The sequence below is a fragment of the Magnolia sinica genome, chromosome 2, assembly GCF_029962835.1.
Source record: "Magnolia sinica isolate HGM2019 chromosome 2, MsV1, whole genome shotgun sequence".
Lineage (NCBI taxonomy): Eukaryota > Viridiplantae > Streptophyta > Magnoliopsida > Magnoliales > Magnoliaceae > Magnolia > Magnolia sinica.
In genome coordinates, this window is record NC_080574.1 from 34885489 (window position 1) to 34957577 (window position 72089).

At 39.3% G+C, this 72089-nt stretch overlaps 1 protein-coding gene across 1 annotated transcript; it reads left to right on the plus strand.

Moving 5' to 3' along the window:
* Positions 1-13424: 13424 nt before the first annotated feature.
* LOC131236941 (protein CHROMATIN REMODELING 19) lies at positions 13425-59268 on the plus strand. The gene is made up of 12 exons (XM_058234485.1): positions 13425-14254; positions 14504-14621; positions 28212-28252; positions 28361-28611; positions 28702-28882; positions 31588-31773; positions 31937-32110; positions 32201-32359; positions 57138-57215; positions 57351-57487; positions 57855-58073; positions 58648-59268. Exons 1-12 carry the CDS (start codon positions 13763-13765, stop codon positions 58808-58810), a joined length of 2199 nt encoding a protein of 732 aa, XP_058090468.1. The 5' UTR covers positions 13425-13762; the 3' UTR covers positions 58811-59268.
* The last annotated feature ends 12821 nt before the right edge of the window (positions 59269-72089 follow it).

A 72089-nucleotide genomic window follows, 5' to 3' on the forward strand; every position in this document is an offset into this window, starting at 1 on the left:
AAGGTGGCAATAATGGGCTCATGTAAGGGGTGGGAATGGGCGTAATGGCCCGACCCAGCCTTATGGAGCCAACGCTTGGGCCCTTAAAATTGACCCAAGAGTGAGGCTTGACCTGAATTTTAGGCCTAATCGGCCAGCTAAGCCAAGGCCATTGATGAAGTCCGATCATTATTTGGGCCACTATTAAAATGGTTTAAAGCCACTTCTTAAAGACGCATAGTGTGGTGACATGATGTGGCAGGATTTGTGTAACATCTTGAATTTTCATAGCCCGAGTATATACTCGTGCCCGAGAATTCTAGGTGTTAATAATGTAAAAATTGGATGCTTTAAAATCGTACATTTTTCTAATATAAATAAATCACATCCGGTTACATTTACGAATGTAACCATTTATGATAATAAAATTAACTGTATTTATTATTCTATTAGAGTAAAAAAAAAACATACAAATGATTCTTTAATGCCATCTCAATGGGAACTTATTACATTATCAAAGTTTGCAGTAAAAAATAAATAAAACAATTCATGGTGTTATCATTCTTCTTTTCTTTTTGAAAGAATCTTACATAGAATGATTATCAGACATATCATCAACTTGTAATTTACCTACAATATCTGTATGGTTGAAGAGGGTCAGTGCCCTAATTATAGTGATGGTTATCCTTTAAGATTAACAATAATTCAAGAGATTTATAAGAATAATGTGAAGGCTCTGATATGTCTCGTACTCCACCACTACGAATGGTATCAGTATGCGCAACCAATTTACATGAATGCATGTCTAGCATATTGTGTACGGTCCATCATACATAATGGTCATCACAGTGTAGAATATAGTTCATAGAAAACCCGGCTCGTCCCGCATCCCATATTATTGAGATTCATTGGCGTATCCAACGTTAACATGGATTTATACGAATGTCTCAAGGCAACATAACAATGCGATTAGGAGATTTACGTGACACGATGTGCTCATGGAGTGACTATTTGCGACATCTAATCCCGAGAAGTGATGTAATACACATGGCGATTTACTTACATTGATTGTGCATCACTTACCAACCTACGAGATTACATGCCGACCAAAAGGACTGTTACTTTAAACATATTATGTCCACGATAATATATATATATATATATATATATAAACCACTATATATGAGGCCTATAACATATCACTTACATCAATAGAGAAATAAGTCGAACAATGAGAATCTTGGAATTCAAAGACACATGCCCAAGCCATAAAGGAAGGTAGCACAAGGCTGACCTAATAAAGAAGAAGAGTAGTAATAAACTAATTCAATAAAAGAGAAGAGTAGCAAATACGTTAACTCAATAAAAATAAGGGGAGAGGAGTAAAAGGCCATCTCAATATAGAGTGGAAACACCCGTCGCTCTCAAAATTGGCAAAGGACAAAGCTTGTATCCATCACCCTACATAAATTCATAAAAATCACACATAATTAAAATCATACCTTAACCATAATTGTCAAAAGAATAAATAATTGATAATGGTAAATCAATCAATTACATGAAAAATCACAGTAATATGAAAGTATGCAAAAATAAGATAAATCATATCACCTCAAGTTAGTATAAGATTTAAAGGAATCTCTCACCTTATCCTTAGATCTAAACCTTAGGTAGATATCTATGTAGGAAAGTTTCTACGTGAATCAAGACGTCGCTTGAATAAGAGGAAGATACCACACATGTGGAAGAGGAGATTGGGCGACTAGGCTTTTTCTTTCTCTTTCTCTTTCTCTTTCTTAGACATGGGGTTATGGGCGTGTGAGAGGAGAAGGAGAAGCACTACTCCTTTTATAAAGGAGTGGGTGTGTGAGAGGAGGTGTGTTTCACATTTCACTTGGATTAGGCTTCTCGAATTTGACCTTTTTTAGCGATCTTTTTTTAAATCTAATTCATCCAGTGTATCGGGGTTGTCGAATAAAGTCGGGGTATATGATTTTCTTGGTAATCTAAAATTTAGATTGGCCTACCTTGAAAATTCTCCTAACGGGTGCCAAAACGAATTTGATTTCAATTAACAATCCATACTTAATGATCAGGGCTCAATTTTGAGAGAAATGTGTTGTCAGGATAGGCAAACGATTAGACATAAGTTTGTAGTTGATCAATGGTGGAAAAGACCTAAATATGAAATTTCACCTTTTACACCAAAAAGAATGAACTAACTTCAACATTCAATAGTGTAGGATCATAGATCAGGGTCTAAATTTTATATAACCTCGTAGTCATATGAGTCCAAAGTGTGGTCCAAATTTGAGTTGCGATGAACGACAGAAAATAGTTAAATTGGAAGATCCAAATTCAAAAGGACTTGGTAAGCCTTAAAAGGATAACTTCGCGCCCAAGGAAAAGCCTACCAAAGTGGGGTCTTTATATTTTACACTTGGTCCATATTATGTGCAATCCAAGTCATTCATATGAAGAAAAATATTCTACTATGACTACCCATGAGGTTTATTCACTCGATGGACATCAAAATTAACGGTTAAGGAGCTGATTTGTCAATTGGGTCACTTTTACAATGATCTAAGGGCTGAAATTTGACATATATCGTTAATTTATGATACATAGACATAGTATAAAATTTCACATCAAATGGATCGTGAAAACCATGTGATTTAGAATTCAAGGGTATAAGTTAATGGCATTTTCGTAATTATTACTGATATGAGAGTTTTGAGAAATCTAATGGTTCTATATAGTTATAAGCGCGTTTCTAAGTAATTCTTACAAAGGAACTTATATTTAAATTATTATGAATAAAGAATTATTTACCAAATTAATTAAGGGAATGTACATATATCAACCAACATAATGGCTGGTCAGATGACATGTTAAAAATAGAAAAAACTTGATGGCTAGTACTCTAATCATGTATGTAAGTAGGGTATGGTCATTTTTGTAAACGGATAATCACAAGTGGGTTTTTAGGAGTGATCAAGAGGCAGAACATGTATACCGTTAGATTCAAGTGACTTGTTCACATGTGTAAGTTTCTCAGATTATAGTTTTGATGGTGGGTTAAGCATATTCATAAGTGGTGAACAAGATGAATGGATTAGAACTTATTTGATACGTATACGAATGAATGCAAATATCAAATAGTTAGTTTACTATGATCAGGTAGTTGAAACTCAAAGTGGACGGTCAGATATCTTTATCTATCGATGGATAGTTGGTTGAACGGTTGGTTATGATGGACAAGGGCGAATACTTTGGCATATGATTATCTTGTCTTAAAATCAACACTCGAATGGCTTGATATATGGATAAAGATCATTCTCAATGGTCATATTCATTTTGGAGAATAGATGTAAGGTTAGGATAGTTAAATTGACAAGTTAAATTTCATGGTAACACTCGAGAACTTCAATACTTGGGTATTAAAAAGTTTAGAATGTTACAATCTACCACCCTTAAATAAAATTTTGTCCTCAAAATTTCATTACTTATATCATTCATACTAATTTATTATGTTTAAGTTTTCATTATATTCTTCGTAAGGTATTTATATATGTTTAGGTGTGTATATAATTAGCTATATGAAATCGAGACGTTACAATCTACTCCCCTTAAATGAAAATCTCGGCCCCGAGATTTATATATATTCATATAATTATTTTATTTATTTATGTATTTAAGTTTATAGTATTTCACACATTAGTTTCCCCACTATCTAGAGTAATTTATTTTTTCGTTTCTTCATGTTTCGAAACAACATGGAAAAACAATCATAGTATGGCTAATCTTGATACATTGAACTCTTGTTTGGCTAGGGCGGTGAGTTCTTTGGTATCATTCATTTCGGGTGAATTTTGAACTTCTGCTTGATCAGGGCATTGAGTTCGTTGATAAGCACTCGGGATTTGGTATTTGGATCAAACCACCTATAACTTGCTTGAATATGTTTCTGTAATTCCATGGTGTTGATCGTTCTATATCCTTGATGAATATTATGTATATATTTTTATCCAATATAAAAGTACCTTTTTTTTTTTAAAAAAAAGAATAAGCCTAAATGGCACATTACTTGTTGAACCTAATCTTTAGTGTTATCATTTATATAAATAATTGTAAATTCCCAAAATTGTTTTATATTTACAGTTTATCACTTACAAAATTTTAATTTCTAAACCATATATCCGATTTATCTGAAATTTTAAACATAAGTCCCTGAGTTATTCCTAAGACTCAAAAAATATTTCGAAGTAAAATTCTACAATTTAGTGAGTCTTTCATCCTGTAAACTGCAAAAAGACTTGATGTCCAGTAGTTTTTTTCAACAAATATTGACATTATTGGATTTTTCTAGAATTTTTTGTAGATCCAATAAAACTGAAATTTTACATGGAGGTTTTTGGAGACCTATTTGAGATACCAAAAAAGTTTCAAAATTTTCTGATCAGTATACCTACCGAGACCAATCGAAATTTCCTAACATATTAGTTTTCATCGAAACGACAAATTTTTTTTAGAAAAATTGGAAAATATCTAATTCCGATTTGGGAAATTATATAATTCTGGTTTGGGAAACTTGTTTTTCTTGCTTGAAAATCCGTTGAAGGATGAATTTTAGTCCACAATAAATTTATTTAGGAGTTTGAAGTTTATTCCAAAGGTACCTAGATTCATAGTCTCTAAATTTTACGTCTAACTTAATATTTCCAATGGGGAATTTGAATATGAGTTTCTAATTCATCAACTTCCTGGTTCCTTTGGGAATTCAATTAAGTATATGTATTTAATACATGATTCTATCCTAGTCGCGTAAAGCTTATGATGGCTCATTCCTTTATGCCTAGTTAATCTTATTCTCATACTCTGATACTAACTGTAATATCCTGAATTTTCACGGCCCGAGTATATACTCATGCCCAAGAATTCCGGGTGTTAAGAATATAAAAATTGAATGCTTCAAAATCGCACCTCGTTATATATATATATATATATATATATATATCTATATATATATATATATATATATATATATATATATATATATATATCCAATTACATTTACGAAGGTAACCATTCACGAGAATAAAATCGACTGTATTTATTATTCCATTAAATAAAAAGCGTATAAATAATTCTTTAATGTCCTCTCCATGAAAGCTCATTACATTATCAAAGTTTACAGCAGAAAATAAATAAAACAATTTGAGATGTTACAGTTTGATTGGGCCATGCGATACTATCAGAAATGGGCCCGATCGAGCATGTGCCCAATCAAATCCTACTGTGTTAGGTCACCATGGACATTAGTAGTAGCATGTCCACTTCTTAATAGCTCATCAATATATATGGGTAGTTTAAGGACAATGATAGAATCTTTCAATGGTCCACATTTTTTATAAGTAGGCTTTATTGTAAATGGGAGATATGTTCCCAAAAAAAAAAAAAAAAAAACAGAAGACTTGATAATTACTTGAGCTCTTTTCCAATGGGCCTTTTAAACTCAATTTGGGTCAGGTTAGGGCTTAAGGGATTTAGGCGGGCTGGGCTAGGGCCATATCCAGCCTAGCCAATTGCCTCCCCTACCTTTGAGTATGAAAAAAATGTCCTTGACCCTTGAGTGCTCCAGATCAGCCGAAAGCAAGCCATGCTTGAACAGGGCAGTTTGGCTAATTGACAGCCCAACAGACAAGCAACTATGGTCTCAAACACATCATGTGCCTCATTTCCACCTGTGAGGAAAGTTAATGTGAAGCATGTTTTAAGACATGGACCGCCGAAACAACTTGTGCAATCACATTGAGCACATTACAAAGAACAATTCATTATTATTATCAATATTTATTCTCATCTTAGAGGTTTTTTCTTTTCTTTTTTATCTTTTGGATTAAGATTAGTCATGGATTTAAGGATTAATGTGGAAAAAGAGGATGATCTTTTCTCCATCCTCCTCGCTGTGTAGTGTCCGCGGATGGTCCTAGAGTAAGAATTAAAAATACCCAATTGCCTGCATTTGAAGTCCCAGCCTAACACACCCATCACAAGCTGGCTAAGACAATCGTGTGACCCGCAATCTTCTTTGTAACTGAGACATGGAACCATTGCTGCTTAATCCTCACCATTCCTGGCTGTTGGTTCGGGCCATTACTTGAAATAAAATGACATGTTGGGCTTTCATGTGATCTATTTCCAATGTTCTAGGCCTGGCCCACATTCCCTTTTAGAAAACCAGGCAAGGCTCGAGCCTGTATTTGGGCTAGGCTTATCTTTATTACAAGTCACATATCGTAGGACACTATTATTTGGATTAATGGACAAAAAATGGATAACTGGGATAGGCTCGAACCAACTGGTTGGGAGTGCCTGATTCACCCAAGCTCGATCCACTGAGCCGTGGCCCAATGGGCCAGGCTGGGTTATTGTTACCGACCTGAGCAATCTATCTATGATGGACCCCTGAAATTGTACTTGGAAGTATTTTTCTATAAGACGTATGGTAGTCCGTGTGATTTTTTCATGCTAGGCCAGATAATCTATGACGGACCTATTGAACTGTCCAAGGTGTCCCTGTGCATGTCCTAATGCAATAGGGAGTACTGCTTCAAAGTGCTCAGATAATCATCATCATCTTGTTATTATCATTGGGAAACATCTATTGTATTTATTCGAGAACTACAACGGCACGTGTTTGAGATGTGTGCCACCCCTCTGGGTCGACGATGCTGATCAGGTGGGGTTGCACCACCTCCAGCCATAGGTGCTTGATCACCACTGTTTCATGTGGTGTGGCCCACTTGACCTTTGGATCTACTTCATTTTTGGTTTCATGTCCTGGAGCTTGAAAAACAGATGGACGGTGTGGAGATAAAACACATGCATCACATTAGCCCCGCAATGCTCAACAAGACACCACTTAATGTGTGTCCTTGGGTGGGGCTTATGTAGAAGAATACATTGTAGTTGATGTATTAAATCCATCAATAACAAAGTTTGTCAATGCCACTGATAGGTGTTCGACCCCATTGGAAAAATCTGAAAATTTTATATTGGTTGCTAGAACGTTTTAGTGTTACTGCTCAAAGGTTCCATCGAATTTGTGCATAGAATCGCATAAGTGCATAAGTTGTTTCCTATTCTGATCATAACACTATATATCAAGTGTAATCGGGATTTTGGGAATTCGAATTGGTAAAACGCTATCTCCTGTAAATTCTACTTTTTATAGTATATTATTTATCGCTTTGTACTATGGTTTTTTCCCCTACATGTTTTTCCATGTAAAATTAAAATTGTTGTTATTTGGACTTGGTTGTACGATTGTGTATACGAGTGTTTTCACAATTTTCAACATATATTAGGGAGGTATAATCACTACCCGTAGATTCAAACACTTCACCTTCCGCCTTAATACTATTGTAAATTACCACTTGATTTAAAATCTTGATACACCATTCCTCAATAACATTGATACATCATCCTCTAAGGGCTCTAGTTTTTAGAGAAAGTGATTATTTAACCAAAAAATAATAATAATCATGTACCATACCTTAATTAGTTGGAATGAGTCTTAAAGGATGATGACGACCACATCAGTACTTGCTAACATAATCGAAAATACATAAATTTGGAGAATTGATCAGGTAGCCTGTACTTGTATGAGAAAAGGGTATTAAAGAAAAACAGACCATGCCATTTCTGCATGCAAGGGTGAGGCACTTTAAAAATAGATGGGCCTGAGTTATGGATCCGGCTATGTTGCAAACGGGTCCATCTTGCATATGAGGAAACCTTGTGTCCATTTCATGGAGGTTGAGATGGCTTGACAGTGAGGGGCCAAATTTTTGCTAGGCCCTGCAACAGAACGCCCAGGGTTTGGGCTCCGATTTTGAACTGGCTAGACTGGGCCTATTCAAAATAGTCATTTTCTAGGCCTAGATAGACCTACATTTTCTCCATGGAAGCGCTAGAATAGATCCCAGCATATTCCACAATGATGAGTCGGATGTAAGCCATTGGATCTTGGCAGATTGAATGGTTGGATATTGGCATTTAGCCTTGGATATTTTTTAGTACTACGACCGAATATTATATTGATCGTCGAGCAAAGGTGTGGAGGGTGCGATCCATTTCAGGTCTTGCAAGGAACGGCCTATGCGTCAATGGTGGGTCCACTGCAGATGAGCTACACCCCAAAAGACTCACATGTTGGAATGTCCTAGCCACTAGTCTTGGGTGGGCCTACCAACCAGCGGGCCTAGGACTGGTTCAAGCCTGGATTTTTACTTGGTCTGCTGGCACAATTCAAAATATCGATTTTGTCTTCTTAGTTGTCCATTTGTATAATAATTGAACGGTAGGACTGTCTCATGCATTGAGGAAAATTTTGAATTAGGGGTCCATCTATAGAGTGCAACGAGAGAAAATGACTCATGTAGCCTACTCCAATTAGCTATAGTAAAGCTTAGTTTAGGACCCGTGGGCCAGCAAACCCTGTTACATTTGTATTGTGGAATTGACGAATCGTTTATGCATCAATAAAAGAAATTCAACACAATAATCTTAACGCGTGCCTAATTATGAAGACATCTCGATGCCTCAATTCGCTGACATGAATCTTCATCTTTCGCACCTTACACTCTTAGGAAAACCTTCAATGGGACTAGGTTTTTTCGTTTGTATTGGTGAAGAGACCAAGACATGTTTTTATAGGAAAGATGGTCAAAGGCTTACTCATCATACTTCTCACCTTTAGAGTTTCCACACTATAGGTTTTCATATCTAACTTAATAACGGAGTATAGGGACAATAGTTCAAGTGTCTTGCCTCAAACCTATTTACAATGATCACAACTGAAGTAGGGCTCATTGAATCGCTTAATCTGAATAATCCAACGGTCAAATGTAAATCAATGATCATGTGTGGCTCACCTAATAAGAGTCTTACAAACCCAACCACTTCAAAAAGGAGTCAATGCTACTAGTTTACAACCTAGTCCACAGCTCAAGTGGTGGACCGAGTGAAAGATGCCTCCTTTCAACACTAAGGTCTTGGCATCATTCCCTATTGGGGGTGGCTAACAGTGAAGTGTGAACTGACAGTGGGTGTACTTACAAGTTAAAAGATTTTGTTTTATTTTATTTTATTAAAGAGTCAATGCTACTAGTTTTGAGCCTGATCCAATAGTATGTTTTGGCTAATGGGTCAGACCGAACCTAGATTCTACGTCTGTCTAATTAACGGGTGGACTTGGGTTGCCGGGGGAACTAGAACCTGACTTATTCACCCACAACACACAAAAATATGGCACGTGTGACAAATCCAAGCCACTTATCATGAGACTAATGCTGTGACCATTTTCTAGCCTTGAAATGAGATATGTTGAGTAAGTGGATCGTGCAAATTGAATTGATCCCGCAAACTTATTATAGGTCGGCCTTGTGATTGAAAATGAAAGTCCTGTTTGGTAATTGGTTTCGCTCAAATTGAATCTCTTAACCACTAAAATAAAATGGTTAGACCAAGCTAACATGGACATTACATTCCTTAGTAGAAACGTAGTAATGGACCGGTTTGATTTGGGTAGATGATGGAATTTGAGCGACCTATCTATTAATCCATCTGTTAATGGGGCACCCTCCATTGGTATTGGTACGACCGCTAGCTATGTTAGTATGGGAGCAAATATAGAGCCATTGGAATGCATGAATGATGCCCAACCCGTCCATCTGAAGCAGGACTTAAATGACACATTCATAAGATATACACACATCAACTAAGTCGGGTCAGGCTTAAATGACTTGAACTCAAGCATGGCCCAAAAATTAATTGGGCATGCATGTGAGGTCCAAGCCCAGCCCACAGGCTTAGTAGGTCCAACCCAGTGCCAAATGCTGGTTGGGCAGGCTAACCAACCCATTGCCTCTTGCTCAAATCAGGCATGGGCTCAGTCAACAGGCATATATCACAAGCCATTGTGTACATGGAGGATCAGTATTCCAGTCAGATGCACAGGAGCCTTCGGGACCCAAGCGTGCTGAGTGGTGTGGCGCCCATCATTTTGTATATGTAAATCCACTCTATCCATCATGCGATAAATCTTATTATAACCGTACATAGAAAAGATTAGTATGATGGAAAAATCTGATGGGTCACATCAGTGGAAATGATACAAAGTTGCTCCTAAATCCTCTGGTGTGGCCTGCCTGAGGCTTCTATGAGACTTATTTTTGTGTCTTTGCTTTATTCCAGTGAGTGAAACCTGATTCACGGGTTTGATGAAATATACGGAGCATTGTGCCCCCACCAAGAAGCCTATGGTTGGCATGCCATCTCCATTATTCCCAGCGGTGTAGCTTACCTAATGGTGATTTTAAGTTAAATTTTTTCCTTTTGGAACTAAAATCGAGGGTAAAATCTGATGGACGGAGTGGATTTTACATACGCGTAATGGCAGGCCTTAAAAGGTTGGGTGTTTTACGGGCTGCCTATGACAGGTGTTGTGGAGGACTCCGGTCCAATCCAGTATGTTAAGAAGTAAAACGGAGCAACGGTATATATTACGTAGAAAAGTCCCAAAATCGGTGGCCAGACCTTCCAATCCCAGAGACCTTCAGTGAGATATGGTCCATCCATGGTGTTGGTAACAGATCAATTGTCTGGATTAAAGAAAATGGCCTGGAAAAAAAACAAAGAAACCTAAAGCGTACCGTGCAAATCTTCGAGTGGAGAAGTCGAGAATTCTGTTTCCTCCACAGGAAATTTTATTCCGCATTCAACGGAAAAAGGGCCAAAGCATTGGATGGCTGGGATCAGTCTAGGAATACGCCTCCCAGGCACCGTGCAGAACATGTGGTGGGGACTAGAGGCGCTACAATGCGCATAATGGCGCCATACGCATCCGTGGAATCCTACCTTTTTTAGCTCGAGAACTGATAACAGGACAGCAATAGGAACCTGATATGTCATGCAGGCATATCCTTCCCGCTAAATACAGGACATCTGTACCATGAAAACGGCAGGCCCCACTATAAATATCACCTACAACAAAAATCAAAACTGTCCGTTCATCAGGCTAGCCACACCGGAAAAATAATGGATAACCGATGAACTGAACCTACATAGAGGTGTCGCCATCTGATCAAAGGACTAGCCCGATTTTCATGCTAATTGATATCCATGGTACGGCTATCTTTTCACTTTAATGGTATGGATCTCCTAGAGGAGTGGCATGTTGGCCCAAAATATCATTGCCTATGGCACTTAGAAATGGAAGCGAATTGGCTGGTGTACCGCACACCACCAAGTTCTTGGGTTTCACCATAAGGTATGGGTTATATCCAACCGTCCTTTCATTTGGCCAGCTTGCGAAAAGCTGCGAGGGATTGAAGTATACCATTGAAACCTTTCTAGGTCACAGAAGTTTTGGATTTCCTCTTCATCATGTCTGTGTGACGTTACGAACATACTAGATGGAAAGTAAATGCTATAGTGGGCCCTACGAATATTTTAACAGTAAGAATTATTGTCCCGCTATTATTTCTGGTGTGGTCAGCTTGAGCATCGGATCTGAATTATTTTTGTTATCATGCTCTAAAGTTATTTAAAAAAATGATAAACCATGTGGATATAATAAATGCATCATTTTTGGGCATATGTCACTTTGATATCCTATGAACTGTTCGTACGACTCGAGCACGAGGAGCTGCAACGTTCGTCTTCGCACTATACGCACTCACAGCAGCTACATAGCTGTTGTGCGCTGGACCAGCCAATCCACTTTCCTTGAAAATTGAGTACATGGCATGCCTTAACCGGGCGCGGATTGGGTTTTGCCCTAACCAGTAGCTAGGTAGACACGGACGTTCCTGTTAGGGAATCCGTGGGGCCACCATTATATATATATGCTATATCCAAGCTGTCCATCCATTTGAAATATCATTTTGGGGCTTGAGCCAATAAAAAGAGACAGATTGAGTGGACCATACTACAGAAAGCGTGGGGTAATAACCCCACAGTTGAAACCTTCCTACAACAAACACGTGTATACTGCCATCTAACCTGCTCACATGGTCACGTGGACCTGGATAAAGGGAAAAGATAAATATATCCAAAACTTCCAAGGCCCGAAGAGGTTTTAGGCAGTAGGGATTCAATTCCTACGGTTTCTTATGGTATAGTCTACTTGGTTTTTCTTTTTATAGGGATTATCATCTAAAATGATATTTCAAATGGGATGTATGGCATGGATAAAACACATACATCATGGAGGCCCCACATACACCTTCACGCTACTGTCGGTCTCTAGTTTGGTCATAGTGGGTAGTAACCAATCCCCGCGCACCTTAACCCAAATAAAACCGGCTAAATTGTGGGGCCTAGTATTGCTAAGTTGCACTCCATATACCATATCAGTTGAAAAAATCGTACCTCAGTTAAAAAATATCCTACCATCTGATTCGTGGACACTTTCATTAGATATCTCTCATTTTTAATCGTCGAGTTAGAGGCGTACGTGAGTCGAGCCGAGCCGAGCTTTGCCCAGCTCGTGCTTGACTTGGACTACTCAAGTCTCAGCTCGTGTTTGGCTCGAGTCGACTTTTGAGCTCGAAACAACAGCTCGTGCTCGGCTCGGCCGAGTTCGAGCCGAGTTTTCGAACTGACGGAGGAGGAAGAGAGGGAGGAAGACAGGCTATTAGCTGTGCATCGGTGTGGCCGTGCAGGTAAGGGGAGGATGAGGGAGAGTAGAGAGAGGGAGGAGCTTCGCCGCCAAACTGACGAAGAGGGAGGAAGATGATCGTGCGTCGGTGCGGCTGTGTGGTTAAGGGAAGGATGGGGGAGTGTCAGAGAGAGAGAGAGAGAGAGAGAGAGAGAGAGAGAGAGAGAGAGAGGAGCCTCGCCGGCCCAACTGATAGAGAGGGAGGAAGAGGTGAGGTATGGTTAGGGTCATGCCGGCAGGATGTATTTTGAAAAGGGGGGGTAGAGTTTTTTTTTTTTTTGAAGGGTATATATACCCTGTACCGAGTCGAGTCGAGTTCTAACAGTATTCAAGTCGAGCTAGGTCCAGCTCGGACTGTACTCAAAATGTTCCAAGCTTCCAATAAATAGCTTGACTTTGTTTGAATAGAATTTCGATCCAAATCGAGTCGAACTTTTTCGAACAGAGTCGAGCGATTTACCGAGCTTTTGTTGCTTGTGTACAATTGTACGTCTAGTAAATGTCCGATTCAATAACCAGATGATCAAATAAGCATTATTTTTTGTCATGATACATCTAATCTAAGCCCCATAGTTTGGAAACTTTAAATTGATTTATTGCATGCAAATTCCAAGTGCCTGCGTATCATCCATCATACCACGCCAGAGTATCAAAGGTTTCCTCAAGGTGTGGTAAACTAAGGACTTCATAGGATGCGTCATGCGCACTGCGCGTATTGTAACGAAAACTAGATTCTCTTTTAGCGCCTTCCCCATTTTCTACGCCGAAGGAAAACCCCGCTCCGAAAAAAAATGGCGGTTCTCTCTCTTCTCTGAACCGCCATTTTCTAACACTCTTTCCACTCCCGAAATCTCGCGTTCTCAGTCCTTTCCTCAGCAATTTTCCCGTTTCTCGAACTACTCAAATTCTCTTTCCTCTCAGAAATCATCCTCTCCCTTTTCTTACTTTATATCACTAACCCTATCGTTTCTCTAGGGTTTTTCTTCTATTTCTTCTCTCTTGAGTAAAAAACGCGAATTTCTCGTCCACGACATATCGCCATCAGCGGAAGATGAGATGAAGCGCGTTTTCGAAGAAATCTCCGACGAGGAGTGGGAGGACCACACCTTCAAGCTCTCCAGGGCCCTCAAAAAGGACAAATCCCCACCGCCGATTGAGTCCTTTGCTTACCGGTCCAAGATCCGCGAGAATTCAGATCGGAACGGCAGCGCTGAGCTTCTCGATATGAATGAGGAGAATTTGGAGGATGATGATGTGGAGGTGACGGAGGTTCGGCCGCAGGGGAACCGGGCCCGCCGTTTCGTTGTGGACGAGGACAGTGACGAGGATTATTCAGAAGTGTTTGAGATTCCAACTTCTGATGAAGAATACGAGGAAGAAGAAGAGGAAGAAGAAGTAGATGATGAAGATGTTGTGGGTAAAGCATTGCAGAAATGTGCAAAGATTTCAGCATCGTTGCGTCGAGAGCTATATGGTTCTTCGGTGGTCCCGGCATCGTGTGATAGGTATGCCGAAGTTGAAACTTCTTCGGCAAGGATTGTGACGCAGGTATATGGAAGTTTGGGCTTTATGTTGGTAAATCTGGACCACCTGACTAATGGACTATAACTTGGATTGCACATGGCTGAAAATTGCTCGAATCAGACGACCCTGACTGTCTTATCGATAGATTGCAAATGGATGGTTGAATTTGATTCGATGGTTGGGTTGTTTGATCTGATAAATTCTCGTGCCAAAGTCAGTCTTCTTAGTTGGATTTGATATGAGTTTATTTTTTTATTTTTATCTGTGGTATAGGAAGATATTGATGCAGCTTGTGCATCTGAAGAATCGGATTTTCAGCCCATTCTCAAACCATACCAGCTTGTGGGAGTGAACTTTCTTCTTCTGTTGTACAGGAAGAATATTGGAGGAGGTATCATTTTTGCCTACCCATCGGTTCCATACCTATGTTTGAGGTTTTCATTGCAACCTACTTCTAATACTCAGTGACATTCTTTTCTGCCTTTATTTGGCAAGTGAATGAAGTGTTAGGATGGTAATTGATTCATGCAATGAAATTTTTAATAGAAAGATTGTCTTGTGAGTCATTGAGGAATAAGGTGGTAAAAAGAAGGTTTTTGTTGTCTCAGTGATGGAACTGTGTTTATGTCTACAAGAAGCAGCTTGGAAAAAAAATAAAATTGAAATTCAATATCAGTAGGCTGCTAGTGTACCACATTCAATTGAAATAAGTACCAAGTACATATTTGATTGAGAAATTAAGAAGATTGTTTTGTAAATTGGTTATTTGATGGAATAAGCTATTGGAATTTTAGGCTATTGGAATTTTAGGCCTAGACCTAGTCGAAATGACTCATTTATTTGTCGGTCATAGTTATTATTATGAAGGAAAGACATTTGTTTAATGTTGAAGTGTAACTTATATGGTCGAGACATTGGCCTTTACCTTGATCTAAGGGCCAATACAAATGTGCTGTTTATTGTTGGGCCTCAAAACTAGGCCAATCTAATGCAATTAGAATCAAAAGAGATTGAAACTAATTGCAGAACTGAATTCTGCATACCAGGTTTGAAGCATAAAGATGATGTAGAGAAAGACAAATATGTGGATTTGCTCCACACAAAGTCAGTGGAGTGATTGATGGTTTCTAGGGCATCACACCTCTGGAAAAAAATCTCATCGCATTAAATTCAAAGAAAATAATTTCTTATTTCATAAAATCACAGAATCTTGTTCATATGCATGACCTACTGGCCAATTTATAGAATGATGTAACATAGTTTCCCAAGTGAAACTCAAACCATCCTTGATTAGTGCAAGCATACTCGTAATCATATCGAATTACTGATAACAAACTGTTTTCTAAAACAAAAATGAAAAATTCATATACTAAAACTCCAAACTACACTAGGAATCAAGATAAACCTTGCTGAGATTTGCACAATACTGTACCATCACTATAGTATGCCACTGTAGCTGTACTGTAACTGCATGTAGCACGTGGCACGTGGTGAGTAACCTATTTCTACAGGATCTGATTGCATCAATTTCCCTTGTCTTCGGAAAAACTTATTCTTTGAGTTTGATAATTGAGATCGTTTCATGTACACGTTCCGCCTTTGCATCCTTCTTGGCTCTGGTGGCAGTTGATGGTGAAGGCCTATGTGTCTGATAGGCATCTTCTATCTGGGATGGTGGTCTGCTCTCCATGTTTTGTCATTGCCTTCCACTTTCTTATTGGCAATGGAGTTGCTTGCCTCATATGCTTTGGTCATGGTTTCTTCTCGTGCTCTTGATTGGTGCCTTGTTGTCTTTCTCATCACAACTTTTTGATCTACACACTCCATTTTTCATTGGTATGGGGCCAATGTTTTCTGTATCATTATCGTAATGTATCACACCCTTGGCACATCGATACATATCAGTTATCGCATGGGATATATCGGTTGTATTGACTATCACGTAATGTATCGCAATTGTTGGAAAACATGGGAAAACATCGGGGAATTGGTCGAATTTTTCAATGAAACTTCAGGGATTGTTAAAAAAGACATCGATATACACTTAGAAATCAAAACATTACAAAAAACAAATGCACATAGTAGGTTTCTTTTGTATAGGATCCTAATTTATGCGTTGTCTGATTGCACTGATGCAAGTATATTCAAAATCAATTCATATAATTTACAAACATAAGAAGACATGTATGGAAACAAAAGCAATACATTCAAAAGCAAAACAAGAAGTAGAAACTAGAAATAAACTTGTGAATGATGTGTGCAGCTATGGCTTAGACCCACAGAGTTGTGCATACATTAGGAGTGGAATTTTGAAAAAAAAAAACTCTGAAATGGGTTAGATCGAAAACGTCCCTAAATCGGCTTGGATCTTGAATTCGATTCGAAATGTGTGTTTTTCCTCGAAGGGATTCAACAGATAGGGTCAAAATCCATAATAGATCTAGCTAGAGGGATTTATAATGGGTTTTTTTTTTCAAAATTTCGGAAGAAAGTCCCGGACTATCCACATTTCCATGCGATATCCGGAATTTTACAAAAAGGGACTGGTCGCGACATCTCGTGATCAGTGTTCGAAATATCGGTATCGCACAATGTATCGCACCCTTGAGATACAGATACGTATCGGTTATCGCACGGGATATATCGTTTGTATCGCATAGTTTATCGCACTTTTTGGGAAACATGGGGAAACATTGGGAAAAGGTTGAATTTTTTAATGGAACTTTGGGGATTGTTAAAAAGGCCCTTAATACACACTTTTAAATCATAACATCTTAAAAAAAAGATGCACATAATAAATTTCCTTTGTTTAGGGTCCTAAGTTATGCGGTGTTTAACTGAAGTAATGCAACTATATTTAAATTGAATGAATGATATTTATAAATATATCATAGTCATGTATGAAAACACAACCAATTCATTGAAAAGCAAAATAAGAACTGAAGAAGTAAAATTTGATAAATATACATATCAATGATGGTGACTAGTTGTGGTCTAGACCCACATAGAGTTGCGTGGTGGCTCGTAATCATCATCTCCATCTCGACGGGGCTGGGCATAGTACTGCTGCTCCACAATTCGACAATATTGTGCCCAAGTCATAGTAGAGTGGTATCAGTTAAGATACTCCCTTACATAACGCTGGTACTCATCCTCTCCAAACTGAATCAATACGCCCATTCGTGGGTACTGTGTAATCGTCACAGTCTGTAACTGATATGGATCTGGGAAGGGCACATATGAAGCTCCTTGGTATCCATATTGTTGGCCATATCCATACTGCTGCTCATATCCTTGCCCATATGTAGAAGTGAACTCCTGACCAGGGTTGAAAAATGATGTGTCGTAACTGCTGGAGTCACTCGTCGCATATCCACTAGGTCCATATCCAAGCCCATACTGTGGCACAGAACTCGAGCTACTCTCCAGTGTTTGTGATCCAGATTCATGTTGTGGCCTGTAACTCGAGCTCCCCTCCCTCGTCCGTGATCCAAATCTAGAGCCACCTCGCTTGCCACGAACGCTTGTGTCCCTCATGCATTTTGCTAGCAGTTCCTCCTCAAAATTTGAAAGTTTATGAGTCTTCTTTTTCTGCAGTAGCTTTTGACGTGTGTATGTTTTATTGTAAACAAGACGAGGTCGTGGTTCTCTTGGACGAGAACCATGGTCAGGGTCCTGCGTGAAATGATCAAAATTTTCCTCCCCGGTAAAAGGGCTAAGAGGCCTCTTATCCTGACTCCCACCTGTGTTGCCACCATCTCCGTTGCCACCACCACCACCATCATCATCATCCTTATTGTCATCAAAGTCATCATCACCCTTATCGCCGCCATCATCATCACCGGACTCATTTCCTGCATCACTCTCTGACTCAGTCTCGGTGTCAGATAATGTTTCCCCGCCACGTGTCCCGCGTGATAGTGATTGCCGCGGGCTGCCCTCCGGACTCCTCGTTAATGGGTCGAATGCTTCATCAGGAGACCTCTGCTGCTGCACATGTTTGTCAACATTAATCCCTTGTGTCTCTGCTTCTGTCGCAATATGTGGCTCTGGTCGCCCATCCGAGGTATCTAAGTCATCCGACCTAACCCACTGGTAAACTAGGTCATCCTCCGCATCCTCAGCATATGCATGCTGTCCGACTGTCATCAGGTCCAGTGGGTCTTCCTGTGCTTTTCTTCTTCTTTCCGAGCGGAGCAACCTCTCTCGTAATTTCATATTGTAGTGACAATACACTAGCTTTTGAAGCCTCTCATACCCTATTCTATTACGTTTATTTGTATGTATGAGAGAGAATGTACTCCAATTCCTTTCACAGGGTGACGAGGACACCGTCTGTGCAAGCACACGGACAGCCAGTCGTTGTAAAACCTCACAGTCAGTCCCATACATGGACCACCATTCGCCTGCATATCATAAGATTCTTTCATTATCCTAGATTTTTCAAAATAATATAAAAGTTAAGTTTACTACAGTGACTCACATGGCATCATGGTGTTCCTTGACTTCACTGCAGGGTGACACCCAAACATCCCAACTGCATCGCGGAATTTAACAATCTGTTGATGGTGTATAGCAACTAGAATAAGTGTTTAATGATTGAGATGAAGATTAGGATAATGCAAGTGCGGAACATATTTACCTCACTACCAAAGGTGCCTTTCCTTGGACAGTCGGGGAATAAGTGATCGTACACCTCATGCACAGCCCTTTTTAATGAATTATCATCGAAGAGGTTCCGGCTGTAGTGGTATTTGGGATTTAGGAAATATGCTGAAAACCAATATATACACATCAATACAACCCTCATTTATTATTGCATATGGGAAAAAAAATCCATATAGGTACTTACCGGCCTGATGTAGTGGGTGAGAAAGCGTCCTTTCCCAATGATCGTCTATTATTGCATGCACCCACTTATATGCATTGGGAGCTTTAACCATGATAGCCTCTTTCATCAGCTGTATAGACGGATACAACGACCCCATCGACGGATTTGTCTCATTATCCACCATCCTCAACACCACATAAATAGGCTCTATAATACCCACAACACCACGCACTTTATCCCAAAATGAATTTCCCAGCACCAACTCCTTAATTCTATAGGTTACTTTTGTCAACCTCTTTTTCCATTCTACATAATCATGAGAGGCGAAAAGCTCTTGTAACCCCTGTTTGTGTTTGAGAAGGCTATTTAAGGCAATATAATTTGTGGCGAACCGCGTCGCTCCGGGGCGCACTATATCCCCACCACACCTCTCGCGCATTGCGGCTAATAACCAGCTGTGGTTGTATACAAAGTTTGTGATAAGCCGTGCATCAGTAATTACAGTTTTCACCGATGGCCTATCCCCGATCGCCTCCAGCATGAGATCGATGCAATGGGCTGCGCAGGGGGTCCAATACATATGATACTTGCTCTGAATATCCTTCCCTGCCTTAACAAATGCACTCCCATTATCCTTAACAAACTGCACAATATTTCTCCTCCCAACATCTTGCATGACGTTGTGCATTAGTTTGTAAATGTAGTTAAAATTCTTGATCTTACTACTCGCATCTATACTCTTTAGGAACACCGCCCGTCCCTTGGAATAGACCATAAAATTTATAATCGACATCTTCGTCGGTCCGGTCCAACCGTCACACATGACGGTGCAGCCATACATCTCCCATGACTGCCGATATGAATCAACGTATGTCTTCATTTCTGCATGTTCATCATCCAAGTATTTTCCCATGATCTGGCCGGGTGTGGGAGGCTGCACACCCTCACCCCCACGCTGCACTTCACTTATCATATTTTTAAAGTGCGGGCTTGCTGTGGCATTTGCGGGGATTTGATCGTATATAAAAAATTTTGCTATAAATTTTTCAACTTTTTTCCTCACATCCCCTCCACTAAACATCTCTTTTATTTTCTTTTGTGTCCCTCCTGCCTCTTTGTACATCCTCGGATCTGAAGGTAGATCCGGTACCCGCATGCTGCTACTCCTGCCCATGCCCCATATTCCTCCCCGCCTACTACCCTCCCCTGATCCACCCTTAACACTTTCCCTTGCTCCACTCCCCCCTGCTCCACTCCCTCCTGCTCCACTCCCCCCACCACGCTCATGGATAGACCCCTCAAATCTAGGCCTACTTATGTCCCACCTCCTATCTTGATCCCTCTCTCACTGATCCCGTACGGACTCTTGAATTGTACGTCTGTATTCGGGATCATCATCATTATCGAGATCCACTACATCATCCTCACTTGCATATGGTGGCCGCTCCAACTCCTCCCTAATCTTCCTCTCCTGTGCATGTCGTTCATCTTTTGTCTTCACATTTTTTTTCAATATGGTCCTCATCTGTTCTCGCACATCCTGTGGGCACTTCGGGCAATCCACAACATTGCGATACCCTCCCGCTAAATGCTCCTTTAAGCGGGTTACCCCACCACTCCTCGATACATGACCACACAAATTACATATACTCCCGAATCGATTATCGGGAATGGGCCGACCGTACGTCCACCCTATATCAGGTTGCCTACCTCCTCTTCCTCCCGACATATTTTATCTGTAAAATAATATTATATTAGTACTTGTTAGGGCCCACCTTGGGGCATGTGCTGTATATCCATGACACTCATCCATTTTGTTAGATTATTTTAAGGAATAGTCCATAGAGCACCATCCACATGTACATGGCATTGGACGCTTAGATTTGCCCGATTGGTGTGATTTTTACATGGTATTCAATGACATGTATTGTGCATCTAATGGACGGTACAGATCAATAGATTGGACTATTCAAGTATCATAGTGCAACTAGAAGTACTATAACATGGAGAGAGTCAAATCCAAGGCTCAAATGGACCCCACCATAGAACACAGTGGAGAGAGTGATGTCCACCATTAAAATTTCCTAAAGCCCAGAAAACAGTGGATCAAACTCATTCTTTTCTCATGCCTTAAAATGATATACGTAAGTGTATGGACGGTGTAGATACAACACATACATCTTGGTGGGCCCCACAGAACTTGGTGCGTCACTTGAGCAGTCTGGCTACGCGACCCGTCAGTGCGCGAGGAGACGGATTGGCTACGAAATCAGAGCATGATATAGACACCGGTTCCATGATTCTCTCTTTTCTTGTGAACCTTTTCAAGCGTAAATATTAAAAAAATACGAACAATCACATACAATAGCTGTATTAGAAGTTCAGGTACTGCTACTCTTTTCCTGCCAACATATCACGTGTGTAGAATATTCATTCTTTTCATGAATTGGCCACGACATGATGACCACGTGATATGAAAATCAGACCAATCATCTCATTGAGTGGGCCACACCAGTACATGATTCATATTGCGACTGCAATTCATTTTTCCAACGTGTCCTACTCGAGGAGTGGATCGTACTGATTTTGCATAAAATGAGTTCAACGTTGTGTGATCTACATTGTAGACAGATTAGATAATCTATAGATAAGATCTGTTTGTGAATATAAATGGATGTATCAATATTTCTGGTACAGTCGCTGTATCTGATTATTTCTCATTTAAAAGTTATAACTTGGACAAGCACCTACGAAATCTCATGATGGTGGTTACCTTTCCTAAAAAAAAATCTTAGAAAAAAGGTAATATTTTTCAGATTATAGATTTAACTGTGCCTATCGGGGCACGGTATTTTCATGCATCGAGATTTTGTAACACACGTGGCACTTGTGTAAGATGATCTGAACCAGACATCATGTGGGTTTATCCGTTGACCATGTCGTAAATGGCCCTTTTCTGACTTAATAGGAGCCGTTGCTGGTGTTTGTTTTTTTAGTGTTCACTTCCATGCAACGAGGGTATGGAATTGTTTAAACGGACGGTCCTGTCAGGTGTTATGTGGGGCCCACCGTGATATATGTGTTTTATCCAATCTGTACATCCGTTTTAAAAGATCATTTTAGGGGATGAGCCAAAAAAAGGAGGTACATCGAAGGCTCCAGTGGATCACACCACAGGAAGCAGTGGTGACAATGACTCCACCGTTGAAAACTTTCTAGGGCCCACCGTGATGTTTATTTTCCATCCAACATGTTCATACGGTCAGATAGATTTGGATGAAGGAAAACATAAATGTTACCTTGATCCAAAACTTCTGTGGCCCTCAAGAGGTTTGCAGCTCAAGTGGACCATTAAACATGAAACAGTGTGGAATAATGATTTCCACCGTTGAAACCTTCCTAGGGTCCAAAGCAATTTTTATTTATCATCCAGCCTGTTCATAAGATCACAAAGACATGGATGAAGAGAAACCACAAACATCAGCTTGATCCAAAAGTTCTTTGGCCTCCAAAAAAGTTTCAATGGTAGATGTTCAATCAAACTGTTTCCTGTGGTGTGGTCCACTTGAGATTTTAATTTGCTTCGTTTTTGGGATCAAGCCCTAAAATTATCTGTTAACATGGATTAACGGAGTGGATAAAATAAATAAATAACAGTGGACCCCACACAGTTTACTCAGTACGCTAAGGGTACTGAGTTACTCAGTACGCAATCCATTTCCATTGGCTACTCCCCCTGACACCGGCCTCATGGCTGGTGGACGGTGCTTTGTGGGCCCCACCATAATGTATTTGTTTCATCCATTCCGTTCATCCATTTCTATGGATCATTTTAGGGATTGATACAATAAATCATAAGATGTAAATTGAAGGTGGACCACACAAAAGGAAAACAATAATGATTGGATATCCACCATTAAAATCCTCCTAAGGCCCACTGTACTGTTTATTTGACATCCAATCTGTTGATTGGGTCCTAAAGACCCAGATGAAGGGAAAAAATAAATATCAGGTTGTTCCAAAGCTTTTATGGCTCCCACAATGTTTTTAATGGTCAACGTTCATTCAACACTGTTTCCTGTAATGTGGCCCACTTGAGTCGTGGATATGGTTTAATTTAGGGCTCAACGCCTAAAATGATCAGGTAAAAACGGATGGACGGCGTGGATAAAACACGTGTAATCACGGTGGGCCCAACAGAGTTTACTCAGTAAGATAATAGCGTACTGAGTACGCAATCCAGGAATGCCGCCCGTCAGTGACGGGGCATGATAGCCAAGTTACGTGGGTCCCACCATGATGTATTTTTAGATCCAGCCGTTCATACATTTGAAGAGATCATTTTATAGCATGAGCTAAAAAATGGCTCAGCCCGAGCTCGAGTGGACCCCACCATAGAAATTAGTGGAGAAATGTTTCAACGGTGGAAAGCATTTACCCCATCGGCGGGGAAATGGATTGCGTCTTGAGTAACTTAGTATGCTAAGCATACGGAGTAAACTCTGGGATCCACCGTGATTTATCCACACCGTTCATCCATTTTAAAAGTTAATTTCAGTTCATATACCAAAAAAATAAAATTATATCTAAAAATCAATAAACCACACCACAGAAAGAGTGTGAAATGAGTGTTTACCATTGAAAATTTCTAGGGGCCACCGAAGTTTTGGATCGTGATATTTTTTATTTCACTTCATCCAAGTCTTTTTTATCTTATGAACATGGTGGATGAGAAATAAATATCACTTTGGGCACTAGAAAGATTTCAACGGTCGAAATCACTATTCCCACTGTTTCCAGTGGTATGGTTCACATAAGCTTTGTATATGCCTCAATTTTAGGCTCAACGGATAAAATTATGTGAAAAAACATATGGACGAATTGGATAAACCGCACACATTCAAGGTGGACCACAACTGAGTTTACTCCGTACACTAAAAGCCTACTGAGTAACTAGTATGCAAGCCTATTTCCATCCGCCGAAGCGGATTGGGCACTGTGTACGGAGTAAACTCTGTGGGGTCCACTGTCATTCCTACATTTTATCAAATCCGTCCATCCATTTTATCATATAATTTCATGTCTTTTGAAAAAAAATTAATCATATCCAAAGCTCAAGTGGACCACACCACCTGAAACAGTTTGAATTGAAGTCTACCGTTGAAAAGTTCTTGGGGGCCGACAGAAGTTTTAGATCAAGATGATATTTGTTTTTTCCATTCATCCATGTCTTTGTGATATTATGAACAGTTTGGATGACAAATAAACATCATTGGGGGCCTTATAAATATTTCAACGGTGGAAATCAATACTTCCACTGTTTCCTTTGGTATGGTCTACTTGAGATTTTGATATACTTTATTTTTGGGCCCCACCCATAAAATGATCTGGAAAAACGGATGGACGGCATGGATGAACTAAATGCTTAACAGCGGGGCCTACAGAGTTTAGTCAGTACGATAAGAGCGTACGTTACTCAGTACGCAACCCGATTTCCCCATCCGCCCTCTTTTCATCTTCCCTCTTCATTTTCACCTCCATGCCGCCATCAACGCAGTCCGATTCGTCCCCTCAAATCTCGGCCCGGAACGGTGAGTCGATCCGGCCGATTCCTCGCCGGAATCTCCGAGAAAAAGGGAAGATGAAGAAAATGGGAAAAAAAGGCACTTACCTGTCGAATGGCTCACCTCCGATCACTGCTACGACAGGTACCCTTCGATTTCTTTCTCTTTTTTTTCTAATTCAATTTTTTTTTTTTGATTCTCCATTGCTCGGATCCGATTTTTATGGTGTGTGTGGGTGGTTAGCTACAGTGGGACTTGTGAGTCCCCTGCAATCTACCCGTGACTGTCCGTGCGTTGATGTCCGACAATAATGGAGAGGAAATGGCGCGATATTGTCGATATATCGTGCGATATCGCCGATAATATCGGCCGATATCTGGATTTGGGATTTTTTGGTATCTTCCGGAGGTTATCGCGAGTATATCGTCTCGCAGTGGTGCGATACCGATAATATCGGCCGATAGTATCGATATTTCAAACACTGCTTGTGATATCTCACGATATTTCGTGATTAGTGTTTTAAATAGCGTGGCGTTTAGCCCTCTATAGTGTGTAGCATAAGCTACACAATCCTTAACATGTTTAATTAAAATAATAGAAAATATGATAAAATTTACAAAATGCTTAATTTCTATGAGTTCTTGACTCTGAATCTGGTTCATCAACCACTTATTTCCATGTAATCTCTCTCACTCTTTGCCTTTCAGACATCTCTAAGTGTGACTTTTTTTTTATAAAAAAATTATTTATTGAAACACCACAAATTCATAATATAGACCACAATTTGGATGGTCCGGATTGATCTAAGTGCTCTATCTATGATATGGACCACAATTTGGATGGTCCGGATTAGTTTAAGGTAGTCCCATGTGTCATAGGTATAAGTCATCACCATTTTAAAATAGTGTTAAGCTACAATAGAAAAAGCACTTTAAAAAAAGAGAGATTTCAGATAGCTTACGCTATCCACGCTACACACTACGCCATGCTACATGCCTTGTAGCTTACGTTACCATGGAATTACGCTACTTGCGTATGCTACGTAGCGTATGCTACACGCTACGCTACAACGCTACTGAAAACACTGTTCGTGATATCATGTGATAGATTGCAATATCATGCGATATCTTTTGTGATATGATGAATTTCATATGCTACCTTGAGGTTTCACATCGCCCAGTTGTGATGCATGGTATATCGTGGGATATATCAGCCAACATCGTCAATATTCAAAACACTGGATGGGACTAACACATCCATATCAACTTTAACAATCTCCATAGGATTTACCCATATGATTATAGAGTTGTTAATCACCTTTTTTGTCAATCTAGTGATTGATTGTTGCTTGTTCCATTAACTGATCCATCTGTTGATCCGTTGATGGATTCCTTGATCAATCCAACCTTGGACTCTTGGTGTGTATGATCGTGGATTTTGACACTTTCACTAGACGCATCATCCTTTGGATTTTCAGATACAATGGATTGAGGGACACACTGTTCTTCCTGTTTTCAGGTGGTGTAAAGGTTGTGGTCCTTGGTAGAGGGGAATGGCAGAACAAAATTCAAGTAGCCAACCCCTATTGGTTGGAATAAGGCTTAGATGATGATGAAGCTAAAATTGTGCTATTCTTATTGGTTACATTGTTACTTGCATTGTTCATGTAGCTGATATAATATTGTAAGAGATGTTTGTATGAGCTTTTTATATACATTTTTTTTTGGTCTATTGGTGTTGCTGCAGAAGAGTCTTAATTTTTTTGGTTCATCACTATTTTGTTAGTATATTTATATTTAAAGATTCCCATACATATGCCGGAGACTTCCTATAAAATTCTGCAATATATGTCATGAATTAAAGGTCTTTTAGGTGTCTGCCAATGGAAAAACTACTATGATGAGATCTTCACCACATTTTTGTTGCATATTACTTCAGAAATAATGTGAAGGCATATTCTTTCGTACATTAGTTTATTAACCATATCTGCATCTACAGCTTTGTAAAAACTAGTTGGTAGCTGTCCAATTAATAAATGGGTGCTTCTACCCCTGTTTATTCATGATTCTGAAACAGTAGAAAGACTTGAAATCCCTTTCTTGCATGCATAGACTATTATTTTTGTTGATTCATAAGTATTTTCTTTCTTATGGGATTTCATAGCGTCAGTAAAATGTAACCTAAGGAAAACAGAATCAGTGTGGAATCTTGTTACAATTAGAAACCTTCGAAGGCAGCGTCCCAACAGAACAGCCATTAGTACCCTTTCATGTGTTGAAGATAGAATGAAATTGTACATTCTTTATTCTGATCCTCGGATGGTCACTGCTTTAGCCTTCAATTGTTTTACATCTTTTGCATTTTCCCTATTCTATTGTTTTTATTATGTACTCTGAGATGATTCTGGCAGCATTTTAGCTGCAGTGATGTGTTTCTGTCAAGGGCTTGTGGATGTGGTGTTTTATTTCACCCTTATACAGTCGGACGCAGGTTTCCTGCAAAACGCGCTGGGATGCTAGGTGGGCCCCACCATGATGCTTGTGAGAAATCCAACAAGTCCATCTGTTTTGTGAGCTCATTTTAGGGAGTGACAAAAAATGAGACGCCAAAACTCAAGTGGGCCACACAAGAGGATAACTTGGGGAAAGAAATGCGTACCATTGAAACCTTCTTGGGCTCCACCTTGATGTTTATATGCCATCCAAACCGTTTACAAGGTCATTCCCACTGGGATGAAGTGAAAACACAAAAATCCTTAGCTTGATACAAAACTTTTGTGGTCATACGAATGTTTCAACGGTGGTCATTGAATCCCCACTGTTTCCTCTTGTGTGGCTCACTTGAGTTTTGGATCCGCCTCATATGTTCTAAAATGATCTCGCAAACGGATGGACGGGGTGGATTTCTCACAAACATCATGTTGGGCCCCACCTGACATCCCAGTGCAAGAACTTCCAGGGAAAGACTTTCGCAGGAAATCCACGTCCTCAAACAGTTTTTCGCTTTTCATTTTCTTTTCTTTTCTTTTTTTTTTTTTTTTTTTTTTTTTTTTTCTTGTTTTACAATGTTCCTGAGAAACATGCAAACAGATTGAAGTCCTAAGTGTTTTGTAATGGTAACGTTGGCCGTAACGGCCACCACCGTTACCTTTACGATACGGGTCGTAACAGCCATTACGATATCTTTTTTTATTGAAAAAAATCCCGAAAAACCTGTATTTGCCCTGTAATGTTGATTAAAAAGTATGGAAAACCTGTATCTGCCCCATAACAGACAATTACGGGGCTGTTATGACCTTTATAGGGGACGTAACGTGCCATTAACGGCAATTACGGGTCATTTTTTTTCCATAACGGCTGATACGGCCTTTACGACCCCGTAATGCGTAACAGTTGCCACTGTTACCTTTACGTAGCGGCCTTTACGGCCCCATAACGGCCTTTACAGCACACCACTGACTGATGGTTTCTCAAGCATGTTCTAATTTTAACACAATTTAACACTTATTAGAATGGATTGTTTTTGCTTGTTCACCTTCTCAGCGTGGAATTTTTGTTCAACTCTGACGAGCATTTTTTTCTTCCAGCCATCTTGGCAGATGAGATGGGGCTTGGTAAAACTATTCAGGTATTCTGGCCTTCAAACTCTCGATTATGACATGGATGGCAATTATAAATTACATTTCTCGGATTAGATTGTGACCTTATGATTGTAATAACTTTCCTACTCTGACAGGCTATCACATATTTAACTCTGCTGAAACACTTGGACAACGACCCAGGTCCCCACTTAATTGTTTGCCCAGCTTCTGTTTTAGAGAATTGGGAAAGAGAGCTTAAAAAATGGTGCCCATCATTTTCTGTCCTCCAATTTCATGGGGCTGGCCGTTCAGCCTATTCGAAGGAGTTGAGCTCTTTGGGCAAGGCTGGTCTTCCACCTCCATTCAACGTGCTATTAGTCTGCTACTCACTTTTTGAGCGGCACAGGTTTGTGAAATTGCTCTCTTTACAATTTTATTTTCAGTTCCATCAATTGTCGGCATGTAAGACTGCTTTATTTTTCATTTCTTCATGCAGTGCACAGCAGAAAGATGACCGTAAGGCGCTGAAGCGTTGGCGATGGAGCTGTGTTATAATGGATGAAGCTCATGTTTTAAAGGATAGAAACAGCTATCGATGGAAGAACCTAATGTCTGTTGCACAAAATGCACAACAACGCCTGATGCTGACAGGAACACCTCTTCAAAATGACTTACATGTATGCTATTGGGTTATGACCTTTCATTTAAATTACTACAATGGAAGTCATTGCATAGTTGTTTTTATGAAGCAGTGGTTTTTCCATGCAATGTGCCATTACGACCGCAGGGGTGTCATGAGTCGAAGTGGTCCACACTATGGAAGGCATAGTTGGGGCATAATGGATATCTTCAATTATTGGACTACACACTCATGATAAAGTGGTGGCAAGTTGGAAATTTGATGCATGGAGGACAGTTTACAAACATATATGCAATGAATGTCCTCTTGTAGCTGAGATCAACTGCAGACAGCCTGTTGAAGTTTTAAAATTAGAGTTCTCAAAACTGGATTTGTTAGATACTTTGCACTCAATAGAGTTTGGAAGGATATGTTTGCTTATTCAAGTTGTACTAGGAAGCACATAAACAACAGATAAAGAGAAGAAAATTACATAAATTGCTTTCCACTTACTGGTTAAAAAATAGATGCAATACTATAAATCAAATATCACATACGAAAATGAAGATTGGAGTCCTCGATACTAGTAATTGCCTTCACATTTGCTACCGTAAAGGCCACTGAAGTTCTCTATGCTAGGGGTAGGTTTTAGTGTGGCCTTCAGTCATTTTACATGGATGCTAATATTTTTTCACGATTATTTATTTCTGTAGGCTTATTTGTTTGCTTTTATGGTCTGTTTGCTTTGTATATTAGACAGAATGGATTTGTAGTAGTTTTATTTTCATTTCAACGTTAGTGAATTTGTAAGAATTGGGATCATTTAGTTTACAAGAAGAGGGAAGAAGAAAGATCTCACTTCATAGATAAACATCCATTAGAAGGGCCATTACAGAGGATCAATGCTCAATCAAACTTACAAACATTTTTTTCCCCTTGTGTTCAAGATGAGAATTTGATGATTAAATTTGTTGTCCCCTTGGACCTTATGTAGGACCACCCATAGAGCCCCATTCACGTCATATTAGTTCCCAAGAATGCATGTGCATTTAATCACTACATTGGGGTCACACGAGATTCCATCAAAACCACACAATTAAAGCAAAGTGCCCTCTAGCCACTCAAAAAGTCAACAACTAATTTGAAAGACACCCACCCCCATGATAAATTGTGGAAGTTCCAAAGCTTCTCTTCCTTTTCTCATTTATCCGTTCAAAGCATGCTTTGGAAGGGAATATTGTTTATTGTCAACAACTAGTGTTTTAAAATATCGATGATATCTGCCGATATATCTCACGATATTTCTCGTATCCCACCCAGTGTTTTAAATATCGACGATATCAGCTGATATATTCCACGATATATCTTGTATCCCACATGTGCGATATGAAATGCACAGGCGGTGCCGATATATGCCACCTATTCAATCCAACGAGCATTTTCAATTTTTGATCCATGTTTTTGTTGTAAATCACGTTAAACCAGTGTCAAATGGTTACAAATCTACGATTTTTCATATTTTCCATGAAAAATTATGGATTTGGAACTTCAATTTTGAGATGGGGGGGAGATGGGTCAAGTCGTCGAAAATAGAGAAAAAAACAAATTTTCTCAATGTCTCGCAAAACAGTTTCAATCTTTGTATCCAAACACAATTAAACATGTAACCTGATCTAGTGATTCTTCTTTTGCTTTTGAACACATTGCTTGTGTTTCCATACATGTCTTCTTATGTTTATAAATTATATAAATAAACTTTGAATATTCTTGCATCAATTCAGTTGGAAAGAACATATATTAGGACCCTAAACAAAGGAAACCCTAATATGTGCACTTTTTTTGTAATGTTTTTATTTCTAAGTGTGTATTGATGTCTTTTACAACAATCCCTGAAGTTTCATTGAAACATTTGACCAATTTCTCAATGTTCCAATGTTTTCCAACAACAACGATACATTACACGATACAACCGATATATCCCATGTGATAACCGATATTTATCCATATCCCAAGGGTGTGATACATTACGCGAATACGATATTTAAAACATTGTCAATATCCCAAGGATGCGATACATAACACGATACCCATATTTTGAACACTGTCAACAATTGCTTTAGTGTGGACTGTTTTGACACTCCTTTATCTCATCCACTTGACTATTCAGATGGCCCACCCACATGGGCCCACCAAATCTGGCACTTGTCCTGCTCGGGTTGAATGCTACTTGTCCTCGAGTTTTGCTCCAACGAAAGCCTTATAGCAAAGAACGGTTCACTCCGAGTGATCCAAAGGCATGAGGCAAATACCAAACTGACACCCATGGCCGTGGACCCTCATGATCAAAGACCTATAGCTGACCTTTCCATGGTAGCACTTGCAAGGGAGAAAACCCTAATGTCTGAGTGATCAAATCTTTACGAGGCCGCAGAACTAAAGGAATGAACTTTAATTTCCTTTCAAGGGTGTTCGAAAATAAGAGATTCCTGTGTTACTTTTGGCAAGTGGAAGTGTGTTTCCACCAGATCAGTGAATTTCTTTAGATGAGGTGGGATATGCATGAAGGGGAGTGGGAAACTCTCCCCCCCCCCCCCGAGACACATAACATGGTATTCCTAGTTGGACAGGGTTGACTTTTCTATCCCATAAATATTTGTTTATGAGAAATTTATGGCTGAAATTAATCAGCAATCTTTTCTGTGCATAACTAGCTGTAAGTAGTTAACAGAACCATTGATATAAATTTAATGGCATATGTTGCAGGAGTTATGGTCATTGTTGGAGTTCATGATGCCTGATATTTTTGAAACTGGAGATGTGGACCTGAAAAAGCTATTGAATGGAGAAGATAAAGATTTGATTGCTCGTATAAAGTCCATTTTGGGACCATTTATTTTGAGGCGTTTAAAATCAGATGTGATGCAGCAACTTGTCCCAAAGATACAAGAGGCAAGTCTTATGTTTATCTGCCTGGTTAAGGTTCACATTTGCTGCTCAAGTTTTATAGAAGAACAAGTGCAACTGAAGTTTCCCCCCCCCCGCCCCGGCTTTTTTTTTCTCCCTTTTGATGTATTGTAACTTCAAAAGCTAAGAAAAAAAATAATCAGTGCAGGTCAAGTATGTATGCATGGGAACAGAACAGGCCAGCACTTATAAAGAAGCCATTGATGCATATCGTGCAGCAACTCAAGCTCGCATGGCAAAGCTTTCGGAGGTTATTTCCAATAATATTGCTGCCGTGCTTCCACGGCGTCAGATCTCCAACTATTTCGTGCAGTTCCGCAAGGTGCGTGCTGATAGCTTTTCATGTGTTACCTCAGCCTTCGGTCGTAGATTCTTTTTATATCTGATTCTAGATATCTCATGCTTATGTCAGATTGCAAACCATCCATTACTGGTCAGACGTATATACAGTGATCAGGATGTTGTTCGTTTTGCTAGAATGTTGCATCCAAAAGGTGCATTTGGCTTTGAATGCACATTGGATAGAGTGATTGATGAGCTTAAGAGTTACAACGATTTTGTGATTCACCGGGTAATTCTTATTCCCATTTTCCTATTACTCTCTTTTTCTAGTAGCTTGATAACTTGAGCGAATTTGTTTATTGTATTCAAAATTCTATGTCAGCATGACTTGACATTGCTGATTCATGATCATAATGTCATGCCTCCACTTGCATCCATAAATGTCATATGGCAGAGGGTATGGGAAACCCCCAAAAATTGAAGAATGTAAAGTTCAGGCTTATTATGGTTTTGGGCAAAAATAAGAGCAAGGAAGGGATGTGAAGAACTTGTATGAACACAGACTTGTAAATAAGATCAAATACAAAACTTCATCAAAAACTGTTAAGAGTATCTACGTGCATGATTGGTAATGCACATGGGTAATCAAATGGTGAGTTGCAAAGCCAGTATCAGTCATATTTTCTCTGAAACCTCGAATGTTTCATTTCCAAATAATTCGTAAATAAATTGATATTTTCTCTACAAAATTTTCCCACTTCCAAGTTCCACCACAATTCTACTAGTGGATGACAATGACCAATCTTTGGTTTCTTACCAAAAGTTTCTTCTTCTTCGTTTTTTTTTTTTCCTGATTAAAATGAGTTTCTTTTTTACTTTTCCTTACTTTTTTTTAAACATGTTTGATTTGGTTTGCTTCTTCTTCTTCTTTTGAAAGTTTTTTTCTTCTTCCTCTTCTTCTTCTTCTTCTTCTTTTTATTTTTTATTTTTTATTTATTTTTATTATTATTTTTTTAATTTTTATTCTCTGAAAAATTTGTTTGATTTGGTTTGCTGCTGCTGCTTCTTCACATTATGTTTGTGGGTTCATTATGGTTTATATGAATGGATGAGTGGTATCATGCATTTAGAACTGTTTCATGGTGTTTTAAAGATTTGTGAGATGGTTAGATTGTAGATGAATATCTTCTTGAATTTGGAAGTGTCTTAAGAGAATTTAAACTATCTTGGTTTAGTGGCAGACAGGCAGCGTTTCAACATCAAGGTCTTGGGTTTGAGCCCAACTTACCTAAAATACGATTTCAAAAAAAAAAAAAGAAAAGAAAAGAAAAGAAAAGAAAGCGACAATAAGAGAGGATATAAACTATGTTGCATGATGACACCATAAAAAGGCCATGGTAGCTATCATCTCTTGAATAAATTCAATGATTAGTCGCCAATGTCATACTTGGATACCTTTGTCTTGTTTTAGATGCCTGAATTCACCCCCAAATACCCCAGAAGGCCAAATACACCCATCACCGAATGCCCATGTTCGGCGTGGTATAACATATATACAGGATACAATTGGGATATGGATGTAACTAAGCCATATCTTATGTGGGAGGGGAGGATGTTGTAAGGGTCATTTGGCTCACTGGCAAGTTAAAAGGCATTGTGAATCTATTTTTGGGGAACATATTCCAATTGAAAGAGATTTTGTTTTATGGTCTTTGGGTATTGGAAAAGCTATTCTCAAGAATTCAATTTTTATGTTTGGACATGGTTTTAGAATCGGTTTTGGCATATCTTATCATTCGCCACCAATACGGGGGTGTATCACCTCGTAACGCCTTATACTAGGGTAATACAACCAAATCGTTCGTGGATGATATTGGTGATATGTACCATTTTCGGACGATACTTTAACCCTTGGTTTGGATATTGGAAAGGAGTTAAGATTTTTTATTTTTTATTTTTAAACTCTCAAGCAGTTGGGAGGGAGAAAGGCGTGTGTTGAGAGGGATGAGGTTTGAAAGGCGTGAAGCGTCTTGCTCATGAGGGAGATCGTGACTAGGATTGAGAGAGCTATCACTGCAGAAGCCTCGAGAGATGCTGGAGAAGATCTATTTCCCGATTGTGAGAGAGTTAGGGACTTGTGTCCTATTATGTAATTCATATACCTTACAATTTGATATCATTTTTCCCAATAGAACTTGAGAAAAAAAATTGAAATTAGATTCGGGTGAATAATGTTGTTGATTTGGCAGACCATTCGATGTCCTAAACCAGTCTCAAATTCATGCAATCTATTGGTAGTTTGATACTTATCCCACTAATGGATTGGTGGACATTTATTGGACAATAAAGTATGAAAAAATATCAAATGGTCTTATTTCAAAAAACACATGCCTACAAATTAACAGTGAAATTTGTTCAAATAATTTAGTTTTTGGATTGTGACTTAGAAACAATGGTCCATAATTTAATTAATTAATTTTGAGTTCATATGTGCCTCATGTACAAATTTTTAAGGCCGTGTATGTGGGGCCCACCTCGATGTATGTATTGTATATCCACATCGTCCATTTCGTTTTGCCAACTCATTTTATGACATGGTAAAAAAATGTGGTAGATCTAGGTCTCAAGTGGACCACTAGTGGGTGAGGCCTATCTTGATGCATTTTTATATCCATGCTGTTAATCTGTTTTGCTAACTCATTTTAAGGCATGGTCCCAAAATTTATGTAGATTTAAATCTCAGGTGGACCATAAGGAGTGACGCCTTGAATGTGGGGCTTACCTTGACACATTTGTTGTATATCCTTGCCATCCATCTTTTTTGCCAATTCATTTTAGGAAATGGTCTAAAAAATGAGGCAAATCCAAATCTCAGGTGGATCGCACAGTAGGGATTGAATCCCCACCCTTAAGTGCTTTTTGAGACTAAAAGATTTGTTTGATCAAGCTGCTATTCGTGTTTTCCATCATCCAAGTCTACCCGTCTATGTGACCTTATCAACATGTTCGATGGTAAATACAACATTACAGTGGGCCCTAAGAAGATGACAAATAAACATTATAGTGGGCCCTAAGAAGTTTTTAAGTATGGGAATTCAATCCCTACTGTGTGGTCCACCTGAGATTTAGATTTGCTTCATTAGGGACCATGACCTAAGATGAACTGAAAAACTAATGAATGGCATTGATATACAACACAAATCAGGGTGAGCCCCATGCACTGAAACAGTGCATGTGCATGTGCGCTAAACGGCATATGCCGCAAAGTATTTTAAAAGCCACACCGTCCATTCGTTTGAGAGAGAGAGAGAGAGAGAGAGAGAGAGAGAGAGAGAGAGGGCCGCACCACAAGGAAGAAAGAAGAAGAAGTTGCGGCAGCAGCCCCGCAGGCCATAGCAATAGAAGAAGAAGAGGAAGAAGAAAATCAAGTTCATTTTTTTCTTTTAGGGATACTGCTCGTAACGACTTTTACAGGGACCGTAACGGCCTTTATACCCTGTAATGGCCTTGTAACGACCGTTGCGCTTCTCTTTTTTTGAATTCCACCGTTTCAGCCTTGTATTGCGTAACGGTAATTGTCGTTACTATTGTTACAACCAATACATAACTGATTTGGGACACCTTGGGAAGAGGGATGAATGAAGGGGATTGGGAGAAGATGAAAAAGGAGGATAAGGAGAGGGGAGACGAGAGGTAAGGAGATAGTTGAAGAAGAGGGTGAACATCCCAATGATAGCTGGGTGGAAAGGGTGGATGGTGGTGGTAAGGTGGAAGGAGGAAAAGAAAGGTAGAGGGAGGAAAAGGAGACGCTCATGACATGGAGGTTAGGGAAGGGGAGGCTACAGTGAGGGGGTGCCGAAATCCTATATATGGATGATGCGCTGGGCAAGTGGTTAGGGAAGGAGAGAATAGACGAGGATAGCTCATAGATTGCAACTAGGGGAGGGGAAAAATCGAAGGGGGAGGAAGCAGTCAAAACAAAGAAGGAGAAATGGGTGAGAAGGGGGAAGACATTGCAGGGGCCAGTAGTCTACATATAGCTTGAGGTGTTTGACAAACCACTGAGGGCATTTCGATGGTGGCTGCTAGTGTTCACAATGGCCAAAACAACCACAACAGTTGTGAGAGTGGTTGGAATTCAATTGCAGTGTGGGGGAGAGGGTGATCTTACATGTTAGTGAGACAGAATTCCTAGTCTCACTTGGACTGCAGGTAGAAATCAATTGAATTCTTTTGGCAGGAACCCTTTTCAGGGAGGCTCCAGTGATAGAATTTTGCAGGTGGGAGGAGTGGTCCATTTTTGGGTGGGAAGAAGTATGGGTGGCTTTGAGGGGGCTACCACTTGAGCTTTAAGGTTTGTGAGGTTTCCATGGAGGTGGAAGCTTGTTTGGGGAGGGCATTGCCATTGATCCTAGGAGTGAGGGTTGCACAAAGCTCTGGGCTATGAGACTTTGTATAAGGAGGAAAAGGGTGATTTTGATGTTAGAGAAGGCGACGATTACGGTAGGGGTAGATGTTGTGCAAGTTACGATCACCCGCAAGATGGGTTTAGATGCCGTGTAGCAACCGGGTGGTCACGATCATGAAGGAACGACATCAGATCTGGAGAGGGAGGTGGGAGATGGTGCTAGGGGCAAGAGTGAAAAAATACAGAAAGGATGGCTCGACGGACCACCAAAAGGGAGTTATGACCTGTGGCATAAGCAGAGTAGCGAGGCAGAGGGGTGTAGTGATGTGGCGGGGCAGGAAAGGCCAAGTGTGTGTGTAGCAGACATAGGTAGGAGGATGGTAGGTCTGTGCTCTGCCATTATTACAAGTGGCAAAGGAATGAAGTTGTGGGAGATAGGTGTCCCCCAAGCTGACACCAGCGTAGGAGTGGTCTTGCAAGGTGCCACATGTACGACTAGATATTTAAATGTGGGAGGGGGGACACGTGGCGAAGCCTTGGTCATGGAAGATGATGTGTCGATGTCTTAATCGATGGCCCTTAGGTAGGCGGTGATTTGAGAGGAAGAAAGAAGTGACAAACATTTAATGTGGCAGCCGTAGTCGTAGAGGACATGTGTCGACTATCTTGATGCAAGAGAGGGATGGCGAAAGAAGGGAAGACACTTTAAAGCCGAAGGGTGCAGATGGCGGGGTAGGTGTGCAATAAGGCGGTGGTTATCGGGAGCCACACGGGTGCAGGAAGGCATGGGTGGTAATGGAGGGAAGGGGGATACCATACATGTATGGGAGTTGGCCATGTAGAAGATTGGGATTGTGCATATGGGTTGATGTGTGCAGAGCTTGTTTTGGAACTAATTTGTGTGGCGAGGCTATTTAGTCAAGCATGTGGGAATTGATGGTGAGGGACGCTTTAAAAGGTTTTGACCCATGTTGTCAAAATCGCATCGCATAGGCGACCGCATATTATTTTTCTATTTTTTGAAAAATAAAAAAATGAAGAAAGGGGAAAATTGAAAAAAAATCTAAAAAATTAGGGAAACTTGCGTAAGTGATTGCATTGCTCCTTTTTTTTTTTTTTGTTTTGTTTTTGTTTTACCTATTTCATTGTAGTTTGAGTGTTTCATTAAGTTATATATTTAATTACGTATATTATATTTGCATAAATTTTAACAAAACAATCAACACGCTACATTAAAAGAGTTAATTATTAAAAACTTTGAACATACAAATTTTATTGATAAATGGATAAACTTGCTAACTTGAAACAACTTGCAAGTTACAACTTACAACCAAGGTATTCCGTATCAGTATCGGTTGGCGTAACGGTGCCTACCGATATCGATATAGATATGGGGGCATAACGGCCTGTAATGGTGCAATTTTTTATTTTTATTTGCCAAAAAAATATGAAAAAAATATGGATTAAATCCGGAATATTCTGAGCATTCCAAATATGCATTCATTTATAAATTGGAACATGTTTATGGTGGTGTAACGGTCCATTCTTTGGTGAGAAGTTGTATTGGACTGTCTGATGAATTTATGAATCAGACAACCTGGATTTGACTGCAAAACTCATATATTTAATTTTCTAACTATCTATTATTAATGATAGATATATTAGAATGAATGTAATATGAAAATATCTTATGTGTGTAGGTGTTTGCAATTATTTTTCATAATTTATTCTATATTAAGTTATTAATAATTTAACATACCTGTGGCTATGACTGTGATTCCTGTCTTGTGACCTGTCATCCTCAAGTCAAGAATATTATGTAATTCATATACCTAATAATTTGATATCGTTTTCCCCCATAAATATTTTAAAAAATTAAAATTAAATTGAGGTAAATTGTGTTGTCAATTCGGGGTTGGTTTGGGGACCATTTGATGCCCAAAACTAGCCTTAAATTAATGTAATCTATTGGCACTTATTCCACTAATGGATTGGTGGACATTTATTGGACAGTGAAAAATGAAAAATGTCAAATGATCCTATTTCAAAAAACAATGTATGCAAACTAATGGTCAAATTGTAGGAGTTATTTAATTTTGGGATTGTGACTTAGCAACAATGGTTTCAAAATTTAATTGGTTAATTTTGAGTTGATATATACGTCATGTATAAATTTTTAGGGCCATGTATTGGGGTCCACTCGATTATGTATTCTATATTCATGTCATCCATCCGCCCCCTCGTGGGCCCCAAATCACATGTGTTTCGCCTCACATGAGCCACCCGCCTTACACGGGCCGCCCACCCCCAGTGTGTCCTCGCATTCTACATGCCACTCCACTTGAGCCTGATGTGAAAATGCCCTTGCATTAATCACCTCCGGTGATGAGTCTTGAACACGAGATCTCCCGCTCTGATACTATTTTGATGCAGAACAATTAACCACTTGCTCGAAAAGTTTGAACTGATAGAGCATGGCGAATTAATCCCTTTATCTCATAGCCTAGGCCCCACATCCATGGGTTAGGTCCTCGACCAAACCCTCCTTGTGGGCTCCAAATCCATGGGTTCCCACCCCTCGTGGGCCCTAATTCACATGGGTTCCGTCTTACACGAGCCACTCGCCTCACACGGGCCGTCCACCTTGAGTGTTCCCCTGCATCCCACAGGCCACCCAATTCAAGCCTGGTGTGAAAATGCCCCTACACTATTGTTGCTGCATGCCACTTTTGTGTGATGCCCTAGCCTACCCTTGCCCATTTCTCACTACACCTGAGTTCTGATGCAACATGTTGGTTATAGGAAACACCCTAGCATGAGTTTGGAATGTCATATTGTTCATATTCATGTTGGAAGTTTCGGCATAAGTTAGATGCTAACTGCCAACTTGATACAACCCTCCTTTCTCCGGGTTGGGGACTGGCAATGAGAGGATAGAACTCCCACAAGCAAAATAGACTATTACACAGTTGATTACAATCAAGTGCTATCTAATAGTCTATGACATAGGTTAGCAACATGTTTTAAAACCCAGATTGGACCAGACGGTTTGACTAGTTTGGATCAGAACCTGACAAATAAATGGGTCAGGTTACCTAAGAGACCTTAATTTTTGCAATGAACCATTGAGATCGTCTAGGTCAAGCGGCCAACTTGCTTTTCCCCAATTTTATGGTAAAATATCATACCTATGACCCCTCATTGACTCACTTAATAGGAAGTCCTTTCCACAAGTGCATTGTTCCATTGCCATTTAGGGCATGTTTGTTTCAACGTAAATACTTGTAAATCTGTGGTAAAAGTATAATAATTACATCTGCTGGCTGTTTGGAAAGGGTGGAATTGCTCCTTGAAAATAGAGCAAAACTCAGCCTTGTTTCGTTTTGAAAACTTTGTGGGCCCCACTATTATGTATGTGTTATATCTATGCCGTCCATTCATTTTTTCAGATCATTTTAGCGCATGAGCGAAAAAATGGGGTAATTCCAAAGCTCAAGTGGACCACACCAACGAAAATAGTGGGTTCAATGTGGCGTCATTATTACCGCCGCTTCCCATGGTGTGGTCCTCTTGAGCTTTTTTGATCTGTCCCATTTTGAGGCTCATGCCTTAAAATGATCTGGAAAAATGAATTGATGGCGTGGATAAAACACATACATCATGGTGTGGTCCACAGCCCACCTTGTTTTCTTAGTCAAAACCTACCAGAGAGTGTAGATGTCAACATCACACATTGATAGCTATTGACATTTACCATTTTAATTAATAAATGCTTATTTCAGTCAAATTAGAAGTAAATACAGCCTATCAAACAGGCCCTTGTATACTATTTAACTCAGCAGTTGGGGCTGGCTATGATGGAATAGCTGACAAAAGCGGGTTGGGGTTTGGTCTAGGATTTAAAACATTGGATAATATGATGCGTTATGTCCACTCTTACAACTTCCTTTCATTGAGGTGTTTAATTGTTTGGTATATCTTACTAATTGGCTCACCATAAGTGTGCTTCAAGGTATTTATCCTTACCAAAGCCCTAGTTGGGTTGGTACTTGATTTTTCATCTTATATCACTTTGTTGTGTTCTTCACATTTCTAAAATCTTTTATAAGGAATTGTCAGTTAAAGTCGCGTCAAGTTCCTTTAGTGGGGTGGAGTGGTAGAATTAAATCCTTTATCGCTGTTATGGGCCTCCATGCCTATGAATATCTCTTGGCTCATGCAAGTGATGGAACTCATCAACCTCGATGAGAGCCTTGTTGGAGACAAATAGGAATGGAAGTGTATGCATCACCTTTTGAGCTTCTTTTCCAGCTTGAGCTGACCTAAAGAGGACCTTTTATTGTTGTGGCTTGTGAGCCATATGTTAAAGACTCAATGGACTCGTACCAATTTTAATGGAAATTGGCATGTATGCATGTTACTTCTCATGAAGTGTTGATGCAGGAGATTGTGCATTTGTGGGTGTGTATTGAATAGGGTGCTCCTACAGTACACTCTTATATTTGTCATGTTTGGGTTCTATTAGTAAAATGCTTATGCAGAGAGAGCCCAACATAACTAAATCTTTTCTTCACATCTCTTTGTCTCTCTCTCCCTCTTCTTTTGAAATCTAAAATGGTATCAAAGAAGGACAAGGTTAGATCTCCTTTCTTCCTTTCTTCCTTTATTCTTTCTTTTTAGTTCTCCTCCCATCTCGTTTTTCCCTCCTTCCCTCTTCCTTGTTCCCTTCCTTTCTTTTTCCTCAATTGGCAGTCCATGTGGTCCATCAGACACACCGAAAGTCTAGTTGGACTACTAGGGACCACTAATTGTCCAATTGGAGCTCCAACAAGCCTCCAATAATATAGTTGGACCCAATGTTCGAAATATCGGTATCATGTTACGTATCGCACTCTTGGGATACGGATACGTATCAGTTATCGCATGGGATATATATTGGTTGTATCGCATAATGTATCTAATGCAGAGGCATTTTCACACCGGGCTCGAGTGGGGTAGCCTGTGGGATGCGGGGACACACTCGAGGTGGGTGACCCGTGTGATTTGGGGCCCACGAGGGAGGTCTTGTGTTTGAGACTCCTCACCAGGGGTGATTAATGCGCATTTCACACCGGGCTCGAGTGGGTTAGCCCATGGGATGCAGGGACACACTCGGGGTGAGCGGCTCATGTGATTTGGGGCCCACAAGGGGGGTTTGGCCGAGGTCCTAACCCATGAGATATGGGGCCTGGGCTATGAGATAAAGGGATTAATTCGCCATACTTTAACAGTTCAAGCTTTTAAAGCAAGTGGTTAATTGTCCTGCATCAGTATCGTTGTTGTTGGAAACATGGGAAAACATTGGAAATTGTTCGAAATTTTCAATGAAACTTCAGTGATTTTTAAAAAAGTCATCAATACACACTTATAAATCAAAACATTGCAAAAAACAAGTGCACACAATAGATTTTCTTTGTATGGGGTCCTAATCTATGCACCGTCTAACTGAATTGATGCCAGTATATTCATAGTCTATTTATATAATTGATAAATGTAAGAAGACATGTGGAAACACAAGCAATACATTCAAAAGCAAAAGAAGAATCACTAGATCAAGTTACATGCATGTTTGATTTTATGTTTGGACATAAAGATTGCAGCCAATTTGTGAGAAATTGGATTTTTTTTTTTCCAATTTTCAGCAACTCTGTCATTTTCCTCCAAATCTCGAAATTGAAGCTCTCAATCCATGATTTTTCATGCAAAACAGGAAAAATCATGGATTTGTAACAAATTGACACTGATTTAACATGATTTATAGAAAAAAAAAGGATTGAAAATAAAAAGTGCTCATCGAATCGAACATGTGGGATATATCTCACTACTTGTGCATTTTGTATTGCACAGATGGGATACAAGATATATCGTGGGATATATCGGCTGATATTGTCAATATTTAAAACACCCGTTGGACCAACCATAGGTGACAATTAGTCCTGCTGGACTTGTAGCATTCTAGCCAGACCTCCACCAGGCCTCCAACATTCTATCTAGAGTTCCCAACAGTTGGGTTGTCAATGGGCTGGGCTGAGGTCAGTCTAAGTCTAGACCGTAACGTAAAACCTAGGTCCAAGCTTGGCCTGGGCCCATGATGGGCCAGAAAAAGTAGGCCCAAGCCCGGCCTCTAATAATTATACAGAGCCCGAGCCTGGCCACCCACTTTTGTGCCAGATTTGGACCATTTATTTCCATGATGATGATATGGTAAAAATGCTTTTGAAATCCTAAACAGGCTGGGCCGAGCTGACGGGCTCAAAATGAAGCTCAAGACGACCCATTTGAATGAACTTAAATTTTAGGCTTGGGCCCAATATTCCTGCCCAAGCCCTGCCTAAAGTGGGTAAGCCCAAAAGCTTGATGGGCCAGCTCAACCCATTCACAGCCCTATCCAACAGGGCTCCAGCAATCCAGCTAGACCACCCCGACAGTCCAACTTGACCTCTAGAAGGGCTGACTGTCTTGCCATGTGATCAATCGCCTTCGACAATGTTCTTGTGTTCATGTGAAGCCTCGATTCGGTATATGAGTGGCTTCATTTGTTAGATCTAAGCAGAATGATTAAATATTGATGGGTTGATTCATCCTTGAGGCCTTTGTCTTTTTCGGTATGTCAGATTTGCGTTCCACTAATTTATTTTTATTTTTTATTTTTTGGATAGTTGGATTAAATCATGGGAGATAATATCATGTGTGGTGATCAAAAGATCCTCATGTAAATGGGGTCTAGTCAACATGACCTCCATCATGGGTTGATGATAACTCAAAACTTGATGGGAAGAATTACCTGGAATGGTCTTAATTGGCAAAAATGTACACTGAGAGCAAAAGAAAGTTGGGTACATAACAAGAAATAAGGAGCCAGCGGCAGATGATCCATCCAATGATTGGGAAAGTGACAATCTGATGGCAATGGTCTGTTCATTCACTCCATGCAGCCAACATTAGCTGAGGTTTATTATTCTTGAAAACAATTAAGGGAACATGGGACTTGGAGTTGCCAGTGGGGAAACATGTTGTTGGATGTAAATGGGTTTACTCTGTTAAGCATAACCCGAATGAATTGATTGTAAGATCAAAGCTTGTCTTGTGGCTAAATGTTCTCTCAACTGTTTGATGTGGACTATCATGAAACATTTGCCCTTGTATCAAAGTTAAATTCTTTGTGAGTGCTTCTATTGCTGTATTTTTGTAATTGGCCTCTTGATCTGTTAGATGTGAAGAATGCATTTGTCTACTATGACCTTACACGAAGTAGTGTATGTGTCTACTTCTTGTTCAGGGTGTACCATGACGGTTACGACTGGTGTAATGGTCTAGACCATAATCGTTTTACGTAACGGTCAAATTTTTTAAAAAGAAAAATCCAGAATATTGAGAGGATCCATATATGCATTCTTTTGTGGTTTTGAACATGTATAGGATGGTGTAACGGTCTACTCTTTGTTAACAATGTTGTCTCAGCAGCTGATGATTTTATTAACCTGATAAGCTTAGATTGAACCTAAGTTGGTCTGAAGTTCATGCAAGCTATGACACTCATTCCACTAATGGACATCCCTAAGCATTTGACATCATTTCCCCCAAGTAATTTTAAGAAAAAATGAAATTAAATTTGAACGAATAGTGTTGTCAATTTGGGGGACTACTAGAATGCCCCTAAAATTGGTCCAAAATTTATGCAAATCTATGACACTCATCCCATTAATGCAATCTGCCCAAAATTATGATTATTTCATCACCTGACTATCAGATCAATGAACATTTATTGGACGGTGCAGAATGAAAAATATCTAATTGTCCTATTTCAATAAACAAGTGTCTTCAAATTAATGGTTAGGATCATTCAAACAATTTTGATTTTGGGACTGTGACTTAGTAACAATAGGTCCCACAATTTAAGCAGTTTAGTTTTATTTAATATGTGCCACGAGCCCATGAGTCGAATTTTTGAGTGGAGGTGTATCAAGCATCTCTAATGACTTATTTATACGTGGCCATATTATATAATTCAGAGAGTCCCATTGTGGCTGCAGGTATTGGTATTTTTTTTTTTTTCGGAACCAGCCGTTACAACCCTATAGCATGTAATGGCCCAAACAGTTACCATTAGATAATGGCCATTATGTAATGGATAACGTATACCTTGCTTGGATTTCACCCACGAAGAAAGAAATGGATGATATGCAGAGTAAAGAAAACACTTTATGGTCTCAAGCAATCTCCTAGAGGTTGGTTCAAGAAGTTTTGTAAAGCTATTTCTTAAATTATTTTCCATTGGAGTTCTTCTTATCACTTTGTGTTTATAAAGTGAAACGGTGTACCCGTGACAAACCTGATAGTCTATGCAAATGATATAGTTATCACCCCATGATGTGGAGATAGTTGCTGTGAAATCTTTTTTGGCAAGTACATTTTACATTCAGGACTAGAGGTTGTTGAAATACTTCCCTAGAATAGTTAAAAAACAGATTATGGTGGCACTCTTCTCTGCTGAAGTTGATTATTGTTTGATGTCTCATGCTGCCTAGAGAATTATATTGCTCCATTCATTTCTTAGGATATGGGTTTTGAGGTCTTTTCTCTTGTTCCCGTACGTTGTGACAATGAAGCTTCTATTCACATCGTCTCTAATCAGTTTTCCTAGAGCGTACTAACTATATCGAAGCATAGTGACAAATCACATTCTTGACAATTACTTGGGAGATTTTTAGCATAGTGACAAATCACATTCTTGACAATTACTTGGGAGATTTTTGGATTTTGACGTTATTCTCATGATATTATTAGGAAAATCTTGTTAAAAGTAAAATATAAAAAGCATATATTATAAATTAATAAATAATTTTAAAATTTAAATTAATAAGTAAAATGAATTATTTTAACTTCTATACAATGTTTGCATTAAAATTGCGATGATATCGCAACAAAATCGCAAAAAATTAAATCTTCTAAGTTTTTCAAAATCTCAGATAGTATTGCAATAATATCTTTTGATTAATTTTCATGAAAATATTGTGAGATTTTCGAAATATCAACAATATTTGTCACAATGGATTGAAGTTGAGTGCCATTTTGTGAGGGAGGTTAGCAAATCTTTATTATTATTTATTTATTTATTTGTTTTTATTCTTTTTTTTGAAGGATAACAAATAATTTTTTTAATAAGCTGCTAAATTAAGGAGTATAATCCAAGATCATTACAATCTAAGCATGGACGACACTACCTCAACATTTATAGTTTTTTCCTTAGAAACCCTGTCTAACACATCACTTTTAGATTTGCAAACTACGTCCCATGATCCTCGCTTGTTGAGAAAGCATTGACTATCATGTTTGCCCCATATATTTCATAAGACTGCCATTATGATCAAGTGTTAGTTTGCTGACTCAGCCATAGAGAGATTTTTGCTATGCCAAGCCCTTAATAACTCATCGATTACTTGTGGCCATTGTTTGAATTATCTCTGATATTATCGAAATATCTCCAATATTATTGTTATCTCCAGCTTGGCGATACCGATGACATTGGTAGCGATATTGATAACACTGGTAGTATTAGAAATTCCAAGCATCAACAATGTATCGCTAAGTATCGCCAATATTTTCAATCATCTAAATTCTAGGCATCGCTTATATTGCCAATGTATCGATGTCGTCAATATTTTCAACTACGTAAATTCTAGGTAACACTTGCATCACAAGTGTACTAACAATATTTCAATAATATTGCCAATGTAGAGATATCATAGAAAGTTTTTTTATTCAAAAAATCTATTTCATTTTTTAATGAGCACATTGTTGTATGCAGTTTTCAATTTGTCGTTACTAATATTGATAATATCTCAATATTATCATTATTGTAGCATGTGCGATATCATGACCGCAATCTTTCGTTTTCTTTCTAGTTGTTGATGATTTTTTTTTTGTAAAATATCATGAGTTATTGATATTTTACAATATTGATGGCAATGTTGTCATATCACGATCGCATATGCTTGTGTGCATATGCGGTCGCATATATACACACACACACATTAATTTTTTCCTGAAAAATTTTAAAAATTCAGAAAATAGGGGGAAAATAAGAAAAAAATGAAAAAAATATAAGAAAATAGGAGGAACTTTCCTAAGTTAATAGATAAATACTTTTATATACCTTTGCAATACATTTGAGTAAAATATAACCAATTAAACAATGAATTAAACATTAAGTCATCAACATTCGACGATATAATTAACAAATATCAATCAACAGTCAGCATCAACACACTTAGTAAGTAAACAAAACGAAGAAGCTATTTATTTATTGTTGATTTATTATAAGTTTATAATAAAATAATAGTAAATGGTAAATGGCTAAATGCTACTATATACATTGATCTATTTGCCATTGTGGCATTTGATCACCACCACCATCGTCATCATAACCATCATCATCCGATTCATCTCCTTCTTCCACATACACTTCTTCTTTCTCTCATGTTTCTTTATCATCTGTATGTACTAATACTTCATCAACATCCAACAGTAGATTTTCAGCTTGATCATCATCTCGTCTTTCCATCTCCTCAATTTCTTCAACGGGTTGACTGCTACTGCTCGCCCCTCGGCTCCCCCTATCCTTCGCATTCGAGTGGAAGTAGAAGTACCTTCTCTAGCTGCCGATCCGTATGCAGTATCTTCAACTTGCGCCCATGTCAGCTCCTCTCCAGCAAATACCCGGTCCTTCGTCTTTATGAGTCACTCATTATCTGCATCCAGCTCATCTAAGCAGATAGGGTAAAAAAAAACTAAGCTTTTCTTTCCTAGTCTGGAATCGTTCTCGCAATTTTTTATTGTATTGGATGAAGACTAAGTCGTTGAACTTCTTTTGCTCAAGATGATTCATTTTCTTGGTGTAATCTGTATGAAAGAAAGCACATTTAACATTAACTATTTAGTTAGTTAGTTTATACTTATATGTTATAACTTATAAATTGAAATTACAATTACTAAACTTACTGCCTCGAACGTGCTCTAGTTGCGCTCGCAACTGCTGACAAACACGTGAGTTTAAGAATCTTCATAACCACCTTCTTTAGAATTGGATCCTTCCCGTTCGGGTTCACTCCATAGGCAACCCACCAGTCAGCTGAGAAAAATAATTTAAAGTTGGTTAGACTTTGTAGATTACATTATTTAAAAAAAAAAATAATAATAATAAAAAAAGCACTATTTGTAAGAGAGTTGAGACATTCATAATATTTATTGGGCAATTTCATTGTCCGATGTCTGATGACGATATCTGTTGAGAATATGCCCTCACTCTTTGTATAAAAGTCGAGTAAAGCTGAGATCTTGTCTTGTTCTTTTCTATTTGGAATCATTCTTTCCAACACATCAATAAATTCAATCATATGTATAGTAAGTGCTTCTACTGGATTAGGAGAAGCGAATAAACAAGCTGGGTTAAGGGTGTAAGCAACCGAATATAATGGAGATGACATTTGACTGTCCCATCTTCTATTTATGATATCTATAATTGGCTTGTAATCATGCTTTTTATGGTTAAAATGGTCTATGATCGTATTTCATGTCTTCTCTTCATCGCATCATATATGTCACCCATTAAAGGCTTCTCATCCCCGTCCACCAATCGAAACACAATGACTAAGGGCTTGGATGCTTTTAATGGCTTTACCACTTGTGTCTAAAAACTTTACAAAAAGGATTGTCTGTTGAACTTGTTTCCCTTCAGCCTTTTTCAGCCAAGGTCCACTTACAAAATTGATTGACACTACAAAGCTTATAATTTTTGATTTTTTTTTTTTTTTGTATGTATTCTTTGTAGTGTTAAGAAGGCTGTAGCGAAATGGGTGACTGTTGGATGTAGCAAGTTACTCCCAATGTGTCTTCTCATTCGACTGAGAAGAATGACGTGTTTGCATATAAAGACCGTGATTCTTCTAGCCCTTGCAATCACATTTAAAAATAACCTACCTATATCTTCTAACATTATGTCAACATAATGGGCCGCATAGGGAGTCCAAAATAAATGACGCCTCTTGTACATTATCTAGTATTTTCCTACCTGGAGAATACTTGTATTTACCTGTATACCGTATTTCTTACCTATTTTCTCAACTACATTATCTAGTAAGCTAAACAAGTATTCTCCAGTATGTGAATGACCTAATGCATCCACGAACTTCAAGAACATTGTCCCAGCTGAACAATTTTTCAGAAAGTTGATGAGAGACCGACCAGATCTATCGGTCCATCCATCGGCCATGAGTGAACACTCATACGTTTTCTATGATTCCTTATATTTGGCTATAAAGGATCGTGTATAATTAACTTCGGCTTTGAGACACATATCCCTCATTTCATGATATGAAGGAGGTTTAAGTCCAGGTCCAAATTGACCTATAGCCTCAACAATAACTTTAAAGTTTCTCGATTTCACGGCTCTAAGTTTGCCAATGATGGAAATTTTGTCCCCAAAGATCTATTCCCACACTGGAGATCCTTCCAAAAATGAATCTAGTCCCCGTCACTAAGATAGAACTCCAACTCGATTTTAAATGAAGGGCCTATTGAATTTATGGCCTTCCATATTCCCAAAACATGATAACAAGAGGTTTTCTTTATCCCCTCGGTTGAACACCATATATGGAAGCTATTAGTTCTCTCCACAACTTGCCCTCTTCAAAACCAAACCTCTAGTGCCATTTCCCAAGCAAAGCCCCATTCATCGACTCTAATACTCTAATACCTGCACCTCCTTCAAAAACCTCTTTCTTTGGCCCCTCTCCATTAGAAATCATGCCTTAGTTTTCTCTAACTTGTCCAAAACTGACTTCCGGCACTTGAATAATGACATAAAATAGAGGGGGAGGTTAGAAAGAGATGCTTTTGATAAGTGTGATTTGCTTAACATCGACCAGTGACAACTCTTCCACGTAGATAACTTCCTCCCAAATCTTTCAACCACCTTGCTCCACAAATGGGTTGCCGGCTTCCCTAAGCATGATGGTACGACCCAAATAAGAGGATGGGAAAGACTCGGTTCCACATCCAAAAACATTTGTAAACTCCCGGACTTCTCATTAGATAAACCAATGCCTAGCATCTCACTCTTGCTGACATTTATTTTTAATCCAGAGACCTTGTAACACCCCAAAATTTTTCTTAGATTGCTCACCATTGTTAACTTTGCATCGCAAAATAAAATTGTCTCATATGCATATTGTGCATTATCCTAACCCCTCCTTGTGATACTTTGAATCCGGAAATAAGATTTGGCTCTTTGCCCTTTAATAACATTCTACTTAAGGCTTCCACTGCCAATAAAAACAGAAATGGCGAAAGTGGATCCCCCTTGCTTAGTCCCCTTGAAGCTTTAAAGAAACCCTTGGGCAAGCCATTAACCAAAATTGTGGAATAGGCTAATGAGACGCATTCTCGAATCCACTGGATCAATTTGTTCCCACATCCAATCCTTCCCAACATGTACTCAAGAAACGTCCAATCAACATGGTCATAGGCCTTTTCAATGTCTGATCTACCCACCACTCCTTCCTTGCCTTCTCTATTTCTTGAATCTATATATTGATGCGCCAAAAGAGCACTGTATAAAATCTGCTTGTTTGTCACAAAAGCTCCTTGGTTCTCGGAAACGACTTTTGCTATAACCAACCAAAATCTAGATGCAAGAATTTTTGTCATGATCTTATAGGGACTTCGAATTATGCTAATAGGCTAGAAATCTTTTAATGACTTTACATCTTTCTTCAGGATGAGGGCAATTAATGATCCCCCCATCCCCATAGTAAGCCTACCTTCCTCAAAAAACTCTTTTACGAAGTCCACTACATCCCTTTTGAGCATTTCTTAAAATACTTGATGGAAAGCCATGGGGTATCCATCTGGGTCCAAGTCCTTATCTCTACCTAATGAGTTGATAGTTGCTTTGATTTCTTCTTCTGACACAAACTTTCAAGGGAATCCCTTTATGTGGTTCAAAGGCTATCAAACTGCAAATTGTCTTAGGTCTGCTCCATCCATCACTAGAGAGTACTTGTGAATAATATTGTAGAATTGCTGAGCATATTTGATTCTTTTGTTCGATTCTTCTTCCATCCGCTTTTAAACTGCTTATGCGATTATTTCTCGCCCTAGCATTGGTAATGTTATGGAAGAAATGGGTGTTTTCGTCACCTTCTTTAATCCAAAGGGTCCTTGATCTTTTTTGTCATTTTTATCTTCTCTTCCTTAAGATATTTGGAATACTTTGTTGACAACAGTGTGCCTATGTGGCTCTTGTTCGGATAGTCCAGTCGCCTCTTCCTTGATATCTAACCCATGAATTTCACTTAAAAATACATTCTACTTCAACATTTCGTTTGTCCATAACTTCCTACATTCTACTTCAACATTTCTTTTGTCCATAACTTCTTTTTTACAACAATTAAATTAGCCTTTAAGAAGTTTAAGCTTTTAAAATAGTGCTAAACTAGCCAAGCCTTCAATTGTAAAAGACTTCCACCATTCCTTAATCTGATATACAAAACCGTCCATCTCCAGCCATAAAAGCTTAAATCGAAAGGGTTTTGGCCCCAACCCTCCTCAACTTTTAGAAAGATAGGTCTATGGTCAGATGTTGGTCCAGGAAGCCCTCGTAGGTGTGCCAACGGGTACTTTTCAATCCAATCAGCTGGCAACATAAAATTTTCCAGGCGACACATTACTGGCTCTTCTCTTCCATTAGGCCAAGTAAATTTACCACACACCTTTCCTCCCTAATTGGAATAACAACCATTTCACTGTGGCCCACCCGTTTTCAGCCCACCCATTCCTCAAAACTTTTCATGCTTTTTGTCACTCGATTTTCATTCGACTTTTCTTGTGCAAATCTAACAACGTTGAAATCGCCCTTCAACACGCCATGGTATATTGAATCTTGCCTTGATTGCGTTCAACTCTAAGTAACCAGAAGATATGTCTTCAATTTGGATGACGTGGGCCATAGACCGCCGTGAATAACCATCTAAATTTTAATGTATTGTTCTTTAAGGATGTCATTACCGTAAATGTCCCAATTTAGCTTTCCTTCATCACCTAGAAATCCTTGTTCCAGGCCACCAAAATCCCTCCGGCAGTACCCTTTGCATTTAGTGCAGTCCGGTCCTTATTTTTTTACTCACTAAATAGTTAAATCCATCACTCTATCGTGAAAGGCCTTAAGTTTCACTTCCTGGAGAGAGATGATCCGAGCCTTGCATTTACTACATACCTCCCTCCTCATCTCCCATGCTACCCAACCCCCTCATGTTCCAACTTAGTATCTTCATTGGAAAACCATTCTAAGCCCCTCTTCCCATCTTTCTATCACTACATTTTTTGTGGGAATCATAATTTACTAAGCATTCCAAGTTTAACAATTCTCTCCAACTTTTCGGTGTTTCGTCTTCATTTTATGCACCTGCACACCCCTCGACCTCTGAGATCCTCGTTCCTTGACGAATAGAATGAAGGCATGCATGTCATCATCTCCTACTTTGAAAGTTGGGCCTAGTGAGTTACCCACTCTTTCCAATATGTCGTGGTATCGTTCTAACTCCTCCCATCATAGAAGACGCACCATGAGAGTCCTGTAAGTTGCCAGCGAGAAAGAAAAACTATGAAACTTGGTCTGAAGAGGAGTGTGCATTGTTGAAGTAATTGGCATTGGCCACCTTGCCCGCTTGGTTGTATGGCTCCAACTTGTCCCTTGCTTCCTCTCCTTAGCGATCCTCTAAGGAATCCTTCCTCGAAATGGACTATAAAGCCCCCAGAACTGCAGTCTCCAAAAAATCCCATGGCAAGGTTGTTGCCCCCTTGAAGGGAGAGAGGCTTGAATTGACAGCATGAGTGTCTGTTGTGAAGAATCTCCCCTCTCTGTAACAATCGGATCGAACTCCCATGTGTAGCTTTTTAAGTAGTGAGATACTTGTGGCACTGCTTCACTTTCACACAAGGCAAGAAAGAAACGAGCACCAAGTCCTCCTACGCCTTGGAGACGAGGCTTGGCTAACGCTTATCACTAACTAGCCCTTTGGAGACTCTACCACACCACAACTGCCACGAACCCTCCCAACCTCTTGATGTGGTACACCTATCTTTGATTTGAGTGATTTTCCCAAGTTTCGAGAAGCTTGTGACAACAGCTGCTGACGTCAGTGATGCGTGTCGAATGGAGATTAAAACTCTCATCTCCCAGCTTTGATACTTGTCGAAAGGAGCTACTAATTGTTGCCTCAACATAATGGTCTAGGTCCTTATGTGTGAAGATCTCAACCGTTACAGCCACAACAACATTCTCTACCCTACACGTGTCGGGATTAGCCTTTAATTTGGCTCCCAACAGGATCTCGAGCCCCTCGTGTGACTCCCAAAGCACTCCCCCAACGTCAGCTGATATCTGACTTGGTTCCCGAACTTGACATCTCCCCCAATTCTCCCGACGAGAGCTGACCGCTGCATTAATGACCCTTGACCACTGTCATATGTGATGGCTTAGGTGGAACCACGCCATCTTCACAATCTCCATGAATATCCAATGGGTACTCCATCTTCCCTTCCTCCTCTACCCTGTCTTTTTAGCCTCTCCTCCCCCCATCTGTTCGAAACCCCCCAAAGAAACTCCCTCGTCACACCCACCTCCAGACGCTCCTCTCCTAAGAACACACGATTGATTTTGGATCACTGAGAATGCTTCTTCTCCTAACACATACCCCAGTTGCACTGATCTCCTCCCTATTCGTTCTCCTACTCAGTGCCCAACACTTTACCTATACATGAAGCCAACGCTTTGAAGACTTCCATCACCCATAGTTCCAATGGAATTCCCCATAGATACCATACATTTGTCATTCCAAGGAAAGATTTCTTCCACCACCTGTAAATAGTCCTTACTGGACAATCGTTGAAAACTAATCCCTACAGTGAGAATATGGTCTACATTTGCATTTGTTCGAATAGAAACCCACAACTTTGTCCCTCCCAGTGGCTTAATAACACAATCCTCCTCTTGAAGACCACAACATGTGCCAAACCAACATCTGATCTTTGACAGCAAGGATCCCTTTTTCGAAATTAGGAGAAGGGTATTCGATAGCTGGGGCAAAGTCTTCTTCAAAACCTCTGGGTTTACCCTTACCACGGATAAACCCTTCTCCACCCCCTTCTAGGCCCATTCATCTACCCTCTTCTATGTTTCTTCCTCAACCCGAGACTCGTCCTGGGATTTTCTTTCCTCCTTCCCCTTTATTGCATTCGCATATGACTTTGTGACCCAGATTCCCCTTCCTCTACCCATAGTTCCCTTCTCCTTTTCTAACCCGCTACCCTCCAACCACACAAAAGCGAATCCTCTTGGGTTCTTCATCTTCTGGTCCCTTGGTATTGCCATGTCTGTGACTCTGCCACTCTGCCCAAAGATGCTCTATAAGTAGTTTTCCTTCTAGTTAGATGGGGAAGTCCCTTATCGATTGGCTTTTGAGCTCCTTTCTTCTATCGATTCCTCCCTTCTTCCTTATTGTTGTCCACTCATCGTGAGGGTCATGCTCGAGGTCGGCCTCCACCCTCTCTTCTCCTTTCTCAGCTCAGTTTTGCCTTCTCCCCATGCCACCATACGCCTCCTCCTTGGATGATATCTGGATAGGGTCGATTTGTTGCCTCCCATGGGATGTTGTAGATCTTCTCGAGTATTTTGAGTCTCCGGAGGGATGGGTTTTGGCTAGTCATTTTGAATTAGTGAAATGAGCGGAGAACTGCTCACCAAGTTTTTGTGTCCTTTGTTTGTCAATGAAGCAATCAGTTAGTTGATATCTAAACAAAAGCTTGCAATTCCTCTCATCTTAAGGAGATGGGGAGCAAACTGGGCATGTGTGATATTTATGCTCCAGCTTGAGGGAGGGGGAGTACGAGAGATTGTGTATTTGTGGGTGTGTGTATTGTATTGAGTGCTCTTGTGTTACATTGTTATATTTGATGCTAAGGGTTTTATTAATAAAGTCTAAGGAGTGTCTAATATGTCTCTCTAATATTTTGTCCCCCCCGCTCTGGTCTTCTTCATCTCCGTTGGCATGAAATCTAACAGTTGACAAGGGGGTAGGTTCCTGAGATTAATATGTTTGTGAGTGGTCAATTTTTATGGGTCCTGAAGATTTGTTGGGTGGTAAGGGAGGAGGAATAGGAAGGTAGAGTACTTAAGGCTGTTTGAAGGTGTGTATCCTAGGAGAGGGTGAATGTACTATGTTTTTGGTTTGTGAACTCAACATTGTATTTTCATTTTGTTATTTTCGCTGTAGGTTCTTTGATTGTGTAAGTGGTGGTTGCTCATAGTTGGAGGTTTTGATACAATCCAACACCTCCAAGGTAACTACCTACCTTGGGTGACAATCATGATTTTAGATATCAGTATCAGAGCATAGCATTGCCAATGTTACCTAAACTGCCAACCCACCTATGTTTTCTGTTCCAAATCACCCAACGTGGATGATTGGTCATTTGCATCCTGGATTGCTATTTTTGCTGACCCAAAATTATGGTTCTATACCCTTTGCATTGAAGTTGTAATGTAAATTATAGTTGTGAGTATAGAGATCTATACTTTGATTTATGCAATTGCATGCATATAATATATACTATGGATGTGGATCTATAATAATAACGTTCACCAATCATTTACAATAACAATTTGTATATAAAACTATATTACATATAACTCTGTATGCACTTGAGTGATCCACATGATCCAACTCCCAATGTACCATGTATTGGAGGATGTAGCAAACCATGTACCCATTCCCTTACCATGCACTGTTGTGGCCCACAATCCATGTAACCTTGCCAAGTGCACCATCTGTATTTTGTATCAGATGATTCACAGTATGTATTGTCTATATCTCTGCAGATTGATGTGATGCCTGTATCATTCATATATTGGACATACATACACAAGATGGGTGTGGTTCACATGTGTTTTGGAATTTTACACTGTCGTTTTTTATCAATACCTTCATTCAGTCTTTGTGAGAACCGTTCATATGAGTGACGTTCATATAGCTCGATCATTGAGTTCTACAAGGCTGCCAATGTTACAAGAAAATTGTGGTACGTAAAAGCACATCCATCGGGTTCATCTTCTGAAAAAAAATTACAGCTCAGGCTCTAAAGGCCTCCAACGTTAATATTAAGTGGGGGGTTTGAGAATGCAAACTTTTTTTTTTTTTTTTTTACTGAGCTGTGATAGTTATTTTTATGGGTTTAGTTCTACATTGGATTTATGGATTTAGTTCTACGTTGCCACTTTTATCTGTAAGGTGGGGAAGCCATATGGTCTAATAGCAGTTAACAAAGATGTGCACCCAGGAGTGCTATGGTTAGAGTTTTTTGTATTTATCTCAATTTGGAGCTTTTCCATGGATCTTTCCTTAGCTATTAGGCCTCATCTGCTATTTAGTGTGGTTCACTCATCTGTTATGATGTATTACAGTCCTCTCATTTGTTGTTGTTGATAGAACTTTGCCTTTGGGTGACTTTCTGTTAGCTCTTTGGTTGTCGAATTCTATTACGGCCAACCATGCTGCAAGAAATATTGTGGGACTCAAAAGCATAATATCCATCTGAAGGCTCATCTGCTACAAGCAAGTTACAGCTCAAGATATAGGACCTCCAATGTGACATTGAAGGGCAAGGGTTTTTTTTCCCCCTCGGTTCTATTACTGGGTTTGTGTTAGTTGTGTTGTCGTTTTTGTATTGTATATTGTATGTGGTTGGATGTGATTCCCTTCTGTCTGTCTTTGGGGTGGGGGGGGGGGGGGGAGGGAATAAACATGTAGCACATTCTGGAGCTCTAACTTCATTAGATTGCCCCGGCCCTTCTTTAATATGGCTTAAATTTCCTGGCCCTTCTTTAATATGGAGTATCCACGCCCCCCCCCCCGGTTTTTTTTTTTTTCCTGGTAATAAATAATGCTTGGTAATTTATATCCAAATTGAAGGAATGGTTTGTTGCAAATGGATGAACAAGGTTAAGCATAAACTTAGGAGGGCTCCACCACTTGCTTGCATGTGGGAGATGTGCCCTTCCTTTGAATTTAGCTGTTATCCTAAGTGACCGAAGGATGCATTTTAGATTCACAGAATTGAGCTATCATCCAGTCCCTAGATGGGCCAACTACATTGCTGACTCAATGCAAAGGATGGAGTCCATAGATCTTTTTTCAATTTTTTTTTTCCTCTTTCTTCTTATTTATTTATTTTGTAAAGGGGACTCTTAAACATAAATTTGATGATTGGGAGGATTGCAATGCAAGAAGATTAGTTGTTAAATGATACTTTAGGGAATATGATCTTGGTTCTGATGACATTCACTTCAGTCATGTAAATGGGCATGATCAAAGTAGTTCATTCACTTGTCGTTATAGTATGTCCTGAATTCTGAATTGGCTGGCAGTTTTTGAGACTCAAGAACATAGTAGGCTTGCTTCTGAGGTGTTGAATTTGAGTTGTTGTATTTTCTTAACCATTGGTGTCTGTTTGGTGATTGAGGATGTAATAACTTATTTTGCTTATTTCAATATATGTTGTGCAGCTTCTAGTTTCATACTTTGGTATTGGTGCAAAGGGAACTCTTTCAGAAGAACATGTTCTGCTTTCTGCAAAATGCCGGGTATGCTTATCTGTAGTTTTCATTGGAATTATTGAAGGGTGAAGTAATGAACGAAAAAGAAAATAGAAAAAAAGGGTAAATATCCATACTTATAGGCTTCTACTTGGAGTGTGATTGGCTGTTTTTCCTTTGCAGGCATTAGCAGAACTTCTCCCCTCTTTAAAGAAAGGTGGGCACCGGGTTCTGATTTTCAGCCAGTGGACCTCAATGCTTGATATTCTGGAGTGGACTTTGGATGTCATTGGAGTTACATACAGACGTCTTGATGGCAGGTAACATCAGACATGGTGCTATTGTACATCTATTTGTGCAAATATGTTGCAGTTGTATATGTATGTCTGTATGCATGTATGGATGCCCTTGGAGCTACATACAGCCATCTTCTCATCATATATTATGTCACTATGATGTATAGTGCATGTATGTACACATGCAAGTATGTTTTCAACTTTCTTTGTACATGTTTGGTTTTATTAGCATACAGATGTTATGGTTGCTACATGAAGATGTCTTGATGACAGATATTATCATCATGAGTCAATCATACATGTACTTGTTTGCATGCATGTGTAACGCTGCCATGTCTATTGTTAGCTCCAATACTCAAAAGAGTACGTCTTGTTTCTGTTCCAATGACAGTACTCAGGTTACAGAAAGGCAGACTATAGTGGATACATTCAACAATGACCGTTCAATCTTTGCATGCTTGCTTTCGACAAGAGCAGGAGGGCAGGGGCTAAACTTGACTGGAGCTGACACGGTAGTCATACATGACATGGATTTCAACCCACAGATGGACCGCCAAGCCGAAGACCGCTGCCATAGAATCGGCCAAACGAAACCTGTCACCATTTACAGGTACCCTATCCATTCCTCCTAAAAACCCATTTTTCCTTTATCCTTTTTGCTAAGGTTTGCCAGTCTTGTATAGAGTTTTTGGGGTATTGTATGATGATTGATTGAAGAAAACAACCCCTCTTTCGTTCGACCCAGCACTGGTACATGTGGGTCCCACTTTTTGGTGATACGAACCGTTATCTGGTGGGAACATACTGGGATGGATTGTGCCACTATATCTTCCCTGCAACCCTTTCAAATCATCCTATCTGTATGATGAAAATGGCCAATCGTAACCGACCGTTGATGGGTAGTAGGATCATCCAACATGGGAGATTTCTGGGGTCTCCCATTCAGCATGGGGCCCACCATATGAAATTTTTTTCATGTGGATAAGCGAAGTTGCAGACCCACATTTATGCTCTGTTGAGCAAAGTGAATGGTCTACCGAAGTTGGAATATTCTATGTACTTCTTACCCATGCATTAGACCAAGTCAAATCTGGATCAAAAGCTGTATACTTTTCTCACTGTTTGTACCCTGTGAGGTAGAAGAAAAATCTCAAATACTGACCTTGTGGGTGAGTTTGATGTAGGCTTGTAACCAAAGGAACCGTCGATGAGAATGTGTACGAGATTGCAAAGCGGAAACTGATTTTGGATGCTGCAGTGCTTGAGAACGGCATGGAGTTGGATAGTGAAAATGACATATCCGAGAAGACTATGGGAGAGATTTTATCTGCCCTCTTGTTGGGGTAGAAGTCATACGGACATCCCAAGGTTAAGACTGTTGGGTTTCTGTGCTCCATGGTTTTGGGGTGATTGAGATTGAATTATACAGATAAAAAGGCAAGTTGTTGAAGATTGCCCGTGCAAGGCGGGAGGTCTATTCAATCAACATTCTATGGAGGGAATTGATTGATAGCTGTACCATGAAGAAAAAGGATGTATGTAATTGATTAGACTCTCTACCTAAAGCGAATGGTGCGATGGTTGAAAAGGGACATTGTGAGGTTTGCAATCCATCCTCACGTCAAAATGAGTTGTGTTGTGGAAGGTGGGGCTGGATTTGAAGCAGACATCCCACACCCATTTAACTATGTAGGTGAAAACGAAATACAATGCTATAAGCCATTCGATCTGATTCTTACCGGACCATGTGAACATAATGTGGTAAATGAGATGGCTGAAGAAAAAAAGGTTCTTATTTCTATTTATTGTTGTTGTTGTTTTTGTTGTTTACATATGCTTTGGTTTGTTATGGCAGAACAACTGCGACCGAAGTTCGTATTTCAAGATTCCGTACGTAATAATACTGCCAATGAATGCATTTGATGTGGGTGTCATTGTAAATTAAGCATATGCGTTGAAGCTGGAGATGGGCTTGAGGTCATGACCGTTTGGAATGTTATCTGACTGGTGGGCTTGGCTAATCTCCTGCATCACTCCACATGTGGGTCCCACAAATGAGCTGGCTTACCTGACATTTTGGGCGAGTTAATTGACATGGTAGGGTGAGCAGTTTGGATGTTTCCTAGGGGTGCAAATGAGTAGGATCAGGTCAAGGAGGGTTTTGGGCCCCATTTAAATATCGGGTCCGTGTTTTGTATTTTGCTCCAATCCTAGACACGACTGTTCTGGCAACGGTGGTGAACCGCGGGACCCTCTCTAATGGGTTCCAGTTGAAATCTAGACCCATTTAATGTAGGGATCAGGTCCAAGGACCCATCTGATTGATCGACCCATATGCACCCCTAATTTCTCCTGTCTACTCGAGTTTGCTACTTAACGTTTGGTCCGAGTAGGGGATTGTCTGAACATAGCAACAGTGCTAGGCACGATTGTTGGAGGAAAAGATCCCCCATTCTGATTGCAAATACCCGTTTTATCTGTTTCTCACTAAATGAACGGTTAAGAACAAGCGCGTTATATTCTTCATTGTAACCGTATGTTTGTAGGACATTGGACAGTTAGGATCGACTGTTGCATATGCTTTTCCAGTCAAGTCCACTGTACACGTGTAGCACCAATCGGAGACATAAATTGGATGTGCAGCGAGACACCAAACATGTAACTCGAGATGTGCTTGTCTGATACGAAGAATTCTTCAAGTGTGAGACCATGATAGCTGATCCAAGACCTTTGATCTGAAATGTGTTCCACAACAGATAACGAACGAGTAGCAAACCTCCCAAAATGGAAACTCCTAAACATTTGATCATGGGTTATGGAGTAGCTACAGCACCGAACATATTCAGCGTGAAGAGAATTGATTACTTACAATTGGTTGTATGGGATGGCACACTTCTTCTTTCTTTTTTTTTTTCTTTTTTTTTAAAAAAAAACCTTTTCAATGTTTTCCCCTTGAAAATATTGGATAATTTCAAGAGAATTGATCGCCTACTGCCCGTTGTATGCTTAGTATGCAGCCCCATCTTTCTGGCCTTCATGTCCATTTTCTAGAACCTCCAATCTATGTAATTGGGGGCCACCATGGCACTCACCTGGCCTGTAATCAGTCTCACCAGGCAGCTACAAATTGTCGAATTCAATGGATAGCTGATGGTCTGACTCATCATCAAGCATGTGTGACCCACCTTATTAGAGGATGCGCATTATTTTAGAGACACCCGATCATCAAGGGTAAAGTGATTGTAAAAATGGCTAGCAGCATGGTTAGAAGACTTGGGCCATTGCCTGGTGTTGAGTCTATTCATGAACTGTCCGATCTACCTCCTTGTCCTGGCTCACTCGAGTCGGGGGTGAATAGTGGGGGTGACTCATGGTGCCGAACCAGATCGGGTTTGGACGAGTCCATCCAACTTGTCCCGTGGCAGCGCCACCTGTTCCCACATGAATCCAATGAAGACCATTTATCATGGTAGTCGTTTTAAATAAATATCAGTTGCGAGGGTGTGCATGGAGTTGTGTTGGGTAGACATAGGTTGCAATATTTATTTTTATATAGATATTTTCATATCTTCGGGGCTACGTTTGCTTTTATAATTATCAAAGGAATTAGATTTGCCATTATAAATATGCTGAAAGATCAGTGTGAACTTTATAAATATGACTATAAAGTAATGAAATAAGCATCTTGATTTTATTATTATTATTGCTTTTTTATTGGGAGGTTTTTCTTCCTTTTCCAAAGAAGTCAATGTTTTGTTCCAATGTGATTTCTTCAATGATTTCCAATAGCTAGGCGAGCTAAAACCGAATTTTGTCACCACTGTGAATCCCAACTGAAGCAATTTATGAAGAATGCCGAGAGTTATGAAAGATCACCAAACAATGATTTCAACTCTTGGCTAAAGATTTTGACTCCAGATTTAATAGGCAAAATCACGTGGTCAAATAATCTATTCACCATGGGACCCACTAAATGAGTAGTCTTGATTGGTAGTTTGCACCTCATGTGTTGAATAAATTGCATGATATCTAAATAAATCAGGACAAGTCATGGATAATTTTCTGGGGGCCAAGATTGAAACAAATCAGGTCATGAGGGTCACAATATGGCAAAAATTGCCTAATATGCATTATAACTTTGCATTTAGTTATATGAATAGTTAACATGAGATGTCATTGGAAAGCTATCCATGAACTCTATAAATCGACCAATGGTGGCATTAGCCTTAGTGGTTTCACAAAATAAGGTTGTAGGAGTGTAATTTCGGATCAAAGTCAAAATTTACTATTTTTAATAAGTTTAAATTTTCGATTAAAAACTTTTTTAGGGATTAAAGAGTATTTTCTTATCTTAAAGTCCTTTTTTAGTTTGGATATATTTGTCACATTTAGTAATTTTGCTATTTGATTAGGAGCATTACTTATATAAGCCATATAAATTACAGTTTAGAAAACAAAATTATTCATTGTTATCAATTTTATTTAGTATAAGAGTTCTCTCTCTCTCTCTCTCTCTCTCTCTCTCTCTCTCTCTCTCTCTCTCTCTTGGATTCAAGGTTTATGGTAAGGAAAGAGATAGGATCTTTAACTTCTCTTTTTTCTCATGCTCTTGCTGCATAAATTTTGCTATAGCTTGGGCATTATTAGTGTTTTTTTTTTCAAAATAAAAAATAAAAAAAATAAAATAAATAAAAAGGCTTGTGACTTTTGTTGATTCTTGTTGACCATTGAATTGTGAATTATGGTGACTCTTGGTGAATAGGTTCGTGCCTCTCCATAAACTTTGAATTTAATAATAGTGAAAAGTTGTCATTAATAAAAAGACTTTTATGAAAGAAACTCTAAGTATCCCTTCTTGGTCTATAAAAATTCACATTAGTTCATTACACAAAATAATAATACAATAATATCTCCTCTTTATATTTTTCTCTACCTTTTTATTTTTATTTTTTTGAGTCATTTTGAATAATTACAAAAATTGTAAAAAAAATTAAGAGGATAATTGCAAATGCTAAAGTCAAGAGTATAAATTGCAAGAAATAAAAAAAGTAAGGGATGTACGTTGTAGAGGTGTTTGGGGTTTTTTTTTTTTTTGCAGGCTGAGGTCCATATTTCTTCAATTTAAAAGAGAATGATTATTGTATCGTAGAGTCAAATTTATTATAACCCTCTTGTAAACTTATTTAACTTTCAATAAGGCGTGAATATCGCCTTAAAAATATCAAGTAACATTCCTTAAACCTATCTTTCTTTTGCTTCATTCTCTTTCATATGCCTCTCCTTTTTTCAATTTTAAGGAGATATTATACTTTTCTATGACGCATTCGACTCCATTCAAATGACACCATTTGACGACTCTTTATTTATTTATTTTTTATAGCAATCGAGATGTATCTCTTTTCCACATCACTTAAGTTGACTATGTGTTCATTAAAGATCTTTCTATACCACCTTGCGACAATGATACGATAAAATAGGTTCAAAGACAACAAAGCTGGACACATAACAACTATCTACGCAAAGACCACATTTTCGATGCAATATTCAACTTGTTATATTTCGTCTACCGCCAAAAGAAGACTAGTAAGGAATTGTGAAAGATGTTGCTTGTAAAATACACATTAGAAGATATAGGCAACAAAATAAATTCTTTGTAGGTTAGTTTTTAGAATTTAAGATATTTGATGAAAAATTTGTCATTGATCAAGTTCATAGTTACAGGTCGTTATGCAGTAAATCATTACTGATGACACTAATCTCAACATGTCCTTCCAAGTATTGATCATAATAGCTAAATTACTATATGAATGGAAGAATAATAGATAATTTCTAAAATAGGGAAATGGAAAAAAAATCTTTAGATGAGCTCATAAAGTTTTATCGAAATGAAGAGGAGTGTGGGCTTTGTGTTAAAAATGAAGAATAATAGAAGATTTTGACTAAAGTTAACCTAATCAAGAATATTGTGAAATCGATTAAGCCATTGATGATTGGCTCAAACCAATAACTAAAGGTTCAAAAGAACATATCCAAGAAAGGCCCATATTTCTTTTGTAAAATTCTAGGTCATTTTAGGCAAGACTACCGAAAATACATTTAAAAAAAAAAAAAATAGTAAGAAAAGAAAGGGCCTGCAAGTCAATATGACAGAAGGCACCAATCTAGGAGTGGTCATCTCTAAAATGAATGTGGTGGGTGAGGATGTTGAATAGTGGGTAAACTTTGACGATAGCAAACATGTTTGTAGAAATCATAACTTGTTCAGTTCCTATGAAAAATACTTCCACAAATAAGGTTGTAGGAAAAGAAAAAGTATTGCTTAAGCTAACTCATAGGAAAGTTCTTACTTTGAACGATGTGCTACATGTACCAGATATCCGAATGAATCTTATATTTGCTAGTCCATCAATTAAGTTCGGTTTCATGCTCCTCTTTAGATTAAATAAACAGATTATGTCTAAAAATAAAATATATATGGAAAAGCGTTGTGTATCTAATAGAATGTTTAAGTTGAACTTAATAAATAAAAATTCTTCTTTTATTCATATACTTGATTTATGTGATGCTTGTTATGTTAGATTAGGATATATTAATTATCGTGTTATAGATAATATATCAAGTATTAATTTAATTTTTAAGTATATAAAACCTAATGATAAATGAAAGATATGCATATAACCCAAAATAACTAGGAAACATTTTCCTAAGGTAGAAAGAGAATCACAAATCTTAGGGCCAATTCATAATGACATATGTAAGCCTATTCGTTTGAGATCTCGATAGTACCTGCATCAATAATATCGTCTGGTTGGTATTTTAAAATACCATCCCAGGTGAAAGTGAGTAGTTAACTCAGTGGTTCCATTGGTTTTAAGTTACACATATTTCAACTCAATCAACACATGTAATAATAAAGTAGGTAAACAACCACTTCCTAAATACTCTTGTTAAACTTACGAAAGAGATTATGAAATGATGCATGCGTCTTACAATCCTATACTCCCTCACAAGCGACTTCAACGCTTATTTCACAAATACTAATATTTCTTTATTACACGACTCCAACATCAAATTGCAATAGCCTAATTTAGTGCAATGCGATTGATATGTATAATTAGTTGATTGATTATTAATCCCAGTTTATATAGCAGATTAACGAAGCTATGATACCACCATTATATCTCGAGTCTCTGCCTAGATCACGAGCCTCGATGCGGCTGTAATGACTCCTCACCTGGTCCCTTGATCCATTTTAGAGTTCATTACCCAAGGATGATCATAAATAATGTAAGGGTTGTCACCTAAACACAAATGTGATCGAGTCACGACATCAATTCCATTTATAATATGGTAGGTTCAAATCCTTCACATTTGCTCAATGGTCACTATGGGGAGGCTTGTTACCCCATTTTTACCAATATGGCAGGAATGTTACCTCGGTATAGGCCGATAGCTGAGACACTGTGTCCCATACTGCCATGCTCAGCTTATGAGTTTTTTTAGGATGGTATCACTAACTGTTATAAGTAGACTGATTCAATGGGAACGAGGATATCTTAATTTCAATTGGTCGTTGTCATTCATTAGGAACATACACGATCAGTTGGCTATTAGACTAATTTGATTGACTTGGAAGAACTCCGATGCAACTGACATTTTGTACAAGCATCGTGCGTAGTCCAGCTACTGTCGGTCATCCATGTTCGACTCAGGTCGATTGAACAAGCTTAGAGTGGCCAACCTAACTTGGGCCACCCCTTAGTTTAGGTGATTTGTTGACTAACCCAACATCATACGCAGTTTTAAACATCACTAAGGACTAACAATTCGTAAGATAATCATGATGAGATTTTGCATAAAACATAAATTTAACAACTTATTCATTCAAGAATTTCATCGAACATGTGAGCATCAATAAGCAAGAATTAGCATGATATGTAATTAAAAATTAAAGCGTAGACATGTTATCATACACCGCATCATTCACTATTAAGAATCATTAACTGAGATCCTCAATGGTCGATAAATGACAACCTAAAACTAATAGTACGTACCTTAGAGGGTTTCATACGACCTATGCGCTCTTAGGGTTAGGGTTTTTAGGAGAAATCGTCAATTCCTATACAAAAACAAAGAAATATATAAGATTTATACAATTCATCTTAGAAAAACCTAGGTTGGGAAGTATGGTTTATTTTTACCTCCCAATTACGAGTGAGGTGGATTCGGTGCAGGAAAATAGTCAAGGCTAGGGCTTTGATTGGAAGGAATCAATGAAAGGAAGCACCAAAACTTCCCTACTTCTACTCTCACTCTTCTTCAGTTCCTCTTTCTCTTTCTTTTTTTCTCTTTCTCTCATTCTCTCCTTTGGTTAAGAAAAATTTGTATGGGGAGAGGGGGTGTGAAATAAAATAATTTTTTATAGTGTTAGAAGGTACACAAGTGGCCCCAATAGTCTCAATGGCCCTTTATTCATTATATTACCTTGGAGGGAGTTGTTTCCAACCAATGAGACTCGTCGGGAGATATACGGGTTAATCTAAGCCATTGAATAAGTGTCCCACTAGGCGATCTATGTTTGGACACAACCATCCAATAATTGGACGTGTCGATCACCCGAGAAGGCCCTATTGCAAATCGACGGTCACCAAACGTCGATCAGGTTTATAATTATATGGATGTGAGTAGGGTAATAATATCGATCGGTGTCTTAAATTTGGTCATCACCTAACAATTCAAAAGCCATAACTTTGATAAAGACCGAATACAAACAATTAACTTAAGTTCCTGATTAATTTTAAAAATATTCACATATCTCATGCACTCTCTTTGCGAGTCTAAGTTGAGGAATTCGAGATGCAATATTGTTTCAATATCACATGATGGACGTCAAGCCTACTAAGATGAATATTTTTCTATAGTCTTGGGGTTTAATGGCTTACTAACGAGCGATGTAAAGCTTGCTCGGATAATCGAGGCATTTTTATAATGAATTGGGTAATAAGATTTCTTATGTGTAATAATTAGGGTTTGGATTAGCTAAGTTTATAGCGTGACTTATTCACAACTAGCAAAAATGACGATCTGATTTTAATCACCTTAAATTGCTAGTTCTTAGGATAAAAGAATAATTGAGTTAGTTTGGTCTGTTAATTAAGATTTGACCCTAAGTTGTCTCAACTTTAGGTAGGTCTTTATTTAGTTGCGACTGTCTTGATTAGTCAGTGATAGATCGGTTAGATATGGGGTCGTACATGAATAAATCATGAGGCTAGACTCGAGGTTTAAGTAATGGGGTGGATTCGTTAGCTTCTTACCTCTAATTAACCAGATTCGCATGGTTCTTTACTGGTAATACCCGCGTATAGGCTAACATCGAGTGTTAAGAGTAAGTAAGTGACAACACAAGTTAATTATAGTGAAAAATTTTCAAAGATTTTTGAAATCTAAATAGTGAAAATCTGGAACGTTATAAAAAGTTTAATCATTATGATAAAATTATATTTTTGCCCCTTTTAGTTCTAACATTAAGTTAGTTATAAATGAAAGTTGTAATATGTTTCAATTAGATATTTAAAGTGATTGATTGTGAGGCCCGTATCCTAGCTCGTATTATTCCGTAGGCTTCCGCGGTCCTCCCGGTCGAATTCTGGCAACTCACGATCTGTAATTGGTGTTTACGCACGACCCTAAGTTGTATCCTGTAGATTTGAGTCAGCTTAGTCCAAGACTTATACTATTGCGACCGCATCGTCGCTGCGGTTCCAACGCTGTGTCTCCTGCACCAAGACTATACCCAGGCCAGGAGATATGGGCCCGTGTTCAGTTCAAGAAAAACACCGAGCGTTGCAAATTCCAAGAGAATCTCTACATCATGTCCCATCAATCAACCAACCAATCAATCAATCAATTACCTCACATGCCAAGTACATGTCCCATCCCCAAAAGTAACCCCAAAGTCAAAGCTACTCATCCCTTACATGTCATGTACACATCACTCACCCATCACCCATCACTCACCCACCCCTCGCTCTCTTTACATCCTATCCTCTCTCTCTCATTTCTTCATTTTTTTTCAAGTAAACCCCATGAGAGCATCCAACGTCTAAGCTCCATGAGAGAGCTTTGTGTGGCCCACTTTCTATCTCCCATCTCCACTATCCAAGTTTCATCTCAACCGTTGAAATTGTTCCTATGAAGCTGTAGCATGCATTAGTGGAAGAAAGAAGAAAAGATCAAAGGAGGGTGTTCTGTAGGCCTAGATTTCATTCTTTTGATGATGAGCCAAGTGGGACCTACCGATTGATGGTATGGATCTCACTTTGAACCCTAGATGTGGCCGATGGCCCACCTTGATTCTCATGATCATTCCATGATGGGACCATTTTCCATGGACCCCATCATGATGTTTATTTTCCTTACATGAATAAGGTCATCTAGACCTTGCATTTTAGTGGAGAAAGGATCTCCACCGTTGATTTTGATCGGTGGGCTCACATGTAATTGGACCCACTTGATGTATGTTGTAATGTATGGAAGGGAGGGCCTATAGTGCCGAGGTCCCTCCATCACTTGATCTCTCTCTTTCTCTCTCTCTCTTTTTTTCCCTTGTTGATGGCCCATGATGTGTGCATTTTATCCAAGTCGTCCACCTTCGTGGGACCCACTTGATGGACGTGTTAGATCTACACCATCTAAGCCATATGGGCCTTACTTAAGGTGATGAGAAAACACAAATATCAGATTGGTCCAAATCAAGTGGGCCACGTCTATGTGGGACTCACCTTGATTAATATATGTACACAGCCCGTCCAGCGTCCTTGGACGCTGGACGTGGGTGTTGTGAGTGTGAACAGACAGTGAGATGTACTCACAACAAAAAAAGAAGAAAAAGAATATAATATATACATTTAAGCTTTTGGGTGGGCCGCTCATGCAGGCCCCACGTTGATGTATAAATCTGATCCACGCCGTTCATTCCATTCCCTAGATCATTTTAGGCGTTGAGCCGAAGAATGAAGTTAATCCGATTATCTGGCGGGCCATTTCATAGAAAACAATGGTTTTTACTGTTAAAATCCACTCTTATGTTTCTACACCCTAAAACATGCTAAATATTGGGCTTGTTTGGCCTGTCTTGAACCATGGAATGCAATGGCTGGAGTGGATTCTCTTGATGCGGGCCCCACCTAGAAAAAATCATAAATAAATAAAAATAAACAAAAAATAAAAAATAAATGCAGCAGCAGGCGCTGCTGCTGTCGTCAGCAGCGTCCTGCACTACTGCGCTGAGGAGGGTTGCGGGCAAGGACCGTGGGTCCCAGCCGTGGGCCCCATCGTGATGTGTGTTGAACATCCATGCCGTGCATTTGATGGCCCCTTTAGGGCAGTGGGCCCCCTCCAAAAATCAGTTGTATGTGAAGCTCAGGTGGCCCACACGGCAAGAAACAATGTTGGATTGAGTGTCTACCATTGAACCCTTTTGTGGTCATTGAAGTTTTGGATCAGTATAAAATTTGTTTTTCCTTTTCATTCAGGTCCGTGTGACCTTATTAATAGATTGGATGGTAAACAAACCTCATGGTGGGCCCTACGTGGGACCCACCTCTGATGTTTTAAGTAGCAGCCGCTGCCATCTGCTGCTGCACTTGCAGCAGCAGCACGTGGTGAATGTGCCATCCAGGGTGCAAATGCACACCGTCCATTAGTTGGTGGGCCACGTATGTGGACCCTACCATGATGCATGTGTTATATCCATACCTTCCAACCATTTTAAGAGATTATTTTATGGCATGAGAAAAGAATGAGTCAGATCTAAAGTTCAAGTGGACCCCACCACCTAAAAAGTGGCCAGTGACATTCCACCGTTCAAACTTCTAAGGGCCATAGTAGTTTCCAATTAAGCTGATATTTGTCTTCACCTCATCTATCACTATGTTAACTTACGAATTGGTTGGATCTCAAATAAATTACGGCTGCCTACACCGTGACGTGATCATCCATTGATCAGGTGGACCACACCACAGAAATAGTGGAGGAATGAACGTCTATCCTGAAACCCATTTGGGTCATGGAAGTTCTGGATCAATGGGGAATTATTCTCCCTCTTAATCCAGGTCTTTATGACCTTATAATTAGATTGATTGGAAAAAAAACTTTATAGTGGGCCCTGTGAATTATTTAACCGTGAAAATTATTATCTCCATTGCTATTTGTGGTATGGTCCAAATGATCCTTCAAAATGATTTTTTTGGGGATGTGATGTGGCCCATCTTGATGTATTTGTGGCCCGTCCGTTGAGGCCCACCTTGATATATATATATATATATATATATATATATATATATATATAAGGCCCATTTGAGGAGGCCCATCTTGATGTATTTGTGGCCCGTTGTTGAGGCCCACCTTGATATATATATATATATATATATATATATATATATATATATATATATATATATATATATATATATATATATATAAAAGGCCTATTTGAGGAGGCCCATCTTGATGTATTTGAGGCCCATTGTTGAGGCCCACCTTGATGATATATATGAGGCCCATTGTTGAGGCCCACCTTAATACATATGAGGCTCATGTGATGTGGCCCATTTGATATATTTGAGGCCCAATGGTATGTACATAGGGTTCATTGCAATGTATGATTCCACCATGGTTTATGTAATGATGTTTATGACGGGCGATGCCTTGGGAGTAATAATGGTTTGACGTCCACATTGTAAGAATAATGTTGGTTAAATATCCGCATTATGACTGTCCCTAGGGCCCATTGATAGGTCCATACTTGTTGTGTGTAGGCCATCTAAGCCCATCTTTGTTGTGAGGATAGTTCATCACCTTATAACATGTTTAGTGTAACTCCATGATTCATGCTCATACGCATCATATGTATGCTTGATATGAGTAGTGACTGATCATAGCATATGTCATTGGGCAGACTATTCATGGGACTCACCGATAGGAGTTACCCACATGAGCGCGCGATATGCGCAGGATTGTTGCATGACTGGATGGTGTGACTCATGCATTTCGCATATGTGTGACATGATCATTGTACGCCCTAGTGACATCAGGGCCGTGGCCTCCACAGGCACATCGTGGATGCCTAGATGGGACACTGAAAATACTTGATTCTAGCACTGTGGGCACTTAGGATGTCCTTGGGTGAAAGTTTCAAAACCTCCGAGGCTAGGAGACACCCCAACGTCTAGACCAAGTCGAACATGATTACCCAAATGCCAAATACCAGTAGGTCGCGTCTCCCACTGTGTCGTGGTCGGTTGGGAGGGAGTGTGGCCTTATCCGCCCGAGTGAGGAGGTTGTAAGTTAGGTTGAGTTTGATCATCTTGCAAATGAGTCCGCTATCGAAGAGCCGGGTAGGTATTGGCAGACTACTGGTCAGGGGGATAGTGTGGTCTCTTCCACTTGCTAGGCTATGCGGCTAGGGAGGCGGTAGTCAGTGTGGAGTGTAATAGACCACGGTGATTCCCCAGAGAGGAACAGTACTGATATGTGGACTTGGTATGAGGACTGACATGATATTATGACACCCCGTCACTGTTGCACATGTGGGCGGGCGCACGTGGGCGGACGCTGATGTGGGCGAGTGTGATGTGGGTGGGGCTGAGGCCTGGGCGAGCTACCACACTGGGCGAGTTACCACTGGTTGGCATGTTATTGTGCTGGCAGGTTACTGAGCAGGAGTTGCATACTCATTCATTCATCCATTCGCTATTCACTTGGGCTGGTGGTGCGTAACTATTTGTTACGTGTACCTTCGCAATGGATAAGATTTCAGTTGGAGTGCGCAACTAACCTGAGATCAGGAGTTTACCATATTGTGTTTGACTATCCAAATTTAGGTATGGGAATGGTTTGGATAGAATTCCTTTGTGATGGACCCCATAGCATACGATACTACGTACTATCATCTCGACTTCACTCCAGCTTGTTCATTTCATTCGCATCACATATTACATGTCATCCACGGCATATGACATTTTGGATTGCTACATTTCGACACTTATATGACTTGGGCAGACTTGTTAAGATCTGCATATTACATTGCATCTACAGTATATGATATTTAGCTCATTATGATCTGCATTGCGTACCCTTTTATTATATGACTCATGGACTTACCAGTATATTTTCGCTTACTCTGATATTGTATGATTCATGATCTTGTTAGTATTTTCGCTTATTTTGATGATGTATGATTTATGAGCTTTATTGTATATTTGACACTTACCTTATACACACTTTCACCCCCCTTTAAGCTTTCTATAAGCTTATGCACGATAGATACCTGTAGGTGGCATTACGTCGCAGCAGCATTGAACTTGGAGCATGCAGCGGACTTCTGGAGCTTTGATTTTGATACATATATATTTCCCTTTCAGCATTATATTCATATGTTTATATTAGTGGATATGTGATGATGATGTTGCCTTTGTGATTTGGATAAATTTGTGGTTATGCTTATTACGAGATAAAAGTACGATGGAAAATCCTCCTTGTAGGATCCCAGGATCGGAATCTGGCGTATAGACACTGGGAGCCGAGAATGGGGTACTACGGAGGCTGTCGGCACCGGATTCGG

Excerpts from the sequence above, each read along its gene's own strand:
- LOC131236941 (XM_058234485.1), top strand. The coding sequence starts at position 13,763 with ATGAAGCGCGTTTTCGAAGAAATCTCCGACGAGGAGTGGGAGGACCAC. Across the intron at positions 14,255-14,503 it reads CGGCAAGGATTGTGACGCAG|GAAGATATTGATGCAGCTTG; the intron begins GTATATGGAAGT and ends TCTGTGGTATAG. Across the intron at positions 57,216-57,350 it reads TGCTTTCTGCAAAATGCCGG|GCATTAGCAGAACTTCTCCC; the intron begins GTATGCTTATCT and ends TTTCCTTTGCAG.